This window comes from Oryza sativa, chromosome 10 (genome assembly GCF_034140825.1).
Source record: "Oryza sativa Japonica Group chromosome 10, ASM3414082v1".
Taxonomy (NCBI): Eukaryota; Viridiplantae; Streptophyta; class Magnoliopsida; order Poales; family Poaceae; genus Oryza; species Oryza sativa.
Window position 1 is genome coordinate 3,795,843 of NC_089044.1, and position 71,787 is coordinate 3,867,629.

At 40.7% G+C, this 71,787-nt stretch overlaps 5 protein-coding genes and 2 long non-coding RNA genes across 7 annotated transcripts in view; 2 read left to right on the plus strand and 5 right to left on the minus strand.

Annotated features, from left to right (window-relative positions):
* Window positions 1–11,255: 11,255 nt before the first annotated feature.
* LOC4348150 (uncharacterized) lies at window positions 11,256–13,299 on the minus strand. Its single transcript, XM_015757740.3, has 3 exons — window positions 13,160–13,299; window positions 12,808–13,052; window positions 11,256–12,274 (listed from the first exon to the last, which is right to left on the minus strand). Exons 2-3 carry the CDS (start codon window positions 13,028–13,030, stop codon window positions 11,424–11,426), a joined length of 1,074 nt encoding a protein of 357 aa, XP_015613226.1. The 5' UTR covers window positions 13,031–13,052; window positions 13,160–13,299; the 3' UTR covers window positions 11,256–11,423.
* Window positions 13,300–17,311: 4,012 nt separating this feature from the next.
* On the minus strand, window positions 17,312–19,002 carry LOC4348151 (small heat shock protein, chloroplastic). The gene is made up of 2 exons (XM_015757781.3): window positions 18,683–19,002; window positions 17,312–17,944 (listed from the first exon to the last, which is right to left on the minus strand). The coding sequence occupies exons 1-2, from the start codon at window positions 18,885–18,887 to the stop codon at window positions 17,556–17,558; spliced, it is 594 nt and encodes a 197-aa protein (XP_015613267.1). The 5' UTR covers window positions 18,888–19,002; the 3' UTR covers window positions 17,312–17,555.
* A 2,453-nt stretch (window positions 19,003–21,455) lies between these two features.
* Window positions 21,456–22,176, plus strand: LOC136353497 (uncharacterized). Its single transcript, XR_010736865.1, has 2 exons — window positions 21,456–21,589; window positions 21,695–22,176. It is a non-coding gene; the product is annotated as an uncharacterized lncRNA (long non-coding RNA).
* A 3,461-nt stretch (window positions 22,177–25,637) lies between these two features.
* Window positions 25,638–35,416, minus strand: LOC4348152 (alcohol dehydrogenase-like 4). Its single transcript, XM_015757258.3, has 10 exons — window positions 35,281–35,416; window positions 34,995–35,131; window positions 34,653–34,702; window positions 33,045–33,388; window positions 31,795–31,877; window positions 31,539–31,614; window positions 26,545–26,606; window positions 26,347–26,442; window positions 26,065–26,226; window positions 25,638–25,979 (listed from the first exon to the last, which is right to left on the minus strand). The coding sequence occupies exons 1-10, from the start codon at window positions 35,363–35,365 to the stop codon at window positions 25,863–25,865; spliced, it is 1,212 nt and encodes a 403-aa protein (XP_015612744.1). The 5' UTR covers window positions 35,366–35,416; the 3' UTR covers window positions 25,638–25,862.
* Window positions 35,417–53,263: 17,847 nt separating this feature from the next.
* Window positions 53,264–54,044, plus strand: LOC136353707 (uncharacterized). The gene is made up of 4 exons (XM_066304889.1): window positions 53,264–53,293; window positions 53,370–53,468; window positions 53,538–53,911; window positions 53,999–54,044. The coding sequence occupies exons 1-4, from the start codon at window positions 53,264–53,266 to the stop codon at window positions 54,042–54,044; spliced, it is 549 nt and encodes a 182-aa protein (XP_066160986.1).
* A 2,560-nt stretch (window positions 54,045–56,604) lies between these two features.
* Window positions 56,605–58,157, minus strand: LOC112936683 (uncharacterized). Its single transcript, XR_003239092.2, has 3 exons — window positions 57,681–58,157; window positions 57,313–57,422; window positions 56,605–57,236 (listed from the first exon to the last, which is right to left on the minus strand). It is a non-coding gene; the product is annotated as an uncharacterized lncRNA (long non-coding RNA).
* A 5,020-nt stretch (window positions 58,158–63,177) lies between these two features.
* The window catches only part of LOC4348153 (ubiquitin carboxyl-terminal hydrolase 9), a 9,882-nt gene continuing 1,272 nt past the window's right edge, over window positions 63,178–71,787 (minus strand). Inside the window, exons 3-13 of the mRNA XM_015758888.3 lie at window positions 71,249–71,393; window positions 70,364–70,423; window positions 70,171–70,266; window positions 69,206–69,598; window positions 68,986–69,126; window positions 67,508–67,678; window positions 65,489–65,746; window positions 65,251–65,396; window positions 64,381–64,938; window positions 63,991–64,264; window positions 63,178–63,885 (exon numbers count right to left, since the gene is read on the minus strand). Coding sequence (XP_015614374.1) covers window positions 63,706–63,885; window positions 63,991–64,264; window positions 64,381–64,938; window positions 65,251–65,396; window positions 65,489–65,746; window positions 67,508–67,678; window positions 68,986–69,126; window positions 69,206–69,598; window positions 70,171–70,266; window positions 70,364–70,423; window positions 71,249–71,393 — 2,422 coding nt within the window. The 3' untranslated portion in view covers window positions 63,178–63,705. The remainder of the gene's footprint in view (window positions 63,886–63,990; window positions 64,265–64,380; window positions 64,939–65,250; window positions 65,397–65,488; window positions 65,747–67,507; window positions 67,679–68,985; window positions 69,127–69,205; window positions 69,599–70,170; window positions 70,267–70,363; window positions 70,424–71,248; window positions 71,394–71,787) is intronic.

The following is a 71,787-nucleotide window of genomic DNA, read 5'->3' on the forward strand; positions in this document are numbered from 1 at the left end:
ACCCACGAGCAAGCCTGATCCGTTGCGTATCTCTACCGTTGATGATGACAGAAGTAGAGGCGGTGAAGAGCAAGGCCGCGATGCAATCCCTCCATCGGACCCCAAAACCCAGGTGCCGGAGCAGATCCAGAAGGAATTCCCAGGAAACAGTATCAAACGCCTTTGCAATATCAATCTTCAAGAGCATGGCTGGCGTTTTAGAACGATGGAGGTTTTTGACCACCCCCTGCACATACAGAAAATTCTCCTATATCCTTCGGCGCCTGATGAAAGCAGACTGTGCCGGCCCAATTAGCTCATCCATCCTCGACGCAAGTCGCAAAGCCAAAATCTTGTTGAGAATCTTGGCGAAGCTGTGAATCAAACTAATCGGCCGAAAATCTGACAGTTGATTCGGTTCCTCCTTCTTTGGCAGCAGGACAATTGAGGCTGTGTTAACAAGGTGAAGATGCTGGGCATTGGATCTCCATGCTAAGTTAAGAGCTGCCACCAGATCATTCTTGATAATTTCCCAACATTTCTTGTAGAAGGTGGCACTAAAGCCATCCGGCCCGGTGCCTTGTCGCTCGACATTTCCAAGATCGCCTTCTTCGCCTCGTCTTCAGTAATGTCGCGCTCCAAATCAGAGAAATCATGCACCGCCAAGCCGATCGCATCGAAGGCAAGGGATGCCGACGGGGGGCAAGGCATGCCAAGAATTTTGAGAAAATAATCATACGCAGCCTGAAGCTTGTCCTCTTCAGTTGTTGCAATGATGCTGTCCTAACAAATAGAGGAAATTGTCTTCTTCCTTCGACGAGCATTGATTTTGAGGCAGAAGAATTGAGCCGTGGTGCCTCTATGTTTCAGGAAAAGCAAGCGGGCATGCTGTTTGAGCCGAATGCGCTCCAGGGAGGCGAGCGCGAGGCAGCGACCTTTCAGAGATGCCCGCAATGATCTTTCACCAGCCGACAGAAGACGATCATCCTGGGTCTTTGTCCAATTGGAAAACTACTTCATGGGCGATCGCGAGTTGCTGACGGAGCTCACTGATACGCCTGGCTCCCCAGGACCGTAAGGCAGCAGCAGTTGCACGCAGCTTGAAATGAAGGCTGCTGAGTGCATTGGAGCCAGCCGGCGCTGCCTCCCACGCCTGACAGACCACATCCTCGAAATCCTCCAATTTGGCCCAATAGGATTCGAACTTGAACTTCCTCGGCCTATGCATCATCTGATCGCAGGCCAGCAACAGGGGACAGTGATCAGAGGCAGAGGAGCTGAGCGCTTGCAGGTGAGCATCACGGAAAATTTCCTCCCAATCCCCATTTACTAGCACCTTGTCGATTTTTGTTAGAGTCGGTCGTTCTTGCTCATTGCTCCATGTATAGCGACGCCCAAACAGATACACCTCGCGCAGCTCAAGGGCATCAATGGTGTGCCTAAACTTGCTGATCAACCGTCGATTTACATTCCCATTGTTTTTATCACCGTCCGTGGCCAAGAGGTTGAAATCTCCGACCACGCACCAGGCCCCGACCACTAGCTGCCTAACCAGCAGCAATTCCTCCAGGAACAACAATTTGTCGCTGTCCAATTGGGGGCCATAAACATTGGTGAGAGTCCAACTTGCCCCACCTTCCAGGTTGGAGAAACAAAGAGAAAGCGACCACCGTCCCTTGTGAAGACAGGAAACAGAGAAGCGATCATGCCGCCAAGCCGTAAACAGCCCCCCCTTGTTCCATCAGCAGGAATGAAATCAACACCATCCAGGGCATGTCCACACGACTGAATCGACAGGGACCGATCTAGAACATCTAATTTAGACTCCTAACAACAAAAAATAGAAGCACTAGAGGTTCTAACAACTTCCGCTACAAGGGACCTCTTGCCAGGGTGGTTTAGACCCCTTACATTCCAGACCAAAAGAGTACAAGACATGAGAAACGACCAGCTTCAACATTGCAGCACATGCGGCAGTTTTAGGCTGCCGCTGACACCGCCACACTGCAGAGCGCCGCCAGCGCCTGTACATGAGATGGCGCTAGGGGAGCCTTGAACAGCTCGAGGTACCGGAGGATATCCCGCTCGTCCGCCTTGTTCTCATCCTCGATGATGCCGAGTCTCTTCATCACCACCCGCTGTGCTCTGGTGATCATGTGGATATGTTTCCCACTATTCTGGGCGGCAAGGCGCTCGCTCCTCCTTGGAGTGTACGAGGACGGGCGGTGTCGGTGCCGAGGCTGGTGGGGACGCTTCCCGAAAAGTGACAAAGGCGGTGGTCCCACCAGATCAGCCAAGGCAGGGAGCGATCGTGGGTCAGCCCACTCCTCTAGCCCCGGCCTATAAAGAGGAAAGGCCCGCGGGCCAGTGAGCTCCCTGCGGCGGCGGTAGACAGCCAATGGGCCAGGGACGAGCAAAGCCAGCCCAAAAGAGGGAGCGAGGCGTGGTCCCGGCAAGTTGAAAAAATCTCCATCCCGCTCAGCGGGCACCAGGACCGACGAAGCATCAACGTCAGGGCGCACCGGTGATGACGAAGTAGGTGTCAACATTAATGGCTCCTCAGGAAAAAGCTCTCTTTGGAGACCCATCTCCCTGGTAGACGGGGCCACAACCATGCATGCCGGGGCTGACGAGGGGTGAGTAATGACGCGTGGAGACGGTGGGCCCAGAGCCGCCAAGCCTAGGGAAGAAAGCTGAGGCAGAGCCGGTGACAACGGGCAGCGCACCGGCGAAGGCGTTGAAGGCGAGGCATCCCAGGAGGTGGGGGCTGCCAGCACTGGAGAAGCACCCCCCGGACTCGACATCCGCGGCAGGAAAGGCGCAGCTGGGGGCGGTGGCGTCGTAGCCGGAGGCGATGCCGTCGCAGCTAGGAGCGGAGTCGTCGACTTAGCTGGGGATGAAGCCTCAAGCGCTAGCACAGAGACTCCCTCCAGAATGCACCGAGGCATGCTAGCTGGCATCACCGCCGCCCGAGCGGGGAGCTGCAGATGGGACGCAGGCAAAACGGGTACGCGCTACAACTGCCGTTGAAAACCCCCCGCCGAACCAGAACCCATGTCTGCCACCAAGCGCCGGCCCCAGCCCCGTTGCATCGATGCGACCGAGGAAGGTGTTATGGGTGCGGCGGTGAGGAGGTACGAAGTCATCGTCTGAAGAAGAGCCTTCCCGAGGCTCCTGGAGCGGGTCGACCACCTCCATGATGTGAAGGAGTAGGTCGAACTTGAGACAATGCTTCTCAGACGGTGGAGCCGGCGGCCCTTCGGCTAAGAGCACCTCGAAATATCCGGATCGTCGGTCTCTGGCTCGTTCCACCATTCTTGCGTCGGCTCAGGAATGTCGAGGGCAAATTCCTTGGGAATGGCGGAAGGGTTCACCGCCCAAGGCAGCACTTCCGTCATGCAGGCATCATTCGGCGGGAATGATTCGATGAACTGGCAGTCCACCTTGTTCAATAGCTGCTTGAGCTCTTCTGGCTCGGCCGCATGGGGAGGGAGGCCCTCAATTGCCAGCCGAACGATGTGTCTCATTTTGGTGCTTCGGGCATGAATGGCACGGTGCCAGCGACGAAAGGTGATCCTCGCGCCAGCAACTGCCAAACGGCCTGAGAGATCAAGAACCGCCATGCAGTCTTCCTCGCGCGTGAAGGATATGAGAAAATCGGAGGGTCTAGTCACTTCGACGCGCACATTGTCATAGAGCACACCACAGGAACGACGGAGCTCTTCCACCACCATGGCCGGCGAGACCTCCTGCCGCCCAGAAAGAACGACAACGAGAGCACGGCCCCTCAGATTCTGCTCCCTCAGATTCTGCTCGATGGCCGACATCCGCTGGGTCTAGGAGAGGACCCCCCCTCCCCACGCCCGGGCGGAGAAGAGGGTCGCCAGCGCCTAGCTCATCCATGACTTTTGCCGACGAAGCAGAATCGGGCGCCGACACTGTGACGGGGAGCGCCTGACGAGGGGGAGGGGCACCGGGACAGGAACCGCCGAGAGCGTAGGCGCCTGGACGACGGACGCAGTTGACGGAGCGGTCACGTGGATAGGAGCAGCAGCTGATGCTTCTTTCACGGTCGGGGTACGTGCCGCATGGGCGGTGTGCGCAGGAGCGGTTGGGCGCCGCGGACGAGCGACGGCTGGCGGCGCCTGGATAGGTGGCTCGTCTTCGTCTTCTTGGTGGAAGGTATAGTGGCGCTCAAGGTGGCTCGGATACCAGCAGTGGTAGCACCTTGGCGTAGCCGTGCAGCCGTCTTTAAGGTGGCCCAGACCTAGGCAGCGGAAGCACCTCCCATGGAGCCACCGAGGGATGGGGCGAGCAGGGCGAGTAAAGATGGTGGTTGGACGGCCGGCGGATGGCCCTCCTTTACTCCTCCTCTGGACCACACACCAACCTGCATCAAATGTCTTGCTGCGATAGGGTAGGGGGAGCACGGGAGTCAACCCGTGGGGCCCGGACGACGTCAGCCCAGGAAGCGGCGGAGGACGAGGGCGTAGAGGCGACGGCTTTGTCTGGACGGTGACCGTCGGAGCGGCCAGTCGCCGGAAGGGGTGGGTGGGAGGACGACAACACGGCTCTCACTCTCTCTCTCTCATGGCGCTGGTCTTCCTCAGCAGGTTACCAAATATATATATGATCAATTACCAAATATATATATGATCAAATATAGTGTATCAATAGTTAGCTGAACAAGGGCGTGTACCTGTGCTTCTTCTGAAACTGAACGAATGGATGGCTGCTTCCACTGCTTGGAGTGGCGGCGGCGGGCTCGCACGAGGCGAGCGGCTCCCTCGTCGACGACGATGGCTCCGGCGGGATGTCCACTACTTGGAGTGGCGGCGGCGGGCTCGCACCTGGCGAGCGGCTCCGGCGGAGGCGGTGGTGGCGGGAAGCAGCGGGCGCGTAGGAGGCGGCGGCGGCGATACTGCCCGCTCCCTCGGCGACGACGACGGCTCCGGCGGGAGGCGGTGGCCATAGGCAATCCGAGGCAGCGGCGGGGTAGGGGAATCGGGAGCGCAGCCCAGCGAGCGGAGTGAAGGCGGCGGGCTCGCACGAGAGGCGGTGGTAGGGGACGACGCCGGCGACGAATATGGCTCCGACGGGAGGTCCACTGCTTGGAGTGGCGGCGGCGGGCTCGCACGAGGCAAGCGGCTCTGGCAGAGGCGGGGAGCGACGGGCGCGTAGGAGGCGGCGGCGGCGATGTGGCCCGCTCCCCGGTGAGGCGGTGAGTGGAGTGGCGGCGGCGGCGCCCAGGGGGGCGACGCGTGAGGGATTTTTTTTTCTTTTTCTTTTGTCTTGACCGATCGCTAATTTCTGTAACCGCTGCTTTCCTCCTCGAGGTGGGATCACTAATTGCAGGGGTGATCCAACTTTTGATATAAGCCGTTGGATGAATAGATATAAGCCGTTGGTCAGGAAAAATAGGTGTTTGATGAAATCGTGCTTTTTATAGTAGTATAGATGTTTACGACCCATCCTTGTATGGATACTTGTTTCTCCTGACTTTATTCTAGATTTCCTCCCAACTTCGGGGTTTAACACCTATACACCAACACTTGTGGAATAAGTGAGATTAAACACCTATCACTATGTTGGATGTTTTATTATCTGAACTTTTATGCAGATGTTGGCGGTATAGAATCGGCATTTAATAACCGCCAACACCTACCACCTGGGTAAAACCTTAAGCAACAAGTCTAGCTTTATTTCTCACAATCAAACCATCCTCATTTTGTTTATTTTAGAAAACCCACTTGGTTCCAATAGTATTATGTCCAAAAGGTGGTTCAACTAAAGTCCAAACTTTGTTTCTCTCAAAATTTTCAAGTTCTTCATGCATGGCGTTAAACCACGATTCATCAGTTAATGCATGAGTAACATCTTTGGGTTCAAAAGAAGCAACAAATGTAGAATTTGCACAAACATCATGAGTCGTTACCTTAGACCTTGTAGTCTGCTCACGTATATTACCAATAATTTGTTCTGGCAGATGTCGTCGTTGAATATGCAAAGGAGCAACGACTTCTGAAGTTGTTTCACGTTCTGTACCCTCACTGGTCGAAGTTGTAGCCTTTGGAGGACCATCTCGATCAGCATCAACAGAATCGGAACCCGACGACCATGGCCGGTCTGACTGCACCTCCTGTGCCAGTCTGACCGGAGGCGTTCCGGCGATCTGACCGGCCTGGCGCCCGGTCTGATCGGCCGAGCCGACCTCATCATCGTCGTTGTCGCTGTTGTCTTCAAAAAATACGACCATCCTCCCCCTGAACCTGTGACAAAGTACCTGCAATTTCGGATCTAGTACCTGGACTAGCCTCATCAAAAGAAACTTCGCAAGTCTCAACAATTTTGTTAGTTTCCAAAACAAGTACATGATAGCCACGTGAATGTGCGGGGTAACCAAAAAACATTCCATCGGTAAAGCGTGCCTCAAACTTATCCAAATTTCCAGATTTCAAGACAAAGCATTTGCAACCAAAAACACGCAAACGTGAAACTTTGGGTTGATGTCCAAATCGAAGCTCATAAGAAGTTTTTCCAAGTTTTGACCTTAAGAAAACATACCACTTTCCTCCAACAGATTGCACTCTAGCTGGACCAACAGTGTCCATGTGTAATAGCTATCCCGGTGCATCCGTCATCACAGAAACAATAGGGGCATGTGAAGAAGAAACCATCTTAGCATGACGACACGGTGTACAAACCAAATCAAGATCTTTCTTAAGTTTAGGCAAACCACGAACAAGATCCAAACCACTTAATCTAGTGAGATGATCAAAACCAACATGTCCAAGTCTACGGTGCCAAAACATCACATCCTTATTAAACTTAGCAACCAAATATGTTATCACATGTGAAACCGGATTTTCAAAATCAGCTTTAAACACTCTTCCATAGCGAGAAATATTCAACATAGAATCACCACAAGAATCAAATACTTTACTTCCAGTTTTCTTAAAGTGAACCTCAAAATTTTCATCAACAATTTGTGAAACTGAAAGCAAATTATACTTTAAGTCCTCAACCAAAGCTACATTTTTCAATTCAAACTTGTCATTTACCTTGAACTAACCTGTAGCGAGAACGGCACTAGTAGAAACATCACCAAAGATCATCGATTCAGTCTTAGATGTCTGTTTGAGGGAGGAGAACCAATTTTTATCACCGGTCATGTGTCGCGAACAACCGGAATCCACGATCCACATGTTCTCCTTCCTCACCACCAAAGCCTACACACAAGAAGATGTCGAAGCCTCAGTACTGGGGTTAGATAATAAGAATTTAGAAATCCAGTACTGAGACACACGACCAGTAGATCCAATAGGCATGTACCCACGTGCAAAAACAGTTTGAGAATTTTTAGAAAAATCTCTCCAAGGCCGGTCTGACCGAAGTATAGTAGCTGGTCTGACCGATGCACAGCCACCGGTCTGACCAGTCGCCGGTATGACGGCGGGACCCACTGCGGTCTAACCGATTTCCTCAAGGGAAAACCAGATTTTTGCCACTTTGATTTTGCAATTGCAATTTCTCTCTCCTTTTTCTGTTTACGAGCTAATCTGAAACAAAATCTAACAATATGTCCATCTTTACCACAAAAAGAACAAGTACACTTTTTTTTAGAAGATGGTTTTGAAAGATTTGTTTTTGTTTCTCTTAGTGTTGTAGAAAGAGAAGGCCAAATTCCAGCAGACTTAAAAACTGTTTTCTTAGCACTTGGTTTTGTCAAAATTTCACCATATTTAGTCACACTCAAAACGTTTGGTTGATTTTTGGTGAAATATTCATGAACATCAAAACCAACTCCTCTATTGTAACTAGTCACTTTAGATTGATCCAAAATCATGTTAAGTTGTTTCTTACCATCAGAAAATCTTTGCAAAGAACTTTTCAAATAAGAAAGCTCCTTTTCCAAATTAGCATAATTTTCACAATCTACCATGACACCTTTGCTTTTACAAAATTTGGGGCAAGAAAGCACTTCATTGTTTTTCACAATATCCTCCATGTACTCAACACGTCCTAAAGCATCTTTTAGTTTCATCTTATTTAATGTGCATGTTGAGCTATCCAAAACATCATGTTGTTGTTTAAACTTTTTGGCACAAATCATGTTAAACATCAAACTAGCATGAAAAGCAATTTGATATTTTTTTCAACAAATTTTTAGTAAAAAACAACTCATCCAAAGTGCGTGTATGCAAGGCAAATCCAAGAGCAAGAGAAGATCTATTTTTCAAATCATGTGCAGCATTGACATCTCTAATTTTTGAAATCTCATTCATTAAAACCTCACAATTTTTACAATCATCATCATTGGGAATAAGAGATTTTAATCTAGCAATTTCAGAATTAAGAGATTTAATAATAAATTCCTGTTTCCTATACATCTTCTCACACTTCTTATTTTTAGCACTTAAAATAAGAATAGCTTCTTCAAAAGAACTCACCTCATTGTCTTCACACTCTGAATCCGATTCACCACGTGCCATGAAGCAAACACCGGAGATGTTCTTTCCCTTATCTTCATCTTCACTTTCTCCATCTATATTGCTTAAAGGCTCAAAAGCGGCATAGACTTTCTCAAACATCTTCTTGAGATTCTCCTTAGTCTTCTCCCCTTTGAACGTGCTCTTTGGCTTGTTCTCCTTGGTCTTCTCACCATCATTGTCTTTCTTCTTGCCTTTATTCAAAGCTTAGGACAATGCGAGCGAAGGTCATTAAGAGCACCACATTCAAAGCAACGATTTGGACCACCTCTTCTCCTGTACCTAACATTGTTCATAGCTCGAGCAAACTTGTTAGTGACCAAAGCCAAGTCCTCCTCCTTGAACTATTTGAGTTGCTCATCGAACATAGCATTAATTAAAGAAAGAATAGTATAATTCAACGAAGAAGCACCAACATTCAAAGAATTCGAAGAAGAAACCAAAGCACTAGAATTAGAATCAACTTTACGAGAAAGAATATTCATCTCATGTGTTTTGAGTTTTGTGTAAAGCGAATCCAAAGTCAACGTAGACATATCAACAGACTCTTGAATTGATGTAACTTTCATCTCCCAAATAGACATGTCAAGACCATTCAAAAAATGACGAGAAACCTTAGATTGTGTGTAATTTATATCATAAGAAGAATCAACAGATCTAAGATCACTCAAAATTTTGTTGAACCTAGAAAGATAGTCATCCAAAGCTTCTCCATGTTTCATCTCAAATTTTATGTACTCCTTTTTGAAAAGATCTCGATGAAGTTCTTTAATATTGGTAGTTCCTTGATGAAAATTTCTCAAAGCAATCGAAATCTCATTGGCGGTTTGAAGATGAGAAACACGATCAAAATCCGAACGAGAAATCCCACTCAAAAGAATATTGTGAGCTTTGCAATTATTTTCAAATTCAGTTTTTAAAGCAGCAGTATTAATTTGATCAGGAATCACATAAGGATTAGAAACTTTTTTCCAAATATCAAGATCCTTAGCCATAATGTAAGATTGCATCTTACTACACCAATAAGGAAAATCCGTTCCATCGAAAACATGGGGCTTAGTTATAAACTTATTAGCCATGGCAAAAACTCTAGATCGGTTAAAATCTAAAGAAGAAAACAAGGCTCTGATATCACTTGTAGGATCGAAACACAAGAACTAAGCCAACCAGAGGGGGTTAAATGGTTGGTATACCCAAAAACCCAAACTTTTTGCGGAATTAAATGTTACCCTCAAATTCAACGCATCGCGGTCTGACCGAAGTAGTCGCACTGGTCTGACCGCCTGGAGATCGTCGGTCTAACCGAGGTAGTAATATCAGTCGAACCGCTGAGATCAAACCCTGCCTCCTGAAGTCGCCTGATGTCGTCGACGGTCAGACCGTAAGTACGCCGCCGGTCTGACCACCACAATGCCGCCGGTCTGACCGCCGGTGTTTCGCCGGTTAGACCGCCGAACCCGAGAAAACACAAATCGAAGAACTCTCAAAGTAGATGACAACTTTATTACTTCTCTTTATGTTTACAAAGTGTAACAACAGCACTCCTCATGAAAATCTCGATTAAACTCGAAACCCTAACTAAACTTTCAACTCAATGCTCTCAAAAGCGATACCGGGAAACCTCATGCTCTCTCTCTATTTATACATGATGTAGGCAGCCTAATGCCACGAACCAAACTCATACTAGAAGTCCTAATCCACCTAGGAAACCTTCCCGTACAAGAAACAAACTTTACAAACTCCAATCATACCAAATTTGGACTCCTTGTAAATTCGACTCCGCATCCCATACGCACACAATACCTCCATCGTATGCCATATGGAATCTTCACCAACCACATGCATTGACCTCTAGCCTAAGTATCTTACATGATATCTGACTGTCACGAACATTGCCTTATCCCCAAGTCAACTCCCGATCCATCACCGACAATACTCTCCCGAGGCATCTAAGTCACCTACACATGAATCAAACAAAGAAACCATATTCCGAGGCCAAGCTATCTCCAACTTGACTCATTACTAGCAAAGAACAGTATTACATATGCATAGTATCCATCTAGAAGCCATAAACATGAAACAATCACGGATATCCAAACAAACAACCCGAAACCGAAACCGACACAGAGTCGGCCAGTCAGACCGCGGGCTGAGCCGGTCTGACCGCGCGATACATGCCGGTCTGACTGGCAGCACCTGCCCAGTTTAACCGGACCCAACAAAAACAGTAACCCTGTTCATCACCTGAAAAATCAATCATCTCCAAAACCACTTCGCCAATAATCTCCAATATCAAAACCAATAATCACAGATGCCAATTGTTCATCACAAAATAAAGAATGAAAAACACTTTGATTTTACACGATGGAGATCGTATGACTCAATGAGCCACTCTTCGATTCCGTAAATCTGGATTGTCTCCGGGACCCCTACTCATTTGCCCTATGTCATTTTCTCTTCTTCATCTTAGCAGGGTTTTCATGTTTGAATTTTGATATTCTTGCACTATAGTTATTGTTGGGTTTAGTCCCACATCGGTAATTGATGATGGAGGAGCACGACTTAAAAGGTGGGGGCGGTTCTCACCTATCAGACTAGTCTTTTGGGTTGTGTAGGCCCAGGACCTAAAGTTATGGCTCCGGTTGGGCATATAGTGGAGCAGCAGACCCAATGTGACTTGGGTGGCCCACGGTGGTGGGCCAGGTTGCGCACTCTAACGGTTATTATGTGGATATCTGGGACATTACACCATCACTGAAACGGTAAATGGTCGACCATAGCAAATCATATCGATCAAATAACTTTATTTCATAAAAATTAAAGTGAACCAACTGCGTGCAGTGAAAATTGCCCCTCTGAGCATGACAACCATGTACATAAACATATCTTCTCTCCTCTCATGGGGTTTAATCTATTCTAATCTTTATTCTCACATGCCCACCACGGTTAATTTGCTCATCCTAGGTTGGCTTCACGGGTACCAGGAGGATTCTTTGGCGGCTCATTGGCATTTCTAGGAGGATCCTTCGTCGGCACACCTGTACCTCCTGCAAGATTATTCCTTGGTGCCTCATTGGCAGGAGGATCATCCTTGGGTGCCACATTTCTACCTCCGGCAAGATTATTCTTTGGTGGTTCTCTCGCAGGAGGATCATCCTTCGGTGGCACATTTCTACCTCCGGCCAAATTATTCTTCGGTAGCTCCCTTGCAGGAGGATCATCCTTCGTTGGCACATTTCTACCTCCGGCAAGATTGTTCTTGGGTGGCTCTCTCGCAGGAGAATCATTCGGTTGAACACTGATACCTACTCCAAGATCATTCTTCGGCGACTCTCTCGCAGGAGGATCAATCCTCGACTGCACACTTGTGTTTCTCACAAGATTATTATTCTTCGGTGGCGAATTGGCAGGAGGAGGATCGACGACCTTCGGCTGCGCAGTTCTAACTGCAGCTGGAGACTGTGATTGCTGCCCTATCCTGACTACGGTGCGACGCAGGTTTGTGTTCTTGGGGATGGTCACCTCCAGCATGCCGGCCTTCAGCTCGGCTGTCACCTGGCTGCTGACAAACTCCTTGGTCAGGAGCAACCGGAGATGGAAGGAGCCAACGCCTTGGACGTCGTCGAGCCGCCGCGGGTCGCCGCGACCGGCCTTACGCTTGATCTCGAGCAATTCGTCGGTGGTGGTGATCTCCAGGTCGTCCTCCGTCAGGCCGGGCACCTGCAACCACAGCTGGACGTTGCCCTCGTCATCCTTGATTTCCCACCGTTCTTTCCCCTCCGGTGGCGGGACTTGGTACAGTAGAGCTGAATTGGATCACATATTATCACATTAAAAACCCCTTTGAATCACTGGAATGAAAAAAACGAAGTAATAGGAAAAATATAGAATTCTGACAGGAATAGTGTAAAACAGAGAAATACAAAACACACGAAAAACTTAATTAGGAATAACCGTTTGATTGAACTGCATGAAAATATGAGAACTTGAGGAGAGATAAAGACTCAAATATTTTTTTCCATGAGGTTCTACCTCATGTTAAATTTTCTCCAAAATTTGAATAAGAAGACACATTACATAGGAATTTCATAGGATTCCATAGGATCAATTTCTTTGATTCAAAGGGCTAAAGGGCTATGTAGGAAAAGTTCTTATAGAAATAAAATCCTCTAAAATTCCTATAAATTTTCTTTGAATCAAAGGGGCCTTAAGTTTTATTGCAATTAATTTGTTGAATTCATTTTGATTTCTAGGTATATTAGCCACAGTTAGAAAAGAGAAAATCAAAGCTGAGAAGAACAAAAAAAAACAGAGAAGTGAATTGAAGGAGAGTCACTACCGGTGGGAGGAATGTTGAGCACAGGGCGATGTTTCTCCGGCGGGCCAACAGAACGTGCCACCGGAAGAGTAGGCCGCCTGCACTTGACGGCGGCGGAAGCCGGGAAGAACGGCGGCGGCGGCGGCCTCCATGACTGTGTATGGCTAACCCGCCGTGCGCCGGAGGACGCCCGCGTCACCGGCGACCGGCTCGCCGGAGCGTAAGAGGCCACAACCATCGACATTACGACAATCAACACACACGCGCTATAGCATAGAAAGAAAAGTAATTAACAAGTCAAGAATCAAATATATATATCATCATATGTATAGGAGGAGATCGAAATGTATAATGGGTTAGCTGTAGTACATGCCTTCTCTCTTCACTCTGGTCTAGTGATCTGAAGCCATTTGTTGCTGATTAATACTGAGTACAGGGAAGCTAATAAGCGAGAGTTTATATATAGAGAGAAAGGAAAAGCAGCTAGGACTGAAGTGTTGGTCATTTTGGGCACTTTGCTTGGTCGGGTTAGCAGGGTATAATTAAAGAGAGGAAAAATTCAGATCGAAGGGCTGTAGATACCAGGCCGGGAAGCTGCTTTGGTACGTAAAGCATTATTCTCCGGTGGATCAGTGGATGCTGCATTATCTGTGCCTTGTAGTACGTACGAGCAACAGTTTGACGTGTTCTATCAGTGTCGGCCATGAGTGTTTCTTTTTTTCTCCTTTTTTCTTTTACTCTTTTTCCTTTCTTCACGAGGAGGAGATGCTACTCATCATCATGCTGCGTTAGTAGTCGAAATTGTAACTCGATTAAAAAACTGAGGTACTAATTGTCGTAATGGTCATGATGAACCAATTAATCCAAAACCAAATTAATGTTTATCAGATCTCGAGAGTGCATCTCGATGATTCCACAATTCATGGGCTCCCAAAATACTTATTTCTGTTTGTTTTCCTCTTATCCGGCTTCAAGTTTCACAACTCAAATAGGATAATGTTTTTTTAAAACTTTTATAATATTTTGTTGAGGGGTATTTTTGGTCACGGATACAGTCGAAGATTGTTCCCTTGTTAATGGCGTTGAAACTGGAATCGTAGTGGCATTTTGACAACTGACAACACTAGAAGAAAACCAGTGGAATCTGTGAAAATAAGAAAACTGAGATGGTAAACTGACAAATAACACAAGCGCCCTAATGGCAATATAATGCAATCGGCCCCACAGAGAAACTACTAGCCTCATCTCTTCACATATGCTTATGCTTACCAGCTAAAATTTAAATTTTCAATCTTAAATTTCAAGTTGATTTTGGGGTTTTTTCATTGAAGTTTATTTTCCAGCATTTTCTTTTAGATCTCTAAAAATACGTATATAAAAGTTTTATTCACAAATTATTTTTCGTTAGCAAATATGTCCGTTTGGCTTATTCCTTAATTATAGTTGCCACGAAGTTGTCTTGACCAAGTTAACTTAATTAACTAGCACGAAGTTGTCTTGACCAAGTTAATTAATTAAGTTCTATCTTTATATATAGTTGAAATTAAGTTGTGCAAAAATAAATCAAGTTTCAACATATCTAAAGTAGCCAACACTAGAATTTCTATTTAGATACCTGAGTAATGTCTAGGTGGAAGTGTTATATGTATCTAACTAGATGATGCCGGTCCCACGTCTTACTGCAGGATGGTATTACACAGATTACGGTTTTGAAATGATATGCTGAAAAAGAAAGGGCGAACAAAAGAAAAGGCATTTAGTAGTTCACAATAAACCAAAATATGATTGTCCTTAGATGACTTGGAATAATCTTTTGATATTAGGCTAACTCGTAAACTCATCAATGTAATGTCCATATATGCAATGTGCCACAATAAGTGCGAAAGAAATTGCACCTTGTTATAAATAGGGATAAGTCCATTTTACACCCTTCAATTCTTCGTTTTGTCTAAAATACACCCAAAACTCTAAAATTGGATATTTCACATACTATGACTTTCAATAACATTCACTTTACACCCCAGAGTGGTTTTTACCCTGGTTTTGGTACACCCCAGGATGCCATGTCAGCGGTCCCTGCCTGTCATGGTGTTTTCTTCCTCCTTCACCCTCGCCGAGCTTGAGGCGGCCATGGAGATCTCGCATGCTTGAGAGAAGAGGGGGCGGCGGCCATGACAAGGTCGGCGTCGAGATTGATGCGGAGCTCACCCCCTTTGTCGTGCTCGGGAGAAGCACGAGGTTGGCGGCTAGCTCGACGCAGAGCCTGCCCCATTGGCTGAGGTCAGAGAAGAGGGGGACTAGCGATGAGTGGCGAGGTTAGAGAAGAGGGGTCATCGAGCACAGAAAAGAAGGTTCACCAACAAGCTCTATCAAGGATTGATGGACGTGGACAAACCCCACTGCATCTGGGTCTAGTGGCGGCTGGTTGAAATTTGGGAGTCTCTCCTCCCCAACATCTACGAGAGTACGAGACCAAGGTGCGGCTCTTCGATTCTCTCCTCCACAAGGCCTCTACTGTCCCTAGCTCCGCCACCACCCTAGACCCAGCACCTGCCGCCCCCTTGCCAAGGTCGAAGAAGATGAGTGCCGGTGGCGAGGCCTCGAGCCCACGACAAGCTCGATGGAAGAGCCGAGGCCGCTGGGCCTCCACCACTTCGAGTTTGTCATTGTCCGTGTCATCTCCGCATCCAACTCGAGCTTGCTCAAAGCTGCACCATCTTCACCGCTTGGTTGCCATTGTCTGCTGCCTTTTCCAGTCTAGAATTAGGCTGAGGCAAATGCGGAGGCCAGTGGAGCTCGAGCTTAGACAGCGGAGCTCCACCGCAGCTCTCCTCATGAAGCTTATGGTATGAGGGATCAGTCTCAAGCACCTGACTGGGCTGTAGGGGAGAGGCATGGAGCTCGTTGGATGGCGTTACCTGCGGCGGCCGCAGCAAAAGGGCATGGAGCTGGGGCGCGGGGGGGGGGGGGGGGCGCCCCGGATATATATATTCTACACCCCCACCCCTCCTTCCCAGCCCAACTACTAAGCCCATCCCGCCCTCCCGGGCACGGCCCCGCCTTCCCCTACTCCTCCTCCTCCTCCCCGATCTCTCTCTCTCCATTGCCCCCCTCCTCCCTCTTTTTTTTTCGCCTTTTCTTCTCCTGGCGCACTCCTCTACTTTTTTTTCTTTTATTCGCTTTTTCTTCTCCTAGCGCACTCCTCTACTTTCTTTTTTCTTTTATTCGTTTTTTCTCTCCCATCTGCCATTTTTCCTTCTATTTTATAGAAAAATTAAAAATAAATTGATGAATTCAAGACTAGAACCATTTTCCCTTCTATTTTATAGAAAAATTAAAAATAAATTGATGAATTCAAGACTAGAACCCATGATCTCATGGTTCATAACAAACTCTACTAACCTATTCACCTCTATGACACTATGTGATTTGAGATCATTGTTTGCTTTCTTTATATATTTGTTCAAATTTTGTGAACACAAACCCGTTATGTTACTGTAGGAATCATACTTTTTTACTATGATTCGGTAGTAACATTATCGCAGAAGTGCAGTAACACGATATGTTACTGTGAAATGTATAGGTCATTACTGTGAAATTTATAGGTCGTTACTGTACGTTTTGCAGTAGCATTGAGATGAAATTGTAGTAACAGAGAACATATGATATTAACGGTAATACTATAGTACCACTACTTGTGTATAGCTAAATTTTTAAATCTCAATCTTATGAAAAATACAAGTGTTAAAAAGTACTTCTCTTTGTCCATACAAAGATACATAATAGCAAGCTTAGTATAAGTATACTTTTGGAATTCTAATCTTTAACCAATAATATCTCTCACATCGCATATTATTTTTAGAATCGCTTTCACCATAATGCTTTAAAACGACATTACAACGAGACAATAGTCCTGTTACTACACAATGATTGAGACAAAAAATACTTAACGAAACTAGATCCACCATGACTATTTTATAACGCTGTTACTGTAGAAAGTAGTCGTGTTACTACACATTGGCCGTCGCGTTACTACGCCGTTCCAGCGAGACGAGAACTTAAAAAAAGTAAACCTCAATCTTTAGAGAGCAATATCTCTCATGTTATATATAATTTTTCTAATCCATCTGCACCATGATGTTTGAAAAAAAGTGCTTAACAAAACTAGATCTATCATGACTATTTTTCGATGTTGTTACTACGAGAAAGTTGTCCTGTTACTAAACGATGACCGTTATGTTACTGCGGAATTCCTGCGAGACGTAACACAAAGTGGTAGGCGGGGGAGGGAGTCAATGGGCGGGTTTGTCTCGGGTTTGACCAGCGGGAGGAGGCTTTGACTATTCTTTGACTGAGGTGGAAGGGGGGATTTGGACCCTAGGAAGGGTGGGGGCGATGGGATTGACCTATGGGAGAGGGGGGTGTAGAGTAGTTATTCTAAGGAGATGTATACCAGAGATGTTCATAGAATTTTTTTTTTAGAATATCTACCAGGGAATACATCACACATGCATGCAGGCACAAGTGAAAGCACAACAAAGATGATCATTTTATTTATTTGGATGCAGCCGGAATAAAGCTTGCATACATAAGCATACTCAACCTTAGGAAAACAGCAAAGGATGTATACATAGAGAGAGAGAGATCAGATCATGGACCAGTTATTGATATATATGAGCTAGAATCTTAGGCAAGATATAACTTGCACCGTTGCTCCGATCCTTCATCACAGATGACCATATATGAATTCCATGGAAGCTCACTGAATTCTACTTGACAGAGATATCGACATTGATCTTCCTGCGGACACTCTCCTTGACCTTGCCAATGGTGAGCTTCAGCTCGCCGGAGGTGAGCTTTGCCTGGACACCCTCTCTACTGTACCCCGCCGGGAGGAGCAGCCGCGCGTAGATCCCGCCGCCGCTGAACTCGTCGGCGGTGGCCTCCTGATGATCTGCAATGGCACCGGAAGTAGGAGTATTGTAGTTGCTCTTTGGGCTCGCCTTCTTCTTCTTCTTGATGACGAGCACGTCCTCGTCGATCTCGACGATCAGATCTGCCGGAGAAAGCCCCGGCACGTCGAACCACAGGCTCACTTCATCTTTGTTCTCCGCCACCTGCCACCGCTCGCCGTCCACCGGCACCGGGTTCACCAGAACTTCACATGCATTTGGAAATCAAATAACCAAATTAATGGATAATTCATTCCCTTTTTTCCCTTCATGTGTTGCGTATGTGTTGTTTACAGCAAATATATATAGTTTTGTCATTAATTGATTTGTGAACTGGTTAATGGACTTTCTAATTAATACATCTATGAGTTGGCCATGAATCCAAACTTACACAATAGTGCCATGCATCCTAGCCTAAAACAGCAGTTCCAATTTTTATGGGTTCTTAGTTGCAGTTCTTATTAGATATTTGTATTTTTATGCCTCCATATCTTAGCTTTTTTTGTTTTAAGTATCTTAAAACATAGTCTAAAATACATATTTTCTTTAATTTAAAAAATCATATTCAACCCAACAAGGTAAACTATTGAGGGAAACTTATAACACATTTTTTTTGTTGTAATAAGACTACAGATATCACTTCAAATAAATAAACTAGTGATAATTCTTACTAAATGTTTTCTGCCGATTTATCAGAAATAACTATTTGAATATTGTCCTTGAAGATCATTCCATGTCATAACGGCATTAAGTTTTTTCAGGGTGAGAAAATACCATGCATTCCAATAACTTTATAAACCTCATAACACAAAAACTAAACATATATTATATTTGCAGACATAGGAAGTAATGGTATATAGTGTGTAAACGTAATTCTTTCGAAAGGCATAAATAAATAAAAGTGTGCCATTCATGGTGCAATGACAATGTGACAAATAACTCACCAACGGGTGAAATGCTGAATGGCGACACATCTATTTTTGGGTCCCCTGGTTTGTTGGAGCTAATTGCGAAGCACGGCGAAAGAGGCCTAGATTTCCTCTCCGACGCAAGGGAAACAAACGCTGCCGGTTTCTTGGATAAGAGACTGCCAGCAGAGCTCACCGTGGGGCGGATGCTCAGGAAGGTGCACGAGGTCACCGTCGACATGTCAACTTGTGGAGGTACAGCTTGATTTCTCAAGATAAATTGTATGATGAAGGAAAAGGCTAATGCAAGAGGGTAAGAGTACTACTACCAGCTCTTGATCTTGTGTGGGCTTAGCTGTGTTATAGAAGGGGCCTTTTTATAGGTCTTACGGACTGCAGAATGTTAAACTGTGTGAGGAGGAGGTGATCACCTTTGCTTGGGCCATGCACCACTTGGAATAATTAAAGAGGTTTGTGAGTTAGTTGCTTTTGTAAAGGAATTTGCAGCAGCAGCTGGTTAAGATTATTCCAATCTTGTTGCTGCAAGGCAGGGGAAGGAATAAGACCAGGCGATGTACACATGTTTATAGTACTACCCCCATTTGGTCAGTCTAGAATCTGGGGTTCAATTGCTCAGGAAAGCAGTTGATCGGTGATCACGAAGTGCATGCAGCATCAGGAAACATGAGGACAAAGAATGCATAATTCAGCCGTATTAGTTATCACCACTGCTTTATGCACAGTTCATATTCTTAGTGTGCAGTCCAAGTATTTAGACATGAAGTTTGTAATATGCCAATCCCTTCTTTCTGTAAAGTTGGGACCCAAAGCTGAAACCTCAGTGTTCCACGTCATCATTAATTATCAGCTGTTTGATCAGTGGATGAGATCGCATATGAACATTGGATGAGAAGATCTCCGGGTGAGATATCGAACAGTGCAAAAACCTCCCTCTGTAGAAATATACGATGGTAGCAGCCTAAGAAACCGTCGCTAAGAATAAGGAGATGAGAGGCCATGGGCCATGGTTAATGCCATTTATTCTCCTCCAAAATCTCTCTTAATTCTTCCAGATTTTTCACTAATCATATGCATGTAGCTGAACAGAGCCAACGCCATTTGATCCGAAGAGGCCAAGAGTATGGGGAGCGTAGAATCGAAACACAAGAACTAAGCCAACCAGAAGGAGGATGAATGGTTGGTATACCCAAAAACCAAAAACTTTTAGCGGAAATAAAAGTTACCCTCGAAATCGATGGAGATCAGTCTGACCGGAGTAGATTAGCCGGTCTGACCGAAGCGTAGCCGCCGGTCTGACCGGTGTTGAATCTCCGGTCTGACCATCGATGTCACCTGCCGCGCCTGTCGCCGCCGCAGGTCTGACTGCCGTGTTCCCGCCGGTCTGACCGCCGGTAGATCGCCGGTTAGACCGCCGAAACCCGGTAAACACAAATCGAAGAACTCTTAAAGTAGATGACGACTTTATTGATTCTCTCTATGTTTACAAAGTGCACCAACAGCACTCCTTACAAAAAATTTCGACTAAACTCAAAACTCAACTCAATTGCTCTCTAAAGCGATACCGGGAAGCCTCACGCTCCCCCTCTATTTATACAAAGGTAGGCAGCTTAAAGCCACGAACCAAACTCATACTAGGAGTCCTAAACACCTTAGGAAACTCTCTAGTACAAGACACAAACTTTGCATAACCAATCATACCAAATTTGGACTCCTTCCAAATTCGACTCCGCATCCCATACGCACACAATACCTCCATCGTGTGCCATATGGAATCTCCATCAACCACGTGCATCAACTCTAGCCTAAGTATCCCACATGATCTCTGACCACCACGGACGTCGTCTTATCCCCAAGCTGACTCCCGGTCCATCACCGCAAATACTCTCCCGAGGCATTGAGTCACCTACACATGAAATAAACAAAGAAACCATATTCCGAGACCAACCTATCTCCAACTTGACTCATTAGTAGCAAACAACAGTATTACATACGTATAGTATCCATCTAGAAGCCATAATCATGAAATAATTACGGACATCCAAACAAACAACCCGAAACCGAAACCGACACAGAGTCGGCCGGTCAGACCACAGGTTGCACCGGTCTGACCGCGCAATACACGCCGGTCTGACCGGCAGCACATGCCCGGTCTGACCGGTCACATAAAATAACAGTACCTGTAATTCACTTGTAAATCCAATCATCTCCGAAACCACTTCGTGAATAAATTCCAAATAACAAAACCAATAATCTCCGACACCAATTGTTCATCACAGAATAATAATCAAAAACACATTTGATTTTAGTTCATCACAGAATAATAATCAAAAACACCTTTGATTTTACAGGGAATGCATAATTTTTTCTCTTCCATTTCACAGTTTATCGATTGTGGGTTCTAAATAAAAAATATGTTAATTACTTCTTGACTTACGCCATGAATCAATGACCAGTGTTTATCTTGCAAACCCAGTTAAGTTCTTACTTATCCTGAACATTTTTGTGATAGTATGTTGGTGAGCTAATCGGTTGGTCCCCTTTGTGTAGGTCGAACAAATAAGGAGGCCAGATTTTAAAGATTCAAATTTATTGTGTTTAGTTAAGCAACACAACTAGGTCAGCACTTAATCCCTTTTTTTTGTGTATGTATGGATATATTCCCTTTATTTATTTATTTGTACTACTTTAGCATAGCACTAGGCTGTCTTATATGGAAATGGATTGGTTCAATCTAAATGCATAAATATGCATTCCTTTTGAGCAAATGCAATTCCTATTTACTAGGCACTTCAATTTCAATTCTTGTTGCTTGGGCTTCTCGTGCAATTCCTACTTCTTCCTTTCCTTTCTTTTCCTTTCCTCCATTCTCGTGCTCGCTTCTTCAATTCGCTCTCTGTCCTACGGGCTCAGCCTCAGCTTCAGGTGAGCGAGTACTTCATCTCTGCTGACTGCTGCTTCAGCTTCGTTTTCTAGCTTCAGGTGATGCAGCGATATATACTGTATAATTGATGAAGAGCATGATGTTAGAGAGCACTTGATGGCCTCGGTAAAGATACGGGTGCGGGGGCTGGCTGATGCAGCGGCCGGAGGCGATCGAGCAACGAGGAGATTCTGCCCGGGGTGGTCATCTGCCTCAGCATGTCCGCGCGCTTCTCCTCCGCAACCTCTGCCACCGTCACCGACAGAGATAGGAGATGGGAGACAGCAGGGGCGAAGCGGCCCGGCCCCCTCCAACGATGATTATCATGCAGCGTTAGTGATGATGAGATTGAGACGTATATACTTCCTCTATTTTATATTTTATATTATAGGACTTAATTTCTAGCATTACCCATATTTATTTATATATATGTCAATGAATCTAGAAATATATATATGTGTATCTAGATTCATTAACATCTATATGAATGTGGGCAAAGTCTTATAACCTAAACGGAGGTAGTAGTTACTACGTTTTTTACGAATTTCTAAATTAAATGTGTGAAAGAAAAACCATGGAAATTCTAGAACTTTTGCCTGCCAATATAATAGACTATGATGAAGAGGGGAAAACGGATTGTTGTTTTATGCCTAGCTCATCTGCTATACTAGTGAGAGACTCCGCGCGCGTTGCTGCGGGACTTTCTCTATGATAAATAGAAAATGTTAGGTGCAAGATGCATTTGACTGCTTATATATATACGTAAATATATATTGTTCTAAAATTTGTGCATCACTTCAGCGTTAGATGCAACTTGATTTAAATACATCTTTCAACTTTTTCAAAAAACTTAGAAAAATTCATGTTTCCAAGTGCTGTTGGTTTGGGCCAGATCATTAGAAAGGAAGATTGATGAAATTCATCACTTCAATGCTTATAAACTTAGGCCTTTCAAGCCTTTTAGAAAAAATAGGAATTATAATTAATACTCGATAAATAACTAAAAAATTCATTTTATTGGTAGTAGTGAATAAGCATATGAAGAATGCTAGAAAGAGTAATGCATTAGAAAAATTTAAGTGTGTCATATCATGGTGAGAGGAAAGAAACAAAGAACACATGAGGAGGGGACAAAACAGTAGCATGAGTATTTGAATGGAGTTGTAACCATAATTTACGCACCATATGAGGAGCAAACACGGTAGCCTGGCATTAATTGGCAGTGAGCGAATGATATCAACAAAACCATCAGTGATTTGAAGCCTGTGATGGTAACTTTAGTAGAAAGAACAATACATTTGAAGCCTGTGATGGTAACTTAATTTAGTAGAAAGAACAATACATCGCGAAAACAAAGTAGAAAAGGTCACCAGCTATTGCATTGCTGGCTAGCAAAAGGTTTCACGATGAATTGTTCTGGGATGGCTAAGACATTTTATATGTTATGGACAGAAATATAAATGGGGACATCAAAAGGGAAGATGAAAGGAGAAGTCACGGAAAAAATTTCAATCGATGAATATGTGTAACGGTTCATTTTATTGGTAGTGCTAATTAAGGCATAAACTTGATTAAGACGAATGTTAGGAAGGCAAATTAAAGCAACGATATGTGCATGAACATAATTATCATAGGAGTTAGTATGAGGCCCACTAAAATTATTTTAGGACAGACTTAATAGATTGGTAATCTACGTATTGCATCCGTCGAGGTGGACGGTAATGATGAATTGAGAGAAGCTTAGGAGGAGATTGGGGATCAATAAATGGAATTAAGGACGACCTTTGATCTTCATGTCAGTGATGACGGGTTTTTTTTTGTTGTAATTGCTCTTTCAAGTGGTTTTGATGATGCAAAGTAGAGATTCAAACGTGCTGGATTTTAATAACAGTGGGCCAACGACGGGAAAGTGGAAGGCTGTTTAGGTGAACCTGCTTACATGGGCCTAATTGGTGTAGATGGTGGTGCCATGTGCAGTCTTGAAGCGTTGATTTAAGATCTAACGGTCTCAGCTAATTAGGGTGACGTGGCTCATCCTCAGAGCAGCTTTATAGCTAGTGGGTACCAACTATATATAGAAAGAAGAAAGAAGAGATACGTATAGAAATATTGCTACCTTATTCTAAAAATATCATGCCAACATCGTGAAAGTTGCACAAGAAAAAAATTACTCTAATACACAATCAGTCCTAAATTTTTGTGGATTGTCTTGATATATTTATTTAAGTAATACTCCCTTCGTATTTTAATGCATGACGCAGTTGACTTTGTGACCAACGTTTGACCATTCGTTTTATTTAAAAAATTTATATAAATATAAAAATATTTATGTCAAGTTTAAAGAACATTTGATAATGAATCAAGTCACAATAAAATAACTAACAATCATATAATTTTTTTTGAATAAAACGAATGGTCAAACGTTAAAAAAAAAACAACAGCGTCATACATTAACATATGGAGGTAGTACCTCATAAGTTAGTCCCCCATGTCTAGATCCTGCTTCACCACTTATGGGGGACAAAGAAGGAAATACTAATGACACGTCGGTCTCAATTTTATTTTTGCACAAAATAAGCGATAATGCTCTTCGTCGGTCGACCGACGGGGGTTGCAAAAAATTGGGCGCTCCCCCCATGGCCCCGCCTCCCACGCACGTGCATGCAGTATCCTAGGCCCCACCAAGATCTCTGTTCCCACCTGCCACGTGTCTCCACCAGATATTCCATTGCAACAAATAACCCACATATTTTAGAAACCCTCTATTAAGATAATTTGGTTTATTTTTTGTTCCACTAAAAATGTTTCACCTAGTGTACTCATAATGTTTCACTATGTATAGATCTAATGTTGCAATGAACTGAAATATTCCATTGCAACAAAAAAAACCCACATATTTTGGAAACCCCCTATTAAGGGAATTCGTTTTATTTTTTGTTCCACCAAAAAATATTTCACTATGTATGGATCAAATGTTGCATTGAACTGAAACATTTTTTTCGCTATTTGCTAAAACATTGTTTTTATATAAGGTGAAACAACACCCGATTTAAACAAGTGAAACATTTTCGATCTACTTAGTGAAACAATTCCGATATACCTGGTGGAACATCATGCAATATTTAAAAATAACTCAATAATAAGCTAAAAAAATTTCATCGGAATATATCCATATGTGGTCCTGTTTTGAAGATTTAATTGCAACGAATTTAATGGTGCAATCGGATCATGATTTGGATAAGTAATTTAAGAGAAAAATCAGTTTAAAATAGTTTTGCATATAAATCGGGCGTTGACGTTATGCTGACGTCAGTGTCCGATTTTTCTCCAAACCGATCGGACGCCCGACCTATAGACTCATCCCAAAATAAGTGCCACTTACAATGATGTTCGGATCAATACATCATGTAAGCACCATGTCGATCAATACTGCCATTCAAAACTATCGAATAATGACTCAATTTATTTATACTAGTTTTAAAAATTGAAGGTATGAAATATATTTGATTTTACGGTTGGAGGATGAGATTTAAACCATACCCTTATTTGAGGGACTTAAAGTGGACTTCTTCCAACAGTCTAAGATCAGAAAAGTACGAAGGCCCAGCCCTAGGAGGCCCAAGCTGCAGTTGACAGTGTAGCGCTAGCGGCCTAAACCGGCCTATGTGCACAGACGCTCTGTGCACTTTGGAATCGTTTCTGCAATTGGACGCTGTATTGTAATTTCTACTACTACATGTTTTATTTCTTTCAAACTGAAATTGTTGTTCGGTTTGAAAGTTCTCATCCATATTTGAGATCTTTGCAAATGTAAAACGGACACAAGCAATGGAGATCCCTAAATTCAAAAGAACATTTTACAATTATTGTGTAGGAAACCATGATAATAGTATACAGAAGAAACCTGTGCTAACTCTATTACAAATATCAACATTCAGACAGTTTTTTTGGTAGAGAACATTTATATGTAACTATAATAAAATTAGACTGTAACTCGTATGTAATAGATAAAAATGGTGTGTGGCCCTACTGACTAGCAACTCGAGCATGTATGTAACCAATCGTGTGCTCAATTCTCGCGACTGCACACCCACACTCACCTGTTACAAATATTAATACTGCATTCTACTAATTAACAATTTGTCTTTTCTTTAACGAAGTTCAACCCATTTTATGTACAAAACATACATGCATATGAAAATTATACACCTTGAAACCGCGAAAACATTTATGATTCATTTATTGTGTATTCAAATTTACAATCCACAAGTTTCATCAGACATGGAGCAGACATCTGAGTGACTTCCCCTCTTCCAGCAGCTGGAAAGCTTTGTTGATGTCGGCGAAGGGCAACTCTTGTGTTATGAACCCATCAAAATTTATGTTAATCTCCTGTTACAGAATCAAAATTACCATCCATTAAACATTTGCATTAATCTGACTCAATGAAATTGGTCAAAACAATTTCGGTACTTACACCCTGCATGCACTTCTCCACGATTTCAGGCAGCTGGGACTTTCCCTTGAAGTCACCAAAAACGCAGCCAGTGATCCGACGGCCGTCAAATAACTCCATTGGATGCAGCGGCAGCATCCTGGGCGTTGCATGGATCCCCAGCACAACGGTCAGGCCCCATCCCTGAATTCCATTTCATTCAGAATACAGGTTTAGTTTTAATGAAACAACGCAAATTTTTTCATAACTATTTGTATAGTTTTTCAAAGAGCGGTAAAAACACCGGATATTTTCACCGCTTACATCATGTGTGGAAACGAAGGCCTCCCGTAGAACATCGGTGATGCCGGTGCACTCGAAGCTGTAGTCGACACCGCCATCTGTCATCTCCATGATAACCTAAATATAAAATATCAGGACAATGTTTTGAAAAATGTTTAAATTGCCAACATAGGAAAACGAAGTTCAGTGTGGTTATGTAAGCGGCCAAATTATTTGTACCTCGTGGACAGGCTTGCCAGATGCCTTCGAGTTGATGAAGTCAGTGATGCCCATCTCTTTGCCTGCACAAACATTTCAGGCCGCCCATGCTTAGATGCAACCTAAGAAATTCATGATTTTTTTTACTGCAAAATGGGACTTCTAACTCCTACTATTGCATCTAGTGCAACTTTTTCAAAACAGAGATTGCTATTTTGTTGATAAATTTAAGCAGAGAATTTTGTTGAAGATTTGTGAAGACCTTGTAAACAGAGAACTCCCAGCTGGAGCAACTTTTTTTCTGTCCTTTCGGTTGATAGAGAAATGAACTTGAATTTTGTCAAAGATAAATAATGCCTCCATGGGACATACTTTGACTGAAAAACTATTGGAAAACGAACACGCCAAATTCCGCAGCAATGAACGAGACATGGTACGTCCTTTCTCCTATTTTCAACAAGAAAAATGGACAGATCTTGTATGAACTTATTTGTCACTTGTTGCTTCTGACAGTGAACAAAAGGAAGGCGTGCACGCCTAAAATAATTTTCAACTCGTGGCGTTTTCATGAAAAGTTGGATTATTTAGCATCTTCTGGAGCATGCGAAATATCAGACTGACAAGATTTTTCTCATTCACGATGTCATCCATATTACGATTATCAACCATTGACATTAGAAATTCAGAATTATTTATTATATGCAACGTCAGCAATAACTATGAGATCTAAGAACGAAAAGAGCTCGGTTCATTCTGTCATTTGTAATTGTTGAGGTTTATGTGGATTTTTTTCATGGTAAATTCAAATTCCTGTGCTTTAATTTGTTCAGTTACTTGTGCAGCTCAATAGTTTTGCTTAACCAATTTTGTTAGGTCTTACTCTCACTTGTTTAGGAATTATCAATCCACCAGTGAGAGAAATTGAACTAATATCACACTGTTTTGAAGGAATTCATGTAAAAACATAAATCAAAAAGAAATAAGTATAACCAATCTCTAAGGACGGAGCTTTTTTTAGAACTCATGCAGTTCTATCTATTATATACTAAAAGTCCATTAAACTTCCTACAAACGTTCCTAGACTGTCATGTGGCATCCTATAAACGCTCTAGAGTCGCCATGTATCACTCTAATAAAATAGTAAAAATCTGATCATTGATTTTCATTTAAATTAGTGGGCCCATTAATTTTGATCGTTAGATTTATCTTCAATCAAAGGAAAAAAAAATCTATGTCCGGAGTCCGGACGTCAGCCTTGGTGCGCATGTATGTATGATCCCTCCAACCATCGTTCCTCTCTTTTTTTTAATCCCCATAACAATTAAAATAAAATACTTTTTATGGGCCTAAAAAGCCCATTAACATATTAGATCTAGCCAACTCTTTATATATTCTCTCCTAATAAATAGTTTATTCAACATCATATAAATATTTTTAAACATATGTCCAGATTCGTTGCTCTTGGATATGTCACATCATATTCTAATTTGAGTTTTTATGGGACGGAGGGAGTATATAGTACTCTTAAATTAGATAAAATCTAAAAAAATAAAATCTTTTAAAAAAACATCCCAAACCTCCCTCCGCGCTCCCATGCAGCGTTAAAGCACATTAACCATCTTATAAATGTTTCTAAACCACCTAGTGACACTTCTAAATTAGAGAAAATCATAAAAATTTAAAAACAAAACATCCAACTATTGGTATCGACTTAAATCGTGGACATATCATTTAGGTTGTTATTAGATTTTTATTTTAAAAAACTCCCAAACCTCATTTCCTTCCTCCCTGCCCCTACAATGTTAAAGACTTAAAACTACATTAAACATCCTATAAATATTTCTAAACCACTAGGGGTCTCTTTTAAGTTTAAAAAAATCATACAAAATTATGAGAGGAAAAACAAAACATCCGACCGTAAACATCCAACACATAGGTTGTTAGAACAATCATTTTTTTATGAAAAAACACCCCCTCCCTCCCTTTCTGTCCCCGTGCGGTGTGTGTTGTTCCTTTTCTCTTATTTTTTATCTTTATTTATGATAACTAAAATTAAAATTATCTTTATGGAGAAAAAAACTATAAATGAACCTTCCACATGTAAGGTCTAAACAGGTATCCCACTGTCCATGTTCTTCTCTTTCTTCTCTTACTATAACTTGGAACAATATAAATTAAAATAATTATAACTTTTCAAATCATATATTCAACTTACGATCTGTTTGAACTATTATATTTTTAGTGAAATCAATACTTTCATATTCATATTGACTATATTTAAATGCCAACATAAAAATTACATTCTAGACCCACATCCATCTTGAGGCAAACACTAAATAAAAAAGATATTAAAATTCGTCATTGAAAATCGGAATATCCCACCTTAATTTTTAATAAAGCTGGTACACCCATTAGTTATATCTGGTTAGACACCTAACAACTTTCTATCAACTTAATTAAATTCTCTCAACATGTATATGGGGGCTATTTGCCCATACAATTTGATATTTGAGCTTTTTATCAATAAATGATCGACTTAGGAGATAAATAAATAATCTTTAAATGATCATAGCATCTAAATTATATATATGATCTATGAAGTCACTAATAAATTAGAGAAAAACTTTAAATGATATTGTTTTTAGTCATAATGTGTACCCCATCTAGCGTTATTTTTTTATAGACAACATATCATATTGATCGTATAAGCATGCGGGTTGCAACAAAGAATCTTAGTAGTGAAACAATGATGAGGTGGCCTTACCAATATAATGAGTCACTTCCATATAGGAATTAAAAATCATGTCATTTATTTAATTTTCGTAGAACTTGCTACGCTACATTGTAAACTCCTAACATTTAGTGTAGAACAATCTAGAAATGTGTATTTATTACATGACCTCTATTTTAATATTTCTTACTCTATTAAAGTGAGATAATTTAGAAGAGATGACTTTACCCCATGTCAGGTTGTAGGCTCAACCCACTTATGTTTTCAACCTAAATTGCAGAGATCAAATAATTTCAAAGTTGCTTCATAGAATGGAATTCTCCAAATTTCTTTAAAAAATGGACATGAAAATAAACAAATTTTATCTGTTTTTTTTAAAAATATGGTTTAAAAACCCATTCTAAATAGAAATATTCAAACTTTTAGCAGCGCTAATGGAATGAAAATATGTAAAACTTCAAATAGCATCTAACAAAAAAATTGGATATTTTGAGAAAATGTTTGGGGGTAAGTTATCTCTGTAGGAAATCAAAATACCCAAAATTTTCTCATAGGAACTACATATATTGTTTCGACAATACTTTCTCATAAATTGAGAAGTGTACTGACTCGAGTAATTTTAGTTTAGAATTTATGTGCTGCAAGGGTAATCAGAAGAAAATTATAACTAGCATTCAAAACATATTAAATAAGTTCATTTTTTGTTTAGATATAGTAAAAGAGTATTTTTTAAGACAAAGTCATCCACACATGGATATTCGTATAAAATTTTACGTACATTAAATAAGATGCACGCGCATATGCGCGGGCTACCTTCCTACTTAAAAATAAAAGCAAGTTTAGAAACACGGGGCATGAGTTATTTTTACATCTCCTTTAGAGATGGTGTTAGCATGTAAGCATTGGGGTCATATGACCCAAATGACTTCCCGCTAATGTCACTATTAATGCACATCAGCAATAGAAAAATGCTCATGTTTTGGGGTTTGTATCCTCTGCCATTCAAACTCGAATGGTAGAGAACTACAGTGATCCATAATGCCATTAGCTATTTTTAGCCATTGGATCAAGTATGGATGCACGAAATCAATTGCTACAGTAATCCCAGTAAAATAATTAATCAATTTTTCACTGTGATTTTTACTGTAAAGATGGTAAAACACTGTAGCATCCCTCACATTTTACTGTTTGCCTCGACATTTACCCCCTAATGGCGAGGATGCTAACCCTATGTTTTGATACCACTGTACCCCTTCAGGTTGATAATCCTTATCGTTTTGGACGAGGGCACATTCTTAAAAAAAAACGACAGTGACCATTATTTTTCATTATAATATGTATAAAATGTTAACAAATATATGATTTTTATTAAATTATTTTTTAAGACTAATATATACATGTAGTCACCATATTTGAAAGATAAATATTTTAAAAATGATTCATAATCAAAGATTCTAAAGTTTGACATCACTCTTGTCTAAAACGATAAATATTATCAGTCCGGGGAAGTATTTAAAGAGTGACAACAATAATATTATTTTCTAGATCTGCTACTGAAAGTCTCCCGATCGAAGGAGTCTGGAGTGTGATCGGTCCATAAAGGTTGGTCTCATATATACATTGCACAGGAACTTAAGATCGTCCTCAAGATAGAAGCTGCTCATAGGCTTATGGTCCGGTCAAAGAAAATAACACAATAACCAAATGAATCTATACGTCTGATTACGATGCTTTGTACGTTTATGGATAACTCAGTTGCAAGAACAGGTCTTAGATGATCTGTCTAGCACTCTCATGTTTTTTTTTTCTTTTTGGAAGTGGCATTGTGTGACTTGTGTCTCAGTTTACTCGGGTTAATCTACCACTAACTTGAAATTGACTAGCAAAATACTCACTAGGATATTGGATAACAAATGTACCTTTGAGCAATTAACAACTCATACCACGTGGAAAGTTCAAGAGTTCTTTTGCTCTGGATGCATCACTTGGAAAGTGACATGATGGTCATCAGTTGTCAAAATTACTATTGCATTTATAATTTCGTGATTATGCAAATTTTTCTATCTCAATCAACTGATCACTGATCGGGAAAATGGGGCCAGAAATTAGTTCGGTCACATCATATTCTAACGAGACCAATGTATTAATTAAATTCACGCTGGCACAAATTGAACGACAATTTTTTTTCTGCGGTGCATGACAAAGACGTAAAAATTGGCCAACTAAAGGAAAAAAAAAGTAAAAAAAGGAACAGCGGAAATATATACGTGGCTAAAATACGCACCTTTGGAGAATTTTTCAGGGTTTATGTCAACTCCGATGATTCGAGATGCTCCTCTCAATCTGGCACCTTCGGCAACCTAAAAGAATTTTAAAATAATCAAAATTTATTTTCTTTTGTTTGCCTTTTCGCATCCTAATTATTACAAACATATATTTTGTTGCCAAATGAAATGTACGTTATAAAAACGCTAGAAAACACATATTTGTAGAAAAAATATTTTATTGCCTGAGTATTTCTCAGTAACTAATTTACTTACCGCAAGACCAATGGCACCAAGCCCAAATATTGCCACTGTGGACCCCTTGGAGACGTTTGCAGTGTTCCATGCAGCTCCCACTCCTAATTAACAGCAAAATCATAAACAATTTTTAATTCATTATCTAAATGAACGATTGCTAATTAAATTCAAAACATTAAACTCTCACATTAAACTTTCAAGAAATCTACACTTCCATATATATGCAGTATCAATCAAACTTTAAGGCTTTCATTTTCACACATCGATATCACAATGATAGAAGCAAATGCCCACCATTATCATCTAAATTAATAAACAGGGATAAGTACCCAAAAAAATCAAATGGAGGGCCATGCTGCAGAGACCAATCTCTGTAGCATTGTGGGCTGGACATGGAGCTTGGTTTTGTTCAGTTTCAGAGTTGGACAGAGTAACCAATCTACTGGCATCCGTATCCAAGGTGTCCCATGCTGGACTGTTGGATTTCAAATAAAATCAAAGGAAACATCGATATCTAGTCGGCACTTGACAAGTCCATGAGTGTCCAGATGCATGCTAGCCAGTTTGTCCATGTGTCATGTTAATCCAGCTAGCTGAATTTCCATGTATTGACAGACAGCATCTCAACAAATTTTCTGTTCAAGATCATGGGTGCCCCTGCCTGTTTCTCCTTTATGGTTTATATATACTTTTATGTTGGCTTGTTAACTACTACCTCCGTCCCAAAATATAGCAATTTTTAGCTATGAATCTAGACACACATGTGTCCGTAGCTAAAATGGTTACATTTTGGGACGAAGGGAGTAGTGTATAGTTTATAAAACAGTGGTTGTAACTTCTAGGTTATAAGTTCAAGGAGATATAGTCGTAACTCCTGTCTCAAAAAATTAACTTGGCTCATCAGTGTAAGAGCAATTCATGTCATTTTAAAAAAAAAATCCTAATACAAAACTAAAATGCCTATTATTGAGTATATACTATCTCCATCCTAGAATAATTACATTTTTAGAGAAATAAAGACATATTAGCAACCAACACAATTTACCACTATTAATAATCACACTATATGTACACATTCCATACATACACTTGATTAAAAAGAAAGTTAAAAACCATTTTTAAATTTGATTAAAAGGAAGGTTGATCAGTCCCACCACAGCATAAATACATTTTTTTAACAAAATTTGAATGGTAGAAATACAATTATTCTGGAACGGAGATAGGACAATATTTTCTTCACTATATAGGACCAAGTCACGGTTGCTTACCTGTGGAGACCCCACAGCTGAGGAGACTCATCTTCTCCAAGGGAGCCTTAGGGTTGATCTTGACAGCGCAAGCGGAGTCAATCACAGTGTACTCAGCAAAGGTGGAAGTGTTGAGAAAATGGTAGACCGGGTTGCGTGCACCGGAGGAGCGGTCGATCATGGTGAACCTCGTGCCACCATCGGTGACCATGGTGCTCTTGAATGGGTTGACACGGTAGGTTTTGCATAGGTTGCTCTTGCTGGACTCGCAGTAGGTGCACGCACCACACTCGCCGGTGAAGATGGGGACAACATGATCTCCAGGGGCAAGATCCTCCACACCCTCTCCCACGCTCTCCACCACCCTGTTTTTTTAGTTGCATATTGCTATCAGGTGTTGTATAAAAATGGTAACGTCTTTAATGTGCCAAAAATATACTCTTTAGGATGAGTGCTTTTACTATGACAAGATGTATTCAGTTTTGTGAAAACATGCAAATATTCATTCCATTAAACATGAGAAATGGAGAGTAAAGTTGATTCTAGCGCAACCATGTAAAAACATTGTTAAAATTAATGATGAGCTCATTTGCGCTAAATAAAAAAAAGGATAAAGGTTTTACATTTCCCATAAACATCACTTGTATGTAGACTAGATTTATATGCCAAAGTGATCCGAAATTTTTTATTAAAATGAAATGGAACACAATTGATGAAAATATGTGAGGCTGGTACAAAGAATAATCAAGCATATGAGGTATCGTCTAATCCCATGTGAGCTAAGCTGGATTGTTGGACCTATGCTTTTGGGGAGCCGGCGTTCTATATATCGTCTTCATCTGCCAACTAACAATAATTAATTGTATTTGTATTTATTAACAACTGGTTATCTGTCACATGATCGATCTAATCGCCATACATCGATCCTACTTTATGTCAGACAAAAAAGATATCTCTAGCTTGTTGGCATGCACCAATTGTAATTAAGATCGAAAGCACGACCAGTTTCTGATCAAGCAACTCTAATAAATCCACTTATTAGCACGTGTCTGGTGTAACCCTGGTTATGTAGACATCATATCGGATTTTTTTTTATTTGCTTAATAATTCTTGGTTTCTTAAAAACCATCTTTTGGAGTATCTTGACGGTGATCTCTAATGTAGTACCATTAGGACGTCCAAGATGACTTTTCTTAAGATGAAGTTGACCATCATTTCACCATTAGCTTTTTTGCAAGCAAAGTCAAAAATGCAACATCACTTTATACAAAAGAAAAAAATTCAATTGCAACAGAAATTTCAGACTAGCCTTTTGGTCTTTCCTATATATATTAATTCTCTACTGAACTAAAGCTAAAAATCCTATTTCAACCACTTTTATCTTTCAGCCAGTTTAATTAATTGTTACATATATACTTACATAGTACCTAATTAATTTTCCTCAAGAACCTTTTTTTTGCATTTGCTTGTTCAAAACGAACATGCATGTAAATTAAAGCAACAGATGAATTTTCAAGAGCTTAGTTATTATAAAGAGAGGAAAAAACACAGAGAAAAATAACTTTTAACTAGAGAAAAAAGGAGGATAAAAATTAAAAGAGGGTGAAAGATCAAAGGTGTAGTACTCACCCTGCTGCCTCATGACCCAATATGCGAGGAAACTTTCGCTGAAGCTCGTTCTATCATCATCATCATCATCACGCCAGCCAAAACAGCAGCATCACATGAACAGACAGATTGAAGGACAAGGCAAGAATCAATCAATTAACAATGCTCGAGAAATAATTCAATTGTGTACATCTTTGATATAGAAGACAGAATTGTGTATGCTTTCCTTCATACAAAAGAAGTTAAGTAACTTAATTAGCAAAATTTCATGAACACGATTACTGCATATTCGTCTATCTTTTTATATACATCTCTCTATATATGTATTTGTATGTGTATATATATGTGTAGAAAGATATATACCTCTCCTTTCCAGGCGCTGAGGTCGGTATGGCAGATAGAGGTGAAGAGCACCTTGAGGCGCACCTCCATCCTCGCCGGCGGCGCCACCTCCACCTCCTCCATCACCAGCGCCTCGCCGGGGCCGTGCGCCACCGCCGCTGCACACGCATGATCGTCGTCGTCGATCGTCATCTCATCATCATCGATCACACCGGCCGGCCGGCAAGAAAAGCTTGCCGGCCGACGATGGCCGGAGAGGAGGACGAAGCTAGATATAGAAGGCGATCGATGTCGTTTTAATTCTCACCTTTGCATTTGATCGGCTTCCCTTTGGTGTCGGCGCCGGCGCCATTGGAGTGCAGGGCGCCGTTGCCGATGGCAGTGGCATCCATGGTGTTTCTTGCCTTTGACTTTCCGAGGAGAAATGTGGATTTCTTGATTGTAGCTTCAAGTGAGGCAAGTTGATGGGTTTATATAGAGATGGCATGAGGAGAGAGATTAGCTGGATATATATATATATATATATATATATATATATATATATATATATATATATATATATATATATATATATATATATATATATATATATATATATATATATATATATATATCTTGTAGATATGATAGGGAGGAGACCAACAAGGGATTAAATATTTTGTTTTCTTGAAGCTATAGGTTGAGATTTTAATTTGGTTTCTCTTTTATTTTCTCAAAAGAGGTGCATCAATCCAACCAGCCACCGCTTTAACTCCTGGCACACACAATTATGCATAGCTGGAAGTATATCTGTTTCAAATTACTTGTGGTTCTAGCAAATCTCATACAAATCAAAAGGATATCGAAGATTACATAGTTGCCCCATTAAATACATCTCAATTTTTTTTGTTTTCAAAGCATATAAACCAATGGGAGTTATTGGGAGTTTATGACTGTATTAATGCATGACTATATTGATGAAAAGGTGGAGATAAGATCACCTCTAAAAAGGCTTTGAATTGTGAGAACCATATAAGTAATTTGATAAAAAAAATGAAATGCTAGAATGGTAAGTAATATATATGAAACTGAGGGAGTACTGATTTTTTTGAAGAAGTTAGGATTTATACTTAGCTAACGACTATTAAGCGTGTTCAAACACGGTGTACTAGAGAGTTTGTGATTAAGGTGATGTGTTTGTCGGTATATCTTGCTGTGAAAAAACAAGGTATGGTTCATGTTCGCCAAACACAATTTTACTATAAAAATTAATTTCTAATTGTATAAAGGTAAAGCTCCAAGTAACTCCATTTTTCACTCAAACAATTAAACAACGCCCGCACCCAACTAAAATCAGCTTTTTTAAAAAAAAAAACCATATCCAACAAGATAACCTATGTAAAAGAAAATTTATTTTTTCATGGTAATTTGTATATGATTTTAAATATTGGTGTTCTAAACCAATCTTACGTCCTATGCAAATAATAATTAAATTAAACATCCTGAAAAACTCGAAGTATAATGTTACTATCATTCACTCCACAAATTTCACCTTAAAAAAACGCCTTTTCACTAAAAAAAATTCACCTTAAAATAAGACTCGTGTAATGCGAAGCGAGAAAATTATTGAAAAATAATATTATACAGAAAAGCGAACAATTTCATGCATGGTGTTGATATAATAATTAGTACTGTGGCAAAATAGTTTAAACTAGGAAAGTGGTATTTTTCCAATAAATCCTACCATTTAACCTACATAAAGTTGGATTAATTGACAGGGGTTAAGCATGCTATTATACCGATCGACACATACACGCTCCACCATTGACTTTTGAAAGAAAAAAATGGAAAAATTAGGCCAAGACCACTAACATTAATTAGGTGTAAAGAAGAGGTATGAACACCCGAAGCTCATGAGTGGAGGATGCTGTAAATTATATATACTCACAGAGTTGTAAATTTACAGGTTTGATCTTTTGATTACGACATGAACTGTAGTTTAATTGCAATTGATGGCATCGTATTAAAGAGACAGCAAACTCTTCTATTTGTATTGAGTGTTTTAGCAGGAGACTAAATCGATCTACTTATTATCAGTCCATTTGTGAATAGCAAGTAAGCACATGAACAAGCACTGCAATCAATGATCAATTTAACATGTGGCGTAAGAAATAAATGTGAAAATAAATCGTGGGTAGATACTAGGGATGAAAACTGAACGGATAGTTTTCATCTGCTCCAGAGAAATTAAAACGAATATAGATACCTTTCGAAACGGATAATATAGATACCTTTCGAAACAGATAGTTCGGATACGAATACGGATATAGTATCGGGGTTTCCGATATATATGGATAATAATACGGATATCCGGTGAACACCCTATTTCTTAATAACTCTATAACCTTCAATCTACCTTTTTAGATTTTAATAGTAACACATATCTTAACACTAGTCCACATTATTATTATTAGACTTTTACATAATTTTTATAAATTATACTATATTTTATATAAAATGAGCTAATTATGTACGATGATATTTGTTTCTATTAGAAATTGAGGTGGTTTCCGTGTTCCGAGAAAAAAATGTTTCCATATTCATGTCCGATCATATTTGATCCTTATTCATATTCAAGATAATTTGTATTTGTTTCCATATCCGTGCTATTCGTATTTGTTTTCGTATCCGGCAAAAAAATATGAAAACGGATATCGTATGAGCATTACACATTCGTATCCGCTCCGTTTTCATCCCAATAGATACATCTTGCCACTGGACCAGTTTCTCTTTAAAAAATTTAATGATATATATGTATGTATGTATGTATGTATGTATGTATGTATGTATGTATGTATGTATGTATGTATGTATGTATGTATGTGTGTGTGTGTATATATATATATAGTGAATCTATTCTACACCCCTCCCCTAGAATAACTATTCTACACCCCCCCCTCCCATGGGTCAAACCCACCTCCCCCACCCTCCCTAGGGCCCAAAACCCCTCCTCCTACCTCGGTCAAAGCGTCCTCCCACCGGTCAAACCCGCCCACCACTTTGCTGCTCTCGTATTGTAGGAATCGTGCAGTAACAGGACGGTCATCCTGCAGTAACAAGACAGCATTATCGCAGTAACAACGTCAAAAAGTAGCCATGATGGATCTAGTTTCGTTAAGTGTTTTTTTATGAACTTTATGGTGCAAACGGATTGGAAATACAAGATATGATGTGAGAGATATTGCTCTCTAAAGATTGTGATTTACCTCTTTTTTAGTTCTCGTCTCACTGGAACAGCGTAGTAACACGATGGCCAATATGCAGTAACACGTTTGCTTTTCGCAGTAACAACGTTAAAAAATAGTTATGATGGTTTCAGTTTCGTTAAGCACTTTTTTTTTTACGAACACCATGATGCAAATGGGTTAGAAAAATAAGACATGATGTGTACGTTAGTACTCTCTAAAGATTGAGATTTAAAATACTCTAGATCTAAAAAAACATTACTACTATAGGGCCACTGTTACGATGCATGTTCTCTGTTACTGCAAATTTCGTCATATTGTTACTGCCAAAAGTGCAGTAACAACCTATAAAGTGTACAGTAACAACCTATACTTTTTGCAGTAACATATGATGTTACTACCTTTCTAAGATAATGTTACTACCGAATCATAGTAACAAGGTATGATTGTTATAGGTACATAACTGATTTGGTCATAAATCATCATATGGTGATTTGATTAGAAGTGCTCGCTATGAACCATGAGATCATGGGTTCAAGTCTTGAAGTTGAGATTTGGGGGAGGATGAGAAATCGGGAGGAGGGAGGAGTGACGGGACAGGGGGTATTTTTAATTGTTCTAAAAAAGAGAGAAGGAGGGAGAGAAAAAAAAGAAGAAAAGTTGAGATTGGGGAAGGATGAGATGGGTTCAAGTCTTGAAGTTGAGATTGGGGGGAGGAGGAAGGAGCTACGGGAGAGGGGGTATTTTTAATTTTTCTAAAAAAGAGAGAAGGAGGGAGAGAAAAAAAACATAAGAAAAGTTGAGATTGGGGGAGGATGAGAAATCGGGAGGAGGAAGAGAGAAGACGGAGAGAAAAAAAAAGAAGAAAAGTTGAGATTGGGGGGAGGATGAGAAATCGGGAGGAGGAAGAGAGAAGAAGGAGGGAAAGAAAAAAAAAGAAGAAAAGTTGAGATTGGGGGGGAGGATGAGAAATCGGGAGGAGGGGGAATCGGAGAGAGGAGCGACGGGGAAGGAGGGAGGTGGGGATGGAGGGGGCGCGGGAGGGGAGGAGCGACGGGAGGGAGGGGGTGGGGACGGATAGGAGGTGGGAGGAGGTGTAGAATAGTTATTCTAGGGGAGGGGTGTATAATAGAGCTACTCTATATATCTATACTAATATAAAAAGGAGGAGCCACCTCTTTCAATCCTACAGGCCAAATCAACTTATGAAATCCCTACCGTTCATCCGCATCTGCGTCGCCCTGAGCCCTAATCCCTGCCGTCCACCCACATCGCAGGCCCCATTCTATCTCCACCGCTATTTTCGCTCGATGTGCCATCCTCCTAGCGTTAACACCGCCGCTCGCGATAACACCGCCGTTTCTCCATCTTCCCCAGATGACGCGAGCCCCCTTGCTCCCGCTAATAGCCTAGCGCTGCTTCTCGAGGCGCGGCGCGAGCCGCTCGCAGATGCAGCGACGACCAACGAGGTGGCCAACAAGAAGCTAGCGTCAGCGTAGGGTGCCCTCGAGATCATCGCGCGGGCACAGAGGTGGAGCTAGGGTTACAAGCGGCAGATGGCGCACGTCCTATCGCTTCTCCTCTGGAAACGATGTTGATGAGATGCCGCTGCGCCTTGGTCACCATCGCTCTGTTGGGAGGCCACCTCCCCAAATCAGTAATGGCTGGCACCTCCCCCAAGCTCCCATCGAATCCACCAGTCTCCTCCACCACCAGACCCGTTTGGCCTTCTTCTCCATCAGATCCAAGTATATATCCAACGATTCCAACCTCTGAGGCACCGTGGGGCCACTGGATCAGGCCTACTCAGTGACGACGGTGAGGAGGAAGCTTGTGGCGCCGCGGAGAGGCAATGGGGGCGGTTTCAAGCTCGATAGGCTTGTGAGTGGTCATGACTCATGACATCCGCGCGCGGCGGAGCTCGGTGCCATGAAGCGCGTGTTGGAGGACACGGAGTAGTAATTCAGCGGCGCAGGCTGCCCTTGCCGGTGCATCCATCCATCCGCTCTGTCTCTGTCTCTCTCTCTTTCTCTTGATACTCGATAGCATTTGGTGAACTGTCTCCCTAATTACAGCCAGTTTTGCCTGATTCAACTGGGATTGTTTTGTTTTGTTGCGTGCAGTGATGATCTTGCTTCTCCATGAGTAAATATCAAAGCCTCGAAGGTGGGATCTGATTTGGATGCACTTAAGGTCAGTAATATCCAGTTTCCCTGCAGTATGTACTGTTGTTTGCTGTTGAAATTCGTTAATTTATCGTGACACACTAATGTGTTTCTGCTGATTTGTATCATTGGAATTAGAAATTGTGGATTTGCTTTTGATGCTTGATATAATGGCTTTAAAAGAGGCTCTTGGACACTGTGAGGTACTGAGGTGAGTAGGGAACTTTGTTCATTGCCGTGTTGGTGCACCATTGATTTGCATTTCGGTCGATAATTATGCTGCAAGCAGCTAAACATACATTTGCACCTGCTTGATTCCCGCGTAAACATGATGGATCAGTTGAACTCAAAGATAAGGTACAAAATGTTTGTTCTGCTTAGTTGCCTCTCTGAGTCATGAAGACTTTCATAAGCTTTATTCCTGCATGTTGGACATGCTACAACTGATTCTACATCTCTTGCTTCCATTGCTTGCAGCCATGCTTGACATTTGCAAAACCCATTGGGTGGATCAGTTTAAAGCTAATATACTATATACTAACACTCTATTTGAATAGGATATCAAGGGATCTATTAACGTACATCTATTGTTACTACCCTATGCAAATTCATGAGGAGTTGCATTGACCGCCTCACTTTTCTATGTTTCTGCCACCATCGCAATCTCGAGGTCACAATTGCTCTTGGTTCCCATCCATCACAACCATTTGTTCTGAACTTAGATGCTTGTCCCCTGAGAAATCCCCTTCTGGCTTCACTTGTTGATTGCTAAAAGTATGGTACATTGACTATCCTATTTGATTCCTATGAACATCGATGCTCACTGTTTGATACATTTCACTGCCATTCATTTGTTTAACATAAGGCATGCGCATTTAAGCTAGGTGCATGTAATAACCCTTGGGGCCACTTAATGGATCTATTCCCTTTTACATATGCACACATGAGTAGTTATAGAGGTAAAAAAAGTATGCATAGTTTTATATGATCAGTTTCAACTATCACATGCAACATGAGTCATCGAACTTAGTGTGGAGAGAAAATTTGCTCCTATTTGTTTTGAGATATATCATTGATTTATTTTCCAGTAGTTAGCTTCCCTTTTCAGCAAATGTGATCATTTAAAGTGATTATTAGCTGATTTAAGTAGAAAATCCCTGATTAAAAGAAATGAATATTGGTGGCATTGTATCTTTTATATTTGCATATTTATTTACATTGTTATTTTAATACTTTTTGCAGTAGATTTTCCTTATTAAATGATAAACTGAGTTTTTTTACAGCTGTACCATCCATTTTTATGTCATTGTTGTTAAATTAATTTGATTATTGATTGTTGAGAGCCTCACCAGGTAAAAAGGAGCCATAAAAAGATGCTTGCTTCACTTAAATTTATGGATAGAAATAAATCCAAGGTCCCATAGACAATACAAGATTTTATGGACCAAAAGCAACTTTTCTTAGCAGTATGTTCCATTAACAATGGGGCATGTAGAGTCAGACTCTTCGGGGCTTGATAGCATCATATTGAACTATGACATAATATCTATGATATAATATCTGTTATATGTAAACGGATTGGATAGCCTACTAAAATTATATATTTATTTCTTATGTTTGATCTATGAATTGTGTTCAGTTTCAGGAAGAATTCAATGCAAAGTTTAAACTGAAGGCCCCAAATTGTATAATAAATTTAAGGTGGTCTTGATGAAGGATCAACTTCATTTTCGAGATATATGGAATGCATGCAGATTTATAATACATTCTCATTAGTTCGAAACTCAGTACTATCAGATTTTGTATTTCTTCGATATTTCAAAATCCCCTGTGCTTTGGTTGCACTATGAGAATTTCTAATTTCTTTCATTGTCATTTGTATAGATATTCAAATGATGATAGATTTCTTCCATTTTTCCAATGATTTATTTCTTTCTTACATGGATCCTTGTGCAATGTACTCTGTTCGCATACAGTATAGTTTTGTTTTCCCCCTTTTCAGCCTGAATATAATTTTCAGGAAGTTTTGATTCTTCATTCTTCTATGGATCGAAATGAATCGGTTTGGCTATATATTGAGTCTGCAAAATATTAGATTGATGGAATATATATTGTGAAAAACGTGCATTGCACGTGCACGATTACTAGTATATATATGTGTGTGTATGTATATATACATGTATATATGTATATGTGTGTATATATATACATGTATACATGTATATATATGTGTGTGTGTAAATTTTTAGTGTAAATTTCGATATCTCTCAAAACCATTTTACACTTTAAAAATATGTTAATTGGGAAGCTACTTTAAAAAATAAACATGGAAGCACTAGGGATGCAAGTGGGTAGTTCCGCTATCTTCATAAAAATCCGCTTGCTAGTTTATTTTCTATATGGTAGTATAAAATTTAGAAGAAAAAATAAATCAGAAGTGAGATAAGCGGGCAATCGTTCTTCCGTTTTAGCAGATAAATTGCGCCACGATGCATTTTGGACATGTCGATGTCCATACCGCTCAATGTTCTAGAGGACGACAAACATAGTATTTTTCAAGGTACAGTTGCACGGGAGCTTCACCAGATGAATTACGACACTGAACAATTTGCACTGGTTTCACGCGATCTTGGGGGGACAGATCAGTTAATTACGCCTCTTAATAATGATTTAATCAAGACCACTTGCATTAAACATAAGAAAGAGAAAAAAAATGTATCGAACGGTCCAATCGAGTTGTAGCACGTCACACCCTGTTTGACCCGCCAAACCACTCTTACGCATGCACACGTTCTGTTTACGGTCCAATCTATTGGTTATTGGTTATTGATGATTCACGTTGTATTCCATCCATACTCATAAAAAAAGTCATTAAAGACAATGTGTAAGTTAAACCTTATGAATATAAATTATAAATAATTCTCAAGTTGTTGAGTTTGAAAATGTAAAAAATATATGTATAGATTTATCTTGAAAAATACTTTTATAAAAGTATACATATATCACTTTTCAATAAATATTTTTATAGAAATAAGAAATCAAAGTTGTGTTTTAGAGACCGTGTTGCTATTCTAAACGATTAGTATGAGTATGGAGGGAGTAATTAAGAACCGTTTACTGTATATTGAACTGCTAGTAATCAGGCTTTGGGTAGCAATGGACTGGTTTCGGACGTCCCACGGTGACATTCTTGATATTGTGACACATGTCGCATTGGAGGTTTTCTGTTGGTTGCAGTGTCCTTGTAATAATGTCTTCGTCGGATCGGATTCTCTGCAGAGTGATGACATGATATGACCAAATGACTTATTATATATCAATTGCTCTCCGACAATATCTTTCATTTTGGTTCGACGTTAGTCGCCAGATGTAATAGGAGCGAAATTTGATCGATACAGGAATGAGCCGTTGATTTTGAAGATTTTTTTTTCTGGTTTGAGAAAGATTAGGATTGTAAAATCGTTTGATTCTTATTCTGTGATGAATAATTGGCATCTGAGTTTATTGGTTTTAATATTTGGAGATTATTAGTGAAGTGGTTTTGGAGATGATTGGAGTTACAGGTGTTAAACAAGGAGTGCTGGAGATTTGGTCCAGTCAGACCGGGCATGGGTTGCTGGTCAGACCGGTGTGTATCTAGTAGCCAGACCGGGCAGCCCGCGGTCTGACCGGCCGACTCTGTGTCGGTTGCGGTTTCGGGTTGTTTCATTGGATATCATTAGATAATTTGTGTTTATGGCTTCTAGATGGATACTATGAATATGTAATACTGTTGTTTGCTAATAATAAGTCAAGTTGGAAATAGCTTGGTGTCGGAATATGGTTTCTTTGTTTGATTCATGTGTAGGTGTCTTAGTGCCTCAGGAGAGTATTGTCGATGATGGATCGGGAGTCAATTTGGAGATAAGGTGATATCCGGACGGTCAGATATCATACGAGATACTTAGGCTAAAGATCAATGCGCGTGGTTGGTGAAGATTCCATATGGCATATGATGGAGATATTGTGTGCGTATGGGATACAGAGTCGAATTTGGTACAATTGGAATTTGTAAAGTTGGTTTACTGTATAGGAAGATTTCCTAAAGGGATTAGGACTTCTTGTATGAGTTTGGTTCGCTACCTACCTCATATATAAATAGTGAGGGAGGGTGGCCTCCCGGTATCGCTTTAGATAGCATTGAGTTGACAGAATAGTTAGGGTTTCGAGTTTAGTCGAGATTTTTGTGAGGAGTGATGTTGTTGCACTTTCTAAACACAGAGAGAAGTAATAAAGTTGTCATTTACTTTGACAGATCTTCAATTTTTGTTTGCTCGGGTTCGGCGGTCGTACCTGCGATCAGATCAGCGGTGGTGCGGCGGTCAGACCGGTGGGTCAGTGGCGGTTAGACCGGCGACGGCGACAGGAGGCAGAAGCAATTTTCGGGTGGTTAGACCGGGCAATCTACATCGGTCAGACCGACGGCTTTGGCTTGGTCAGACCGGCTAATCTACTTCGGTCAGACCGTAATTCATCGATTTGAGGGTAACTTTTAGTTCCACTAAAAGTTTTGGTTTTGGGGTACTACAACCATTCACCCATCTATGGTTGGCTTAGTTATCGTCGTTCGATCCTACAAGGATTACATATAACTATTAAAACTGTTGTAAAAAACAACAGCTATGCATACTCTAGCCCAACCACTTATAGAAATATGTCTTTAAGTGATATTTTTTGTTTTTAATTAAGCTGTAATTTTTAATTTTTAATTCAGAGATATTTGCCCTTCAAATTTTATAATAATATGCCAAAATAAATTTCATGATGTAAAATACTCGTCCAGATTCGTAATCATCCTAGTTACAATATTTAGAGCCGGAGGGAGTAAAAGAGTTTGGAGTAAGAAGAGAACATATAATTACATTTGACCAATCATCATATTAAAAATACAACTAATTATTTTATTGTGACTTATTTTTATATATTTTTAAAAAATAACTAATTATTTTTTATATATTTTTAAAAGTTATTAAGGCGTGATCGTAAACGTAAAATTAAAGTCAACTGCGTTATTGGAAAACCGCAAGAAGTATTGGGCAAAAGTATAAGATCGTACATTAATACTGCAAATTAAATTAATAAGTACCCATCCATATGTTAGTTAATATATGGGGCCGTGCAGACGTGGACGAATTTCGCACGCTACTTTCTTTTCTTGCCCCCAATCACACGTGGTAACTACAATACGTGTAGATACAGACAAACAGTCATAGAGAGTGATGCAATCAGGCAAGCGACTTCTCCATGTGTCCGAACGTCGTCACGGCAGATATTTCCATGTGTTACAGTAGCCCACCTGACAATGACCAGACCATAGAGACATGACAGCATGTAGTACAAGAGAGACTTTCTTTTTATATGTTGAATATATTTTTAAGATAAAAACAGTATAACTCATCGAAAACTATTTTCCAAAAGTAAACCTATTGGTCATGTTACACCACCGTAATAATTTTCGGCGAACAATATGTTGCCTGGCTACAATAGTCGCGTGGCAGCCAAAAGATTTAATTTTAAGTCAACATAGTACCACAGATTACAAGCCTAAACAAAAGCTTAGCCAAACAGTTTTAGCTTTACCCTAAAATAGGAGTGGAGCTGGGTAGAACGCTATTGCAAAATAAACTAGAGAGGTGGAGCTAAGTTTAGGCTGCTACACAACTCCACTCCAGATCCAACTCCTAAAACTAAATTTAGAAGTTGGAACTCTACCAAATAGCCCATATGTATCTAAAGTTTTCTTTAAACAAAGTTTTGGAAAACAAAGAAATTAAACCTACAGGAGACAGATTGCAATTAAGATACATATATAACATAGCAGACATGTGCAATTCTTTTTATCCACTTGGTTTTGTCAAGGAACTACGTACATGTTGACTGGAGCAAGTGTACTGGTTGGAGTTGGCGTCGGCTTTTTTTTTTTAACATAGTGGGAAATGTTGTCTGCTAATTAGTTCACTTTAGCTTAATTTTGCCCAATAATTTGGGGCTACTCCATGTGGGAGTTGCTCAGATGTGTGCTGGATTTCACTATATTTATAAGAAATTCATTCAATTGGACTCGATCCGGGTCAAGTCGGCATGTGACTACTTGTACATATACAAATGGCGCGTGCACGAAACACCTTTGTTTAATGATATCATTAATTTCAATTTGTTATTTATCAGTGTCTGGCATTTTCCGTGCTACTTAATTAAGTAGAATAAATTACTGGACCACAGCATGACTCAAATTTTAACTAATCACATCTGCATTTTTTTCGCGTATATTGAAAATAGCCAGTACTCTTTTCTAGAAAAGAGAATGATATACTGTCGTTAGAAAAATATAGAATGGAGTTCCCTTTGAACGATTTACCTCTCCCAAGATTCTTGCTGGATCGTCACGAAGACCAAGGTAGACTTGAAAAATGTAGTCGCAGTTTTAGTCAATCTAAAAACAATGACTAGATCACGACCTGGAATGCAGTGCAGAAAATACATGAATTACCCATACTTTTTCTTGACTTTTTTTGTTTTTTTTCCTCTTATCACATGCCCCCATGCCTCACAAATGGAGTTACCTAAGAGCATCTTTAGCAGAAGCCCTCATTTTAAAGCCCCAAAAAACCAAATGAGGGCTGCCCCCAATTTCCTAGGACCCTACAAATGCCTTCAACTCCACCAGCAGCCCCCATTTTTTAGACCATATTTATTATTCTCTTTTATATTAATATAGACTATAGGTTTACGTCTAATTTAACATCTCAATAATTAAAAGATAAATATTTTACAAGATCATCTCGATGTAAAAGTTAATTATCAGGTGCATTATACACGAACAGCACAAACTATAGAGTATATATTTAACCAAACTACTGAAATATTATCCTATATGCTGTTTCAAAGAAAAAAATTGAATATATACCACTGTCTCTCTCCTTAATCCTGTATGTCTCGACCCAAAGAAAAAAATATTGTCTTTCCACTGGAATCCTCTATGCCTCTGTAAAAAAAATGCAAAGAAAAATCTACTCCCTGCATTCTGCGTGCAGGGACATTGCAGGGGCAAGCAGACAGGCAGAAGAGGGACAGGCGGATGAAAAAGCAAGGGGATGGGCTGGTGGGCAGGCGCTAGCCCTCCGGCCGGCAGCGCCGCCAGCGCGAGCAGGAGGTGCGCGCGGGTTGGCAGGCAAAAGAGCTAAAATCAGTGCGGTGATTCACCGGCGTGCGAGCGGATGGCGGACCTATCTGGGGTGATCTTGCCAGCGGTGAGGGGTCAACGACTGAAATTTTTACAATTTGGTCCTTTTTAAAAACTTATTTTACAAATAGACTCCTAGGAAAACTTAAACCAGAAATGGTCCTTTTTGGGACGCCAGAGTGGCTGGTGCCGTACCCTAACATGGCGGCGCCAGCCACACTGGCGCCGTGCCCGTGCCACCGTGGCACTAGGGCTGTCGTGGAGGTGCTGACTAGGCAGAATGGGGGCGCCAGCCACACTGGCGCCGCCCCTCATACCACGGCGCCAGCATGGCTGGCGCGCCCTCCTCTGTGGGCCGACCCTTAAACCCCGTGGGCCCCACCACCTTTCTCCTCCCCACTCCCATTTTCGCCAAGTCCCAGCCCGAGCAGCAGCGCAGGAGTTCTTCCCCTCTCTCTCCCCCTCACCTCTCCACCTCAAATCCAATCAATTTGAAGCCGTTTTTCACGGGATTTTTTGTGGAAATCGAAGAGAAAGGTAGACTCCTTCATTCCCCCTTTTTTTTCGTTTTTATTGGTTGAATTTGTAGATCGGTGGGTAACCCTAGAACCCCTTTTTTACCCAAATTTATGATTTTTAGCATTTGTTCTTAGGATTGGCTTGTTGTAGTGCTATATGTTTGCAATGTACTCATTGGTGTCATGATTTTTTTAACCATATATGTGGTAATGTTAATTTTTGGATGGTTTGGTTGGATGGATGGATGAAAAATTATGGTTGAGGCATGACGGAGGTTTGGGTTGTATGACGGAGTATTTGTAATATTTCGATGTGTAATGCACTAGTAAACTTGTTGATAGTTGTAGGTGGATTAAATATTTTTTTGGAGTAGTAGCTTTGGGACAATTTAAGTTATGCATTGGTTATAATATGTCGGTTTGGACTACGTTTAGGAATGAAGATTTAATTTTTGTTGCAAAGTTACATTTGATTTTTTGGTGTAGATGGATAGACTTGTTCGTGTTTACTACGGTGGTAGAGTGGTGGAACCTTATGTTGGTGCACATGTTGAGTTTGAGGATATGTCATTGAAGACCATTTTGTTTCCCACCCACCCAACTCTAGATGAACTAAGGTCACGAGTGAAAGAAGTTCTTGGATGGACCGAGGATAATGTGGAGATTCGTTTTTATGGGAGATACGATGTTGGTCAAGGGCATAAGTATATATTAAATGTGATAGGTCAGTTGGAATGGGAAGTTTACTTTGATTTGGTAAAAGAGTCTCAGTTTAGATCTCTAGAGGTGTTTGCATCAAAGTTAGTTCGTACCGTAGAAAATTTGGATCTAAACAAATCTCCTTCTTATCATTACGTTTAGAAGAATTTTGTGACATATTATTCTCGTCGTGGAGGGGGTGCAAGTAAGAGTGAGTTGGTACGAGAAGACTTGGAGGGTGAAGGAGAGAAGAAGAGACCTTTGCTTGGAAATGATTTATGGGAGGCAGGACCATCAAAGAGATATTGCGGTACTGATGATGTGGATGCAGCGAGGGTGATGAAAAGGGAGTTAGTACAAGAGGGGCTTGATCTAAGTGAACATTTGTCGGCGAGTGTTCATTGGTCGTCGTACGGAGTCAACCCTGAATACCCGACAGAAGTAGCAGGCCAATATGTGAATCCAGATGATTACTTTTATGTCGAATTGAGTGGTGGTCACGATTCTGTCTCTGTAGAAGTCAATAGAGATGATGTTGACGAGGAGGCAAGTGTTGAGCAATATGATGTTGAACTTGCTGAAGACTCTGATGATGACCGTCCATTCCCTCCACTTACTAATAATGACAAGTTAGCATTAGAGGAATGTCGTGCGTTTGAGAAGGTGTTTGGGAGGAAGCCGGACATTCCTGAGTTTAGGGACCTAACACATGCCCATGGTGCACTACTAGATGGCGGCATCAACCTAGATCAGTTGCTAGAACCATTCCAGGTGGATGGTCTCAGAAAGGGTTTAGAGTTCCCATCCATGGTCGCATTGAAGCTATGGCTCCAGGAGTACGCCATCGTGCACCATCGTCCATACCGTGTTGTCAATTCTGCCGCAAATAGGAGGTACACTATTAAATGTGAAAACCCACGGTGCAAATGGAAGGTCCATGCAACTAAGAGGTCTAGTGGCACGTGGAGGATATCACGGGTAGGTAAGAAACATAGTTGTGCTACTGCCGAAGGTTCAGGGAGCCACCGGCAGCTGACATCAAAGTTCATAGCAAATAGGTTATTCAATGCCATAAAACTGCAACCTACACTCTCTGCTTCTGCGTTAGCTTTGTATATATTTGAGGTTTTCCAGTATAGGGTGAAGTATGGCAAGGCTTGGAGGGCACGAGAGGAGGCTATGAAGCTCATTTACGGTGAATGGGGTGAAGCGTATGTTCGTTTGCCCACTTTGCTGCAAGCCATTAAGCAGAGGAATCCCAGTATGATCTACCACATCGATACTCATCCTGACAGGGTTGTCAACGTTGATGTTGTGACCAAGAAAATTTTTATGCGTGCATTCTGGTGCTTTGGTCCTTCCATTGAGGCTTTTAAGCATTGTAGGCCAGTACTAGCTATAGATGCAACCTTCCTAACTGGGAAATACGGTGGTGCCTTGATGACTGCATTATCAGCTGATGCGGAGGACCAACTTGTACCTTTAGCTTTTGCCTTGGTGGAAAAAGAGAATTCACGAGACTGGTGCTAGTTTATCGATCTTGTCCGACGGGTTGTGGTTGGGCCGCATAGGGAGGTTTGTATTATCTCAGATCGACATGCTGGTATAATGAATGCCATGACGACTCCTATTCCAGGATTGCCACCGGTTCACCACCGGTGGTGCATGAGGCACTTCAGTGCTAATTTCCACAAGGCCGGTGCGGACAAGTATCAGACAAAAGAGCTCCTAAGGATATGTCAGATTGACGAGAAGTGGATATTTGAGAGGGATGTTGAGGCACTAAGGCAGCGTATTCCCGAAGGTCCTCGTAAATGGCTTGAAGATGAGTTGTTGGATAAAGATAAGTGGTCTCGTGCATACGATAGAAATGGCCGCCGGTGGGGTTACATGACAACCAACATGGCCGAACAGTTCAATAGCGTGCTAGTTGGTGTTCATAAGCTTCCAGTGACGGCCATAGTATCATTTACGTTCATGAAGTGCAATGACTACTTTGTGAACAGACATGATGAAGCTTTGAAGCGAGTCCAGTTAGGGCAGCGTTGGTCCACCAAGGTTGATAGTAAGATGAAGGTGCAAAAAAGTAAGGCGAACAAACACACTGCAAGGTGTTTTGATAAGCAGAAAAAGACATACGAGGTCACAGAGAGGGGTGGTATAACGCGTGGTGGTGTTAGATTCGGCGCAAGAGCCTTCAAAGTTGAAGGTGAGGGGAACTCATGTTCTTGCCAAAGGCCATTGCTCTACCATATGCCTTGCTCACATCTTATACACGTTTATATGATTCATGCAATTGATGAGGAATCTCCCAACCGAATGCCGTATCAGTTCTCTTCAAGAGCCGTTGTGAACACATGGGCAAGTCGCTTTGAGCCATACCTCGACCCCACACAGTGGCCACCGTACGATGGTGAAGAATTTGTTGCTGACCCAAATTTGAAGATTAAAACAAGAGGGAAGAGGAGATCGAAACGATTCAAGAACGAAATGGACTCGGGTCTGGGTGGTTCTGGAAGGAAACCACCTTCATGCGTTCAACTTGATGCTGCGCCGGTGCAAAATGATGCTCGTTGTGTCACCAGGAGGGTCACAAGAAAACTAAGTGTCCTACGCGTCCAAAAAAGAAGAAGTCCAAAAAAAATATAAGTGTTAGGGAGGTAAATATTTTGTTTTCCTACTCATGCTCTCGCATTCATTTTCTTTTAATATATGTCACATTGGTAACTAACGGTGAATTTATTACTTTTTCATGTAGGATGGCCAAGGAGGGACAACCGCCGACTTACCCAGCCTTGGAGGCGTACTACGAGGCCCGTCATCGCGGGGCTGTGATCGAGGCGGGGAGGGTATGAATCGGCATTGATTCACTTGTGCATAAGTATCGGTAGCGTGTATTTGACATTATATTAACTAATTGATTTACAATTGCTAATGCAGGTACTTCAACCGCTCCGAGTCAGAGCTCATGCCCCCCCAGTGTTCGACGATAGGTAGATCCCGTACCTAAGGGCTGCCGGGTTGCTCGGGGTGGCCTTGGTCGTGAGCAGAGGAATGCCAGTGTTCAACGCTCCTGCGTTGACAGCACTTGTGGACAGATGGAGGCCTGAGACACACAGCTTCCACCTCCCCAGTGGTGAGATGACCATCACTCTACAGGATGTGGCTATGATCTTGGCCCTCCCATTACAGGGGCATGCCGTGACGGGCAGGACAGAGACTCCTGGATGGCATGCACAAGTGCAGCAGCTGTTTGGCATTCCACTGAACATTGAGCAGGGGCAAGGGGGGAAGAAGAAGCAGAATGGAATACCCTTGTCTTGGCTGAGTCAGAACTTCTCACATCTTGACGACGATGCTGAGCCATAGCGTGTTGAGTGTTATGCCCGTGCATACATCTTGCACTTGTTGGGAGGGGTTCTGTTTCCTGATGCTGGGGGTGACATTGCTTCGGCGATATGGATTCCTTTGGTTGCCAACCTTGGTGATCTGGGCCGTTTCAGTTGGGGCTCAGCAGTGTTGGCGTGGACATATAGACAGCTCTGTGAGGCCTGTTGTCGTCAGGCACCATCATCCAACATGAGTGGTTGTGTGCTATTGACTCAGATGTGGATGTGGTTAAGACTACCGGTTGGAAGGCCTAAGTGGAGGCAAAGCTTCACTCCTTGGCCCTACAATGAGCCAGACATGGAGAAGACAGTGGCCTACCTTTTTGAGAGTACTGCCACTGCACATGCTCACCAGAATGTGGCATACAAGCATTATGTCAATGAGATGGACTGCTTACAGCCTCAACATGTAAGTACTTCCAATATCACTTCTAGTTAGACATTTACTTCTTTAATTGAGATACTAACCAACAACATCTCTTCAACTTTTGCAAATTGAGTGGTTACCATACCACACAAATGAGGCTTCAAGCCTGACCCTGAACTCGATGTGCAATCGAGACTCTGACTATTTCATGTACTAGTGCCCATTGATTTGTTTCTGGGCAGTTGAGTACCACCTTCCGCACCGTGTCATGCGACAGTTCGGGAAGAAACAAGATTGGCCGGTTGAGGACATCTCAACTGGAGTTGAATTACACAAGTAAATATTTCTTATCTTTGTTTGCTTTCATTGTCAATGTTCAATTTTGTACCATTTAACCCTTGTCGATGCTCACTATTGTTTCATCACCTTCTACTTGTCTAGGTATGACAGGGTGAGAACAAAGAAGGTGAAAGACTGGGGGCTAGAGCATAATAGATACATTGATGAATGGAGGACAGCCGGAAGGAACGACAGGTACATCGAGACTATACACCAAAATCATCTTTTCTCAGAGTACCTTCGTTGGCTGCATAGGACATATAGACTGTTCCTCCGCCCTACTTGGACGGAAGCCGACATAGAGGATGACCGCGACTCCGATGAGGGGCGGAATCCCTATGATGTCCGAACTAGAGTTGGATATCAAATGGAGCACGCCCCACTTAGAGACAGAGTCGTAAGTTTTCTTGCATTTGTCAAAATTATTTCCATTTGCACCCTAGACCCTAACATATATCTTCTCACGCTTTCAGTCGAGAGAGCTCCTCAGGAGTGTGAATGAAATGGGGCATACCCTCCAAGCTCCGAGGGGTGGTGAGGACACGGAGAACACACTCCGCAATGTTTTAGAGGTAAAATTTATTTAGCACTTTGTATTACTTGAGTTATGCCTAACAAACTTCTTTTTTTTTGAAATGCAGAAAGTTCGTCAAAGGTGCCGGAAACTTGCAGCAAGATTAGGTTGCAGGTCGGTTGGATTGGACGACGTGTACCAACCGGGGAGACTACCACCACCACTACCTCAATCCGCGCGTCCAAGTATCGCTCGACACTCCATCAGGATAGAAGAGCGTGAAGGAGTTGGTGGCTCGTCGTCGTCACGCATTAAGCAAGGGAGGGGAAAGGGGAAGGCGCCGGCTCCACCTAGCGACGACGATGACGACGAGGACGAGGAGGATGAGGACTACGTCGCACCAGACGCCGAGGAGATAGACATGTCACAGCTTCCCGACGCGCCTCAGGGGACGCAACCCACGCAATACAACTTGCGATCCACTCGGGCAGCGAAAAAGAGGTAAAATGAGCTTACCATTCTCAAATGTTATTTGATTTCCCTTATTTTGTTTTTAAAATGTTTTAAACATTGGATTTTCAAATGTAGGTACACTCCGGTCTCGCAAGCAATTCGGCGCCAACGGAAGAAGTAATTTGTATGAAGTTAATCTATTGGTTGGTAGTATGACATATGTGGTGCACTATGTGATATAAAATGTGATGGACTATGTGAGGACTATGTAATGGACTTTTGACATTGTTTCATGTGTGGAATATAGGATGGACTTTTGGCATTGTTTGATGTGTGGGATATGTGATGGACTTTTTGCATTGTTTGATGTGTGGAATATGTGATGGACTATGTGAGGACTATGTGATGGACTTTTGGCATTGTGATTTGTGCAATTGGAACCTGTTTTAGTCTGTACGAATCTGTGAATTGTGATTTGAATTGCGAACTGTGAATTGGTACATTTGTGCAATATGGATCTTCAATTTGCAGGGAGGCAGAGGGCGGCGCCAACCACCCTGGCGCCGCGGTTGGGGAGGGCGGCGCCAGCCAGTGCCGCGAGGCAGAAGGGTTTCGGGCTGGGGGAGGGCGGCGCCAGCTACCCTGGCGCCGTGGTCCATGAGGGCGGCGCCAGCCGAGGCCCGGAGGCGGAAGGGCTTCGATGGGGGGAGGAGGGGAGCGCCAGCCACCCTGGCGCCGCGGTCGGGGGGGGCGCCAGCCGTTGCCCGGAGGCAGAACAGGGCGAAAATTTTTAGGGGGGAGAAAGTTGGTGGGGCCCGCAGAGGAGGGGCGCGCCAGCCATGCTGACGCCGTGGTATGAGGGGCGGCGCCACTTTGGCTGGCGCCCCCTTCGGCCTAGTCAGCACCTCCACGACAGCCCTATTGCCACGGTGGCATTGGCACGGCGCCAGTGTGGCTGGCGCCGCCATGTTGGGGTACGGCGCCAGCCACTCTGGCGTCCTAAAAAGGACCATTTCCGGTTTAAGTTTTTTCAGGGGTCTATTTGTAAAATAAGTTTTCAAAAAGGACCAAAATGTAAAAATTTCAGGGTCAACGATGGCAACCGGAGGAGATACAAATGCATCGCAGGGTGTTGTGGGAACGTGAGATGAGCGCGCAAAGGGAAAATAATGTTTGCACCAGAAAAAATGTCGATAGGGGCCATCCTGTTGAGCCCCCAGGGGCCAAGACTAGAGGCTTCGAGGGAGGATTCAGGGGCCTCCTCACTTTGGGGTCTATAGTAGTCTCTGTTGGACTTGATTTTTTCATGTTAACCCTCATAATTTAGTTAGGGGCTAGGTTTAGGTCCCTACTGGAGATGCTCTTAGCCTCAGCTATTTCATGATATTGAAAAACTGGTAGCCCATCTATTAATTATTATTGTCTTGAAAGCTAGGTGTAAACCACATAAAATAGCTAGGTGTAAACCACATAAAATTATCGTATCAATATACACATGCCACAAGAGTACATAAAGTTTCAGAGACAAAAGTATTGAATAGTCCCACATTGGTTGTGAAAAGGCAAGGCACCTAATATATAACTGGAGGAGCCCCTCAACTCATTAGCTAGATTTTGGAATGGAAAAGATCCTTTACTGTCTAAAAAGGTGTTTATGGCCTATTTGAATGTGGAATTCCTCGTCATTTTTAAAAGAATCAGCTCAAGTTTCATATCAATGGACAAAGAAAAAAATCTTGCATTCGAAAGGGGATCTTCCTAGGATTATTCCTAGTTACTATATTTATATCAATATCAATGGAAACATAGAGAGGAACAAGGTTGAGCAGAAATTAAAGATACCTTTTAAAATAAAGATTTTTATGTGGTATTTTAAGTAGTTCTTGCCAAAGACAATTTAGTGTGAAGGAATTGCAATGGTAGTAAAATATGATGCCTTTGTATGCATAATGAAATTTTCTAGCATCTATTCTTCCACTGTTAATTTTGCTAATTTTCTTTGAATATATGTTTGTTCTCTTTTGGCCTAAAACATCTATGTAGTATTTCTCACATATTTAGGAGCTGGCTTGCTTGTATTGACTAAAAACCAAACAACATACTACCTCTGTTTTTTAATATATGACGCTGTTGACTTTTTCTCACATGTTTGACCATTCGTCTTATTCAAAAATTTTATATAAATATATAAGATATAAATAACACTTAAAGTACTATGAGTGATAAAACAACTCATAACAAAATAAATTATAATTACGTAAATTTTTTGAATAAGACGAATGGTCAAACATGTGAGAAAAAGTCAACGGCGTCATTTATTAAAAAACGGAGGTAGTATTATAGTACGAGCATTCTCTTTATGTTAGTTTGTATGGCTAAGTAGAAATTGTAGAGGCTTTTTATAAAGTCCCAACTAAATTTTATATGCACTAGCCAATAGCCTGTGCGTTACAAAAATACCCATTAGTGCCGGTTCTTAAGGCCTAATAGGTGTCGGTTTTGGATCCGACACCTTTTGGTCGGCACCAATGATCAAAATCATTGGGCACCTATAATATTATAAGTGTCGGTTATACCATCAGAACCGACACCTATATGGTACTATAAGTGCCGGTTCCTGCAAATAATCGGAACCTACAAGGGGTAAAGGCCAACACTTTGTACTCACCACATAGGTGTCAATAAAGAACCGGCACCTATACTAATAAAAGCCAAAAAAAATAAATAGCGCAACAGAAATATATCCTGAAACACAAAAATGACACAATATTATATTCGCATCCTCCACATCCACATCCTCCACACAAGTCACAGAATATTACATTCACATCTTGCACATCCACATCCTTCACATTTTTCAGATTTCAGATTACATCACAAAATAAATATGGGGCAGCTGTCCAACTGTCATTCAGCAAAAACATACCCTATTCTATGATTCTAAAAATTGCAATCAAGTAATATTGATATTTGTAACAGGTCTACGTCATGAAAAGAAAATTTCCAGGTTTACTGCATTCTAGCATCCTCATATTGTTTCAAATTCATGGAATACACAGGTTCATGGCATATACAAAACTGCACCATCAAGTTCAGATTTCAGATTGCATCAAGTTCTATATTAACTTTCCCAAAGCTACACAAAAGCATTTTAACCCCTCCTCTCCAGTGACTCATTTCTATTAATACTAATAGGATATTCACAACTCATCTTCTGCTACTCCTATCCATCAACACAACAACTCATAATTTACAATTAATCTTTCCTGAAAAGATCAAGTTCAGCATACATTTCAGAACAAGAATTTACCAAAATTTCCCCATTTCAAAACACACACATATCAAATGATCAAAGAGCGGCTCCCCAATTAATCTGGACCACAAAGATCGATCAGCCAGGCAAGCATATGTTATAATACATAATTACAGCATCAGGCAAGATCGATCACCTTGTGTTGGTGACCGGAGTCGACGCAGAAGAACACGACGGTGTTGGTGACCAGGAGGGAGGGTGGACAGTGGGAGGAGGACGGCGTCGGAGGGCAACGGCGGTGGAGGACTGTGTCGATGCAGAAGAGAGGCCAATCAAAAAAAAAATGCAAAGAGAGGTCAATTATCCTACAACAGCTGCTACCTACAATTCGTGAGCTAGATTTGCAAAATTATTCTTAAATTGCATCAGCATTTCATCCTAAATGACCAAATGCTAATTTATAAGAATCCACCATTTCACAACACAGACATTACAATGCTCAAAATCTTGGGGCAATCAAATATTTTCTCAAAGCTTGTAGGGGAGGGGAGAGGAGAGGAGAACCTCTTGGCAACGGGCCCAACGGCGTCGGCGTTGGCTGGCGGGCGAGCGGGCGCTGGAGGGAGCGGCGGCGGTGAAGGAGGACGGAGGGAGCGGCGACGCAGATCCAGGCGATGGCGCTCCAAGCAGACGGTAGCGGTGGGCGGTGGGCGGTGGCAGCGGACGGTAGCGCTGGAGGGTGGCGGACGGCAGCGGCAAGTGGCGACGACGGCTGGCCAGATCTGAGGGAGCGGAGGGCGCTGCCGCAACCCGTCGCCCGCCACCTCCTGCCTCCCCTCCTGCCGGATCCGGCGGAGGGGAGGGCGTCGCCGCCTCCCGTCGCCCGCCGCCTCCCCTCTTGCGCCGCCGCCTACCTCCTCGGGCACCACCGCCACCCATTGCCCGCCGCCTCCCCTCCAGCCGGATCCAGCGGAGGGGAGGGCACGACCGCCACTGCTACTGCCTCCGCCGTGTGCGCGAAAGAAGACGAGAGAGGCGAGAGAGAGATAGAGATGATAAGGTTGACTTATAGGATAAGGCCAATGCATCGGCCTGGATCGGCTCGGCAGCTCGGCTCGGTTTGGATAGGTGCCATTTTTTAAAAAAAAAACGACACCTATAATTTATTATTGGTGCTGGTTTTTAATTAACCGACACCTATAATAGGTGCCGGTTTTAAAGTAAAACCGGCACCTATAATTGCTTAAAGGCATCGGTTTTATATGTTTTCAACCCACGGAGGAGGAAAAGGCATTATAGGTGCCGGTTTTAGTTAATTCTGGCACCTATAGTGCCGATCTCTATGGGCTTTTTTTAAGTAGTGTTTCTACCTTATTAAATCAATTATTAAGCACTTAGTTCAAGAAATATTATGATTTTCCTTATTGAACATATAGGTGGTTTTGAAATTTGGGAAGAGTCAATTATAAAACAGGAGATGACTCATTAAATGGTGATGTACGTAATAGTATAAATTATGAGACCCACATGTCAGTGACAGGGTGGGTGTGAAAATGGACACTACCACTACTAACATTTTAAGTAATATAGATTTACCTTTTAGGGTAATATATTGACATAGTTTTTAGGCAAACTATAAAGGTGTGATAAGTACAAAGAAGTCATACACATTGCATATAAGAATCTGTAGTATAATGCTCATGCAGATCTGCGCCAACTTTATATGAACATTTACTAAATAGGTTAGCTACTCAAATAAGATGTATCTCTCTTTTTGTGTAGATGTGTTTTAAACTTGTGTCTTCTCGTCATCCTTTGATTCTGTCATTTACAATTGGTCAAATGATTGAGCCAAAAACTTTATAATAAGTGACTATAACTTCAATCTGTCAAAGCAGAGTCCATGTTATTCACTGTCTTAAAAATATTTATTTCAATATCGAAGTGCTCAACAAACAAAATTTTACCATTGAACTTAACACAATAATTTAAATGTTATGGCTCTGTACAAGGCATAAGAATTCAGTCTTGTCTATGGGCACAACTTAATTTTAAGAGGCATGGCTCGCAGTTCCTCTCTAATAACAGTGGAAAAGCTCAATTAATAAAGCTGAAGCGCAGGCACCTATGGCTTTATTTGAAGGGTAATTTGGAACCATGCCATTATAATTTTGCAAAGTTTGAGATATGCTATCCTGACCCACATGTCATGTATTTATTTTTATTTTTATTTGAAAGCATAACCGATTGTCATAAATCAGATGTTGCAAATTAATAGAAAAGTGTATTTGCTAACGTAATTAAACATCATCTTTAGTCATCTCTATACCAAACGTTTTTTTATTATGTAGGCCTTCACGTTAATTATAGACTGACAAAAGGGGCTAGAAATATCTGCATGAATAAGAAATTTCTGAAATACTCAAATTAACAAGGAAAAGGAATATACTAACAATCTAACCTACTAGAATATCCAACAGATATTCATTGGAGAGATAAAAATTTGGAATGGATATTTCTGCCCCATGGCAAGTAGTAGGCCAGGGCTAGAGGTGAAATCGGCCCGAGTACCGGTAGTGTCAGATCACAACATTCTCATATCCTAACCCATCTCTTCCTTTAAATTCGGAACCGGATACTGGTAGTATCGGATAACATGTCACTCATCTCGTATCCTATCTCTCATATTATTTTCTTTGAATCGGATTAGGGAACGGATATTTATTTGTATCTCTAACTCATAGATATTTAATACTAATTAAGAAGATAATTAAAGTGCTAAAAGAGATACATCAAGGAACAAATTATATAATATTACATGTGAGCTCATAAAAATAGTGATTAACTAATCTTTTATCATGTTTATAGGTGAAATTATAATATAATTGACATATATTTTATAATATGGGACATAAGGACGGATACAACTATTTCCAGTTCCTAACCCATAGTTTTTTACGGAAAAGAAGAAATAGATAAGGAAGAACAGTAAGAAAGGGAATTGACGACTGGCTTCAATGGCTTCACATCAAAGGTTAGTAGATCGATTGAATTCCGCATGAGTAAGAGGTGATCATGTTTAGGCTAAGAACTTAAGATTATATTAAGTTGAATAAACTCCAACACAGATATGCAAAATGGATACAAAGAATACTACCGATGCAGATCGATCTACGGGTTGATGAATACTTGGATCGAATCTTCGCACATGCTCACTTTCCATTTTCATGGAACCCATTGCATCAAGTCTCATGTGTGCAAATTCAAATCTTACCTCTTGGTCTAACGAATTTGCATCAGGTCTCATGGCGGCCAATTCCAACAAGGTCAACTTCAGTCCTTTCCTCTCGTTGCCGCCCCGTGTACCATTTCACCCATGATCAATCACACATCTTCAATTGTGACGCATGAATTGATGGCATGTTTGGCCTTGTGGCCACACAACAGAACAGGTCACAGAAACACCTAGCTAGATCCTGAGCTTTACATGACAATGACGTGGACAGCTTAGTCTTGTGTGGCTTCTGAGGCGTCCAAGAAGTTCCTCTTCTCGCCACAACCGTGTGCGTCTGCCGTCCTTCATTAAGTGATCATATTAGCAAATTGATGGCCTGGCCTTCTCGGAACACATGTTATAGAGTGTTTGAAAGGAGGGGGTTGGAGAAAATTAACAAGACATGCAAAACGAGATGAGCCATTAGCATATCATGATTAGTTTAGTATTAATTATTTTAAGCTTAAAATATGGATTAATGTGATTTTTTAAAGTAACTTTTGTATAAAAAAATTTAAAAGAAAAGTATCAATTAGCTATTCGGGAAGTATATATGCGCGTGGAAAAAGCGAGACTTTTTTTCTCTCTTTGTCCCTCTCTAGAATGCATAGGATAAGCGTATATACAACTAGTCAAATAATTGTCTTTTATTTCTAAATTTTCGATTTCACATGGGCCACTATCTCTAAAATTATGATCCAAATTTCTAAATGTATGATCGAAATTTTGAATGTCAATGTCTGTCTAAAATTTAGATGCCATGTGTGCCAACTATGTTTCATGATTGCTGAGGAGACAAGCAAAGACTTCTACCTAAAATTATTATTTTTTAAATCAGCTTTGACTTATTAAATCGAGTTTTATGATACTGCAATAGGAATAGATGATGGAACTTGTATTGCCGGTTTCCAGAAACAACATATTTCTTTTTCGAAGCACAGCAGTATAGACACATATCAAACACATTTCGGTTGCTTAACCCGGAGAATCCCAAGAAGCCGCACTCTGTTTTGCATGAGCGGTGACTTGCAATAGAAGCAGAGAAACTCCAACCTGGATTTAATTTCTTTCTGAATGACAGCATCACTTTTCCAAAAGCTAGTCACTCAAATCAATTTATGGTGTTTGTCAAATTAATGCATGGCCAGGCAAAGCTTGCTTGACAATGCTGGTGCAACAACAGTATTAATATATCAAATTAATCGGCAATTGCAGTTTGCAGCTTTTTTTTTTCTAATAGCCAACTTTTATTAGTTGCTTGCAAGTACTAAATATTAAATCCGGCAACAGGAAGATTCAAACGTGTAAGATGTACCCTCAATATATTTTATACATTCTGAATTTCTTTTCTTCGTTCGGATCTGATCATACTAGACTATTTTCTTCGTCAGATTCTACTATTGTTTATTAGTCTACCCGTCTTGTAAATTGTAGTTTTTTATGGAACGAATATAAAGTCTCCTGATGCCAGGATATAAAATTCATCTTCCATTATTTTTGCTTTAGTATAAAAGTGCCAATAGTCTTTATCTAATTCAAGCTATGAGGCTAGGCGGCTATGAGCAGACCTTGAGGAACCGTTGAAAAACAATATTATCTTTTAGAATGACAATCATGGAAAGATCCAATGATATATATTTTAAACGGTGGATTGTACTTACGATATCAATAACATATTTTACTATTTCCATGGGAGAATGAAAATGACTGCAAAAACTCTAGAAAGGAATGAAACTATCCCATTCTCACAGCTAATGGTGTTTTGGTCAGAAGCAAACCGAAGAATTTATAAATAATTCAGTAAATGTCACACGGATAACGCATTCAAAAGGTTGTAAATATATTCCAATGAAGGAGGACAAGATTACGTCTTACTAGCTCCCCTCCCAAAATGTATGATACTGTTGACTTTTTGCAAAACGTTTGATTATCCATCTTATTTAAAAATTAAAAATTTAGTATTAATATGTAAAGGTATGAGTTAAGATTGTGGTTTCTTTGATGATAAAACAAGTCAACTAAAAAGTAATATTTATATATATATTTTGACTAGGACTAATGATCAAACGTTATGCAAAAAGTTAACAGTATCATATAACTTCAAACAGAGGTAGAAGTAGAACCAGATAGTTTCTAAACAATTAACCACACCATGCAAGACAAATTTGGCTGCATCTTATAATTCTGTATTTTTAAACAGAGGACAAGTATGTCGTTGAACTTCGCAGTCACTATTGACTATGGCCCTTCATCCAATTTGACATTGACATTGTGTGTGATCCTACATAGTTGAATCTCAGATACTTGGCTCAAAGTATGTCCAAGTGGCTCTTGTAGGATTTAAATTAATTTTCGTTTCTTATATAAAAAAACTGCATTTGCTGCAATATGCATTTCACCAGTTAGCGAATAATGATCCAATTCATGTTGAAGCTTGGTTCGAAAAAAAACCAAACTACATTTGCCGACGCAACAAGAATTATAGTTTCTGACTTGTTCCGTTTAGCATTGGTATTTGATAGCCAATCCCAATTGATAGCTGATAGATACAGCATAAACAATGGATATTACAGGGGGAGAATAGCAATAGCCAAAAAAACGTACGTCACCAGGATAAGATCGTGGTTATCCCAAATCAAAGTTGGACAAATGGAAACAATTGCAGACATTAATTAACCAATTAAAACAAGTCAGATTTCTAATATATGTGATCATTTTAGATAGCCAAGTAGGCAATTCAAGGGATTGATTTGCTCACAACACGATACATGGCCACAGCATAGTATATTGGTTATGAATCGAATAGTGTATTAGAAAATCAATATATCGTCAAGACCTATAGTATGTAGCAGATATGATTCCAGTAAAATAAGAACATGAGTAGATGTAGCTCAGCAAGCAAAAATGCAGTACATTGGCTTTTTCTCTGGTTCTGACGCAGCTAGTTGCAGTACCAATTTTCCACCACCCATCCAACCACAACAATAAGATCACGTAAATTAACAAGACCTGCTGCTGTACATCAGCATATCGGCAAAGGAAGTTTTAGTAAACATATAGCCGGCAACATTTCAACGATTCGCTAAAAGGGCAAGACAGGAGATATTGGAAGCCCTAATCTGCATGAGAATGGTTGTAACATATTGGAAGATGATGCTAACGAGATGCTGCACCCTCAAAACCTCCACGGTTGGATGGACCTACCATAAACCAATACTCAGTGCCCAAAACCAGCAAATAAGAGTCCTAGCAATCTTCTCAGCAGCATATGTATTGCCCAGAAAACTATGCCATACTGAATTCTCGCCTTCAAATCTATGTGTCCAGCGAATCAACCATATCAGTGTCCACTGCAACATTTTTAGACACACTGCAGGAGCTGCTACCAACTCGCCGATAGAACAGGAGATAAGCTGAGGATGTCCTGATGTCCTCTTCGCCAACAGATGAAACGTGGCTATCATCAAAATGATACCAACTGTCCTCTTCTACTAACTGCAGATACAAAATGTACAGCAAAAGGAATTCAGCAACCAACAGGAAACACCTACTAAGTTAAAAGGATATGCAAGGCCTAGGAAAACTTAGCCCAAAAAGTACCTTTGCATACGCAGAGTAGTGACCACCACCCATTCCGCCGTAATGATTGATCACTGCATAGAGTTCATAAATGGGGGGCTGATCACCTCTTGAGTGATTTGCATATCTACTCATATCAAGATCATGGATTGGAAAGTTGACAAAGGTATCAAGCTTGTTCTTCATAAACCGGCTGTATGAGAACCTTTTTAAGTGAACTACCAATATCTCAGGCAACCTCCATAAGTCAAGCTTTTTGCTGGCTTGCTTGTGCTCCGTGCATCTCGGACAGTACCTGCTCAGATAAGCAAGAAAAGTGATGCAAGCTCAGACATTGACCAAGGTGCTTTCTTTATGGAAAAAACAGAGCAATTTGCAAGTATCAGTCAATAAGACAGAAATAATACTAACCACATGTCATCAGGGCCCAGAGGTTCATCCTTCAGAAAAGCATCTAAGCATGAAAATAAATTGACTGCTTCTTGCCGATTTTTCTTTGACATAAATCCAGGCTTGAAGACCACAGAAAGTTCATCCATGTACTTAATGTCATATACTTCATGTTCTCTATCAGACCAGTCCATTAATAACCTCATGGTCGACCCAGGAACACCGTTAGAATCTGCATCAATATGCTCTCTCTTATTAGCTTTATCATCAGTCAACCAAAGCTGAAATGGCAAAACCTCTTCATCAGCTGCTTCCTCATCCACATTTGATGTAGATACATCTTCCTCACAGGTGACACCATTGTCTGTCAGTACAATACCATCCAGGCTAGGTCCATTGCTATTTAACTTGGTTGCAGATTCATCCAGAGTATGTACTTTTGCCCGCACAAATGGAGCCAGAAGTGAAGAGACAGTTGCATAAATATCAGCTTTTCTTGTAGAGTCACTTGGAATACAAGTCACAAGAGGGCTTCCAATTAGCTTCCGACTAAGATTAAACATGGACTCTGAAGTATATCTGCATAAATTAACAAAACAAATCAATGTGTAAGCACAAAAATGGAAACCAGTTCCAAGGAATAGAATAGTAGAAAAAAGAAAATCACTACCATCAAATACATGGCATGTATCTGAGGTAAGAAATCTCAATGTCTGTAGCATTTTTTTTGTCAGCTACACTAAACTATTCTCACGAATCATAAGCACAAAATTCTCACTAGAACCAAAATTCAAATAAGGGCAGGGTTCACCTATTCTAAGGAGCAACAATAGATGAACGGACATCATGGAAACACATATGTGGTCCTTGCTAACATAATTACAGACTCACCTATCAACCACCCGATGCAGGATCTCTACCCTCAAGAGATTTTCAGAGCCAACCGGTAGCCTGTAAGCAACAAGTTTGTCTTCATCTTTTACATGACAAAGTGGTTCTGATGGGTTCCAATAGCGGTAAATCCGATGATCATATACCTAAAGAATATGATGTTTATTAGCTATTTACTGAAAAAGAGTTATGCTTCAAATAACACCATTGCTACATAAGAACAAACTGGATTTTTTACCTCTGCAAGTAACAGTGTTTCGCAACTTTGTAAGCAACACATAACACTCAGAGATTTTATAAGATCTCCACAAACTCCATTCTTTTGTACCTTCACAGTGTAAGGCATGGGAAGGGCATCTCCAGTACCACTAAATACAGTTACATTAATCATGCGAGTAACTGTTGAGGGCAATGGCAGTGACAAGTACATGAATGGGTCAAATGTAACTGAGATTTTCTTACAATCTGGGCAAACCAAAGTGGACTTGTACTGACCCTGAAACATCAACCAAATGAATTGATGTTACTGCAGAGATGTGACAATTAACAATTATCGTACACCACAAAATACGCCAAAGGGGAAAATGCTACTGAAATTTGAACATGTATATACTCCCTCCTTATAAAAATATAAGGTGTATTCACTGTTATTAACGTCAAGACTTTGACCAACAATTTCTTTATTACTAACATACATATCATTTATGTGACTCAAAAGCATATCATAAGAAAGTTCCTTTGAATGTGAATCTATTAACATTGATTTTGCATCACAAAAATTATATTCTAACATAATAATTGTTGGTTAAAGCCTAATCCAAAAATAACATATGCCTTCTATTTTTGTATGGAGGAAATATTACAGAATGAAAGCAAAATAACTATACTATCTCTCCCACTTCCTAAAATAGCTTCAAGAAACATCAATCATGTTTCACCATCAGAGAGCAATCATTAATCAACGCTATAACATTGTTCTTTAGTATTTTCTTCTATTGAAAATACCCATCACTGCTTCATAAATCGACCAAGTAATAACCAACAATTGGTTCAAGCCAGATTCAACTCAAGACATAGCTTGATACAACGGTGCCAACCACATAAGTGGGTTCACAGGTCGACCCACTTGTCCCAACATATATACTAACCGATCAGAAATATCCAACAAATTCTACAGTGCTAACTAATAATACCAAGCACCAGAACTAGCTAGTATCTTGCACTCAGCAGCAAGTAAAAGGCTGAGCAGTTTGTGAGGTAAATCTTGGTACGCTACATCTGCTTGCAGACAGACCTGGCCTAATCTTTCAGGCCTAGTCTCAAGAAGATAATCATTGCAAAAGCAGCAAGCAATGGAAAAGGTATACTGATGAGTGGTGAATAGTTGTGAGCATACATAAACCTAATACCAAAATGAGCCATGCCACATTCAGGATTTTTGTATTTTCATTTCCAGTTTGATTTTAATTCTCTTTGTTCGGTAAATGGCTTTAGATCATTATGCCATGTTAAGGTACAAAATATGCCAACCAGCAACCAATCATCATGCCAACGGCTCAAGCACATCTCACGCCCCTACCAAACCACAACCCTACATTCCCGACTAGATTTTCTATTACATCTCTTTCCTCCCTCGGTTCCACAGTTTCACCAAATCAATTCAACGACAGAGCAGCGCAAGGCATGGCAGGCAGTCACAGAGCGGCAGTGGCACAGCAGGCCAGCAAAGGAGCAACGTCAAGCGGCACAGGTCAGCATTGGCATGTTCCGAGGAGAAACAGATACTGTTTTCTAACTGAACCAAACTGAATTATTCGGTTCAGGAGCTCTTTTTTGTGCAGCAATCATTCTGGTTACCACTATTTCAAAACCGGTTGTCAAAAAATAGAAAACATCCAACAAAATTAACCAAAAACTGAATATCCCCACTACTTATGAGGGCTCTACAGAAAATAGTACCCGTTCTCATCCCAAAAACGGTTAAATTTTTGTGATATAACCACTGTTGAAATTTCACCTGATCCCTGCCTCAAAAAATAACCTGTTTCTTTAAAAAAGAAAATAAAAACCTGTTGTCTGATTACAAATAGTTTCAGCATTACCAAGTTCATTTCCATAATACGAAGATGCCTAAAGAACAACCAGAGATAGGGAACCCTTATTCAAAAAAATGCAGAAATATCTTTAAAATAATTCCAGATCCAAACAATATTTGCTCCACATGGTAAACATATACACGTAGCAAAGATTTCATTACCTGGAATTTATCAACAATTATAGAATCATTTCGAGCTTTATGGTAATTCCAGCATTCCTCAGCAAGTTCTTCATCAGGACGGCCATCGGCATCCTTTGCTTCAATATATGGTTTCTTTTTCACACGGTTGAGATCTTCATGCAGACCATCCAATAGAAATGCAAGTAACTCCTGCATAAAAGAGGGGCAATAAGTAACAGATCAATCTTCTTTAACAAAATGTGAACAATCTAAATTGCCAAATTTTGTCAAATAAATATAGCTTATCCAAACAAGAACTAAACGACAAGATGAGGGAGGCACTAATATATCAAAAAGCATAATAAACAATCCCTTATTCCGAAAGACACATTTATTAAAGGTTGCAACAGGTAATATTACACAATGAAAAAAAAATGTATGGAGAAATACATCAAGTTCTGAAAACAAGCAAAGCAGGGATGCATAAGTAGTGATAAATAGGATGCATCAGTTCACAAAATGACAACAAACTGTATACAAGACGATGACGGTTATAAAAGAGAAGATTACAGCAAGGAAGATAACAGGGACGCAATTAAAACAGATTCTAAAGATGGAAAACATATTCAGGAAAAGAGCTGAAAACTTGTGTCAATGTGTGGCCAAAAAGGATGCACCATTTATCAGAACAGCGAACAAGCCAAAAAGCAGAGACAATTTATCTCTTTGACAGGACATGTTGATTTATGCTACAAGTCGTTGACTTTTTTTCTAGTCAAACTTCTTTAAGTTTGACCAAGTTTATATAAAAATTTAGTAACATCTACAACACCAAATTAGTTTCATTAAAACTAACATTTAATATATTTTGATAATATGTTTGTTTTATGTTGAAAATGTGTCTACATTTTTCTATAAACTTGGTCTAACTTAAAAAAGTTTGACTAGGAAAAAAGTCAAAACGACTTATAACAAAAGTTTGAGAAACATAGATATAATCATAGTTTGACACAATTTAAATAAACAACCAACACTATGGTTAAAAAACAAATTTCACAAAACCTCAGGTTTGGAACGATTGTAACGCAAAATCCCAGCTTTTATAATTTGTTTCGAAGAACCCCAAATTTTTGGCCACACTCTTATACCACTATTTATGCATAACACTTGTACAATAAAATAGTATGCGGTATTGTTTTTAGTACATGTAAGAATTAGACCTGGGAGTTTTATTACCCAAAACCTAGGGTTTTGTAATAAAATCTCACAAGAAATTAATGCATATGTACTTCGGAACTGAAATGTGCCTTAACACTAACAGTGCACCGGTGTGTTGAAATGAAAATTAACTTCATAGTTCTGGGACACAACAGCATGTTATCTTAAAGTAAGAAATACGTTTATAATGTACGACTAATTAATGGAAGTTACAAAACAGAACAAAGGTGCAAAACTCAGTGTCAGCACCATTTAACAGACATTTATAAGAAGTGTTTAGGAGAAACATTCGGAGCAACCTGAGAATCATGTTGATTGTATCCACTGAACTGTGGAGCAAAACGAGAAAGTTTTGTCTTGAATGGACGTGGAGCTATAGAAGTTCGACCAGCTGACCAAAGTTTTCTCAGTAATTCTCCAAATGCTGTTGCAAGTTCACCCTGCTCAATGGAGATGTTCTCAGAAATCACCAATAAGATCATAAGTTCGCAATCTACATAATAGGACAACATGCATTACCTGTAGCCCAAGTGGATTTTCTGTATTTATCTCCCGACTGTAATCCTGTAAAAAGTACTCCACCAATGGAGGTGTATGCACCAAGGATTGTATAGCACTGTTCATGAAACATGTATTTCCCAAGTTATGTAAACCACTCAGTCCATGGATATCATCCTTTGTGCCATTGGAGAAACTATAACCATCTTCTGCGTCCCTTAATAAAGGACTAAAGCTATTATCTTGGGAAAAACTGGAACCAAATCCAGATGAAAAACCATTTGAAAATGCAGGACCTCCAGCAATTGAAAACGATGATGTTGAGGGTTCCAACGGAATTAATGCTAGTTCATTATTTGATCTTGTACCAAGATCCGAACACCAAGCATCATCTGCCTTTGCCTCTATGATAATCTGCAAGCATAAAGAAAGAAGTTGCATCTTCAGTTAATGTACAGACAGAAAATAGAAAATTGTTGGCTTGCCAACAAAATAGGGGTAAATCGTTAAGAATAATAAGATTCAGGACACCCACAATACAGATAGTGAACATCTTAGAAGCAATAGTACATATTCATACCAGTACATATTCATACCCGAACATTGCAATGGTGCAAATGTAAACCATATTCATATGATAAAACACACTGATCAGAAGCATATTCATATGATAAAGACAAATGAGCCAACTTTATTAACTCAAAAACAATTCTCATGTCAACCATAATAGAACTTGAAAAGTGCAAATGTAAATTAAGATAATAAATTAAGCAATATTTAGGAGTTAGACAATTTATGACAAAGTCATTATCCATGTGCAAGGTGACATCCTAAGGCAGACAGCAGACCATAGATGAAAAGGGCGCATAGCAACAATAACAACAAAAAGCCAGCGACCATCTCGCTGCCAGAATAAAGGAAACAATCATAGGTTTCAGCAGATAAAACAATAGATATGTGAATGGGAATTGCATAGTGCATAATACCTCCTGGTCCATCATCAGTTGAGCTTCCTCAACCGTCTCATTAAGATTTATCAGTTTTTTTCCCTTTGTCTTTTGGTAAAAATCCCAGATGTCGATCTGAAGCATTAAAGTAGATGGAGCAAAGAATCATATACATAACCATAACTGACACTACAGATAGAGATATTAGATGAATAAATGATGATGCTTGTACCTTAGACTGTTCGACGGACAAAAGTGAGCAAACCAAGCTATAGAGCTCACTAACTTTGGCCTGAAAGCACCAAATACAAACGTCAAAAAATAAGTCAAGTCAATTGCACAAGAAACTAGAGTATCCAAGAAAGAAGATAATAGAAAGTTAACAAATTTACTGTTCAACAAAAGAGTATCTAAGAAAGAAGATAGTAGAAAGTTCATCTTTCTACTTTTTTAGTAAAAGTGCTATTAGTTCAAGCAGTTAGTAAAACCAGCATTCAAAGTATTTGCCATTGCGCATCAAATTTGTAACATTTTTTTCCTTCTGGTAATAGTCAACCAAAAATATCAGATCAAATTCTGAAATTCAAGGGCTCAGCATACCAAAGTAGAAGATCGCAACAAGCAGGTGATGAACAGATGCGATTTCTTTGACACTTCATCACAAAGAGGGAATCCTCATTGCTTTATTTCATATAATGCAAATGTGTAAGCACTGGTTTTTATTTGACAAATGTGACTCTCCAACAATGTGATCAAGGTATAAAGAATGCCTAAACTGATCATCTAACCTATCAAATATAAGAAATGCTCCGATTTGTCCCACACAATAAGCACAGATCAAGGAGGCATGATGGCTAAGATAAGCTAATGTGAAATACAACCAAATGTTAACCACACAACCTCTTTGAAGCAATAAATTAGGGCTGGATAGTGGAATCATCATTGTAATAACTACACTATTGATTTCATCATCAATGGATAACTATGGAGGGACTACATCCCAAAAGAAATGCCAAACATTATGAAACCAGGGAAGTTTCAAGGAGCATCAGTCGCATTATTGACGGTTAATTACATATGAAGCACAATGTCACAATATAAATCAAATATACCATACCTTTCTACTAATTCTGATAATTCTCTCCAAGCTGTCTCTTCCATCAAATAATTTCAGACGGAGGGGATAGACATCCACAATGTAACTTCTGGAAGTTGGACTACTACAAATTACTCTTCTTGAGAGTTCTGGTCCACCTTTGTACCTGAAAAGTATTCATGTGTCCATGAGTTGATGATCCCAATTGAAGAAGAATGTATTCAAGTACATTAGGCCATGGACATTAGGGATAAGTTATGGTTACACTAGTATTCTGGCATAATCCATTGAAGAGCAACCTGACCTCATGAGTGAAAACGCGTACAGTATGCATTTACCAGTTAGCACATCATTGTTTTAAACAAATATCAACAGGAAACAGAAAAATTGAATAGGGCAACAACTAATTGCCAACAGACTGAGCAAACAGGACTACAAACCAGGCTTTTTTGGTTTGCACCTAAGTGGAGCACATGCAATCTACAATGTGGCATATCAAAGCCCTGGCAGCCCAAGCTTGGCCAAATGAACAAGAGCGCCTAAAGAAAATAAGAACTAAA

Excerpts from the sequence above, each read along its gene's own strand:
- LOC4348150 (XM_015757740.3), bottom strand. The coding sequence starts at position 13,030 with ATGTCGATGGTTGTGGCCTCTTACGCTCCGGCGAGCCGGTCGCCGGTG. Across the intron at positions 12,275-12,807 it reads GCTCAACATTCCTCCCACCG|CTCTACTGTACCAAGTCCCG; the intron begins GTAGTGACTCTC and ends GATCCAATTCAG.
- LOC4348151 (XM_015757781.3), bottom strand. The coding sequence starts at position 18,887 with ATGTCGACGGTGACCTCGTGCACCTTCCTGAGCATCCGCCCCACGGTG. Across the intron at positions 17,945-18,682 it reads ATTCAGCATTTCACCCGTTG|TTCTGGTGAACCCGGTGCCG; the intron begins GTGAGTTATTTG and ends ATGCATGTGAAG.
- LOC4348152 (XM_015757258.3), bottom strand. The coding sequence starts at position 35,365 with ATGGATGCCACTGCCATCGGCAACGGCGCCCTGCACTCCAATGGCGCC. Across the intron at positions 34,703-34,994 it reads TCAGCGCCTGGAAAGGAGAG|AACGAGCTTCAGCGAAAGTT; the intron begins GTATATATCTTT and ends TGATGATGATAG. Across the intron at positions 26,607-31,538 it reads CCCTGAAAAATTCTCCAAAG|GCAAAGAGATGGGCATCACT; the intron begins GTGCGTATTTTA and ends ATGTTTGTGCAG.
- LOC136353707 (XM_066304889.1), top strand. The coding sequence starts at position 53,264 with ATGGAGCACGCCCCACTTAGAGACAGAGTC. Across the intron at positions 53,294-53,369 it reads CCCCACTTAGAGACAGAGTC|TCGAGAGAGCTCCTCAGGAG; the intron begins GTAAGTTTTCTT and ends TCACGCTTTCAG. Across the intron at positions 53,912-53,998 it reads ACTCGGGCAGCGAAAAAGAG|GTACACTCCGGTCTCGCAAG; the intron begins GTAAAATGAGCT and ends TTTCAAATGTAG.